Source organism: Pseudonaja textilis, chromosome 1, assembly GCF_049901715.1.
Source record: "Pseudonaja textilis isolate UNSWEBS1 chromosome 1, rPseTex1.2, whole genome shotgun sequence".
Lineage (NCBI taxonomy): Eukaryota > Metazoa > Chordata > Lepidosauria > Squamata > Elapidae > Pseudonaja > Pseudonaja textilis.
Window position 1 is genome coordinate 239,683,596 of NC_141990.1, and position 72,089 is coordinate 239,755,684.

At 37.5% G+C, this 72,089-nt stretch overlaps 3 protein-coding genes and 1 long non-coding RNA gene across 6 annotated transcripts in view; 3 read left to right on the top strand and 1 right to left on the bottom strand.

Moving 5' to 3' along the window:
- Window positions 1–2,249: 2,249 nt before the first annotated feature.
- On the top strand, window positions 2,250–12,093 carry PSMA1 (proteasome 20S subunit alpha 1). Its single transcript, XM_026706492.2, has 10 exons — window positions 2,250–2,564; window positions 4,295–4,339; window positions 6,082–6,183; window positions 7,381–7,484; window positions 8,019–8,107; window positions 9,001–9,071; window positions 9,648–9,777; window positions 9,986–10,065; window positions 10,747–10,851; window positions 11,752–12,093. The coding sequence occupies exons 1-10, from the start codon at window positions 2,250–2,252 to the stop codon at window positions 11,806–11,808; spliced, it is 1,098 nt and encodes a 365-aa protein (XP_026562277.1). The 3' UTR covers window positions 11,809–12,093.
- Window positions 12,094–13,579: 1,486 nt separating this feature from the next.
- COPB1 (coat protein complex I subunit beta 1) lies at window positions 13,580–34,346 on the top strand. Its single transcript, XM_026706487.2, has 22 exons — window positions 13,580–13,718; window positions 17,368–17,519; window positions 18,390–18,619; window positions 19,071–19,240; window positions 20,287–20,401; window positions 20,737–20,829; window positions 21,323–21,460; window positions 22,366–22,485; window positions 23,357–23,464; window positions 23,572–23,718; window positions 25,060–25,205; window positions 26,662–26,758; window positions 28,462–28,622; window positions 29,799–29,919; window positions 30,503–30,730; window positions 30,820–30,999; window positions 31,497–31,641; window positions 31,737–31,856; window positions 32,116–32,261; window positions 32,784–32,873; window positions 33,311–33,466; window positions 34,025–34,346. Exons 2-22 carry the CDS (start codon window positions 17,429–17,431, stop codon window positions 34,082–34,084), a joined length of 2,862 nt encoding a protein of 953 aa, XP_026562272.1. The 5' UTR covers window positions 13,580–13,718; window positions 17,368–17,428; the 3' UTR covers window positions 34,085–34,346.
- Window positions 34,347–37,862: 3,516 nt separating this feature from the next.
- Window positions 37,863–62,370, bottom strand: LOC148128123 (uncharacterized). 3 transcript variants are annotated; one of them, XR_015740897.1, is made up of 3 exons: window positions 62,140–62,370; window positions 60,651–60,749; window positions 37,863–38,097 (listed from the first exon to the last, which is right to left on the bottom strand). It is a non-coding gene; the product is annotated as an uncharacterized LOC148128123 (long non-coding RNA). The 3 variants fall into 3 exon arrangements; XR_015740899.1 differs by lacking the exon at window positions 62,140–62,370 and adding an exon at window positions 41,651–41,718 and having other exon boundaries at window positions 37,976–38,097; window positions 60,663–60,741; XR_015740898.1 differs by lacking the exons at window positions 37,863–38,097; window positions 62,140–62,370 and adding an exon at window positions 41,647–41,718 and having other exon boundaries at window positions 60,651–60,776.
- RRAS2 (RAS related 2) overlaps window positions 61,392–72,089 on the top strand; it is a 66,515-nt gene continuing 55,817 nt past the window's right edge. The window contains exon 1 of the mRNA XM_026706486.2: window positions 61,392–61,818. Within this exon, the coding sequence (XP_026562271.1) occupies window positions 61,714–61,818 (105 nt within the window). The 5' untranslated portion in view covers window positions 61,392–61,713. The remainder of the gene's footprint in view (window positions 61,819–72,089) is intronic.

Genomic DNA, 72,089 nt, shown 5'->3' on the forward strand with positions numbered 1-72,089 from the left:
TTCCACTGTTTAGGGAAATAGCTCTGAGCAATTAGGTTAAATGGTTTGTGGGAAAAGATAAGGAAGAATATTGTTAAAGATATGAGAATTCCAGAAGCTGATATGGAATAGGAATATGCAGAATCCACCCAATCTGGTCTAGTGTGCTTTGGAGATAAGACAATCTTACTTTTTGTCTGGAACCCAGAGTGAGATGCAGAAAAACAAAACTCATTCCACAATTCAATATAAAAAGGACAGGTGGCATATTGTTTTTCTTTAAGCAGAAAGAAATGGAACTCACACAATCTCTAATATCTTTTAGAGGTATCTTTACCAGAAGCTCTACCACAGCATGATGAATACAATACTTGCTTGGAATATAACTATATTGCTGTTTTGAAAGCCAGCAGAAATTAATAAAACAAACAGAACTATTTCTCACTTGGTAATGAGGATCAGAAATTCTACCAATAAATGATATTGGCATAAAGCGTGAAATCACATGACCACACCACAAGGCAATGGCAGTTTTAGCATTTACCACTATTAAGCAAAGTACTATGGATTTGTTAAGTGAGGCCTTCACATGATTGGAACTTGCAACAATCCCCAATTAACTTTGTTGTGGAAATCTAGCAATGAAAGTCACAAATCAAGATTATGTGAACATGGGATGCTGCAACTGTCAGAAATCTGGGCTGTTCACTAATTTCTAGATTGCAATCACATGACCACAGGGTGCTGCAACAGCCAGAATTTCAAGGATTGGTCAAAAGTACCATTAATCAGCATCACTGCAAGTTCAAGTGCTTAAATGAGGACCACATGTATATATATTTCTCACGTGATGATTGCCTTGTCTATTTGAACTTATTGGAAGTTCAATGAAAAAAGTAACTTTACGATGGGTTCTCCCACTAACAGTTACAGTGTCTCAGCAGTTACACAACCAATATTCAGATCTTTCCAGCTGCAGGCATTTACAATCATGACAGTGTCTTATGATAACATAATCACCATTTGCACTCTTCACAGCTAAATTCCAACAAGCAGAGTCAATGGATAGTTGCCAGTACCAACTAGGCAAAAAAAGAGAGATAATCCACTGCAACAATAAGGACATTAAGGCTCTGAACTCTAAACTACTATGTGATCCATTGCAATTGATAAACATTTTCTGATGTCTCAGGCTAGGGCTTTGAGATAATGACTGGTTCAATGTCACCTAGTCTGTTTCTGTGTCAAAGTGAAGATTTTCCTGCTCCCAGAGGGAAATAACTATTAACTTAAATCACCAAGATATATCTGTGTATGTCTCTGGAAAAGTAATGGAAGAGTCCATTGCTGCATTTGTATTTTAAAGAGAGGGAAAGGTAATTTCTAAAGAAAGGAAAGCAGTCATTTAAAAAGTTCAAGGTTTCAAATCAGCAATATTCTATACATCAGTAAAACACTGTCCTATTGTAATGCTATTGTAAAGATTGCTTTAAATACTTTTTAAATGTTGCAACTGGCTGCTCTGTGTGCATGTATGTGCCCTGTAATGTTTCAATTTTGTATAAAAATAATTTAACTTTGGAGAAGCAGAGAGAAATTATATGCTGACAAAAATAAAAGGATTCATGTCCAGTAATCTCCACTCAGAGAGCAATAGCAGGAAACTTTTTGGAAGGGAGGGTGTGTCAGCCTGCTGTCAAACTGAATACCTTACTTTTTTTTCTCAACCGTAGCAATTTTAACATGTGTGGACTTTCAAAATTGCTGGGGAATTCTGGGAGTTGGAAGTCCACACATCTTCAAATTGCAGAGGTTGGGAAATACACACAAACGCGCGAAGGAGCAATTCAAGAGCTCAGTACAGATATGTTCGGGGAGAGAGGAAGAGAAAAAAAATTAGACCTACTAGAAGCCAACAACCTTGCACTACCAGTTCGCAACAACCCATGAAAGGGAACTGGCCAAAAAAGATAACGCAAAACAAAAACGGGATAAATCTCACCAGATGTCAATAAAGGCAAAAAGCGCGACTGTTTGTAAATCGTGTAAGAAGCCCGTGTGTGAGAAATAATTTACGCTTTCATCACTTGAACTACGTACAATTTGTGTTGCTGTTTTCTTACACTTTGTAAAGTGCAAATCAATTCTCAGTACTGCCTACTGATGGAGAAGCCGTATTTACCTCTTTCTTCTTCCTCTGTACGGCGAAACGACTACCGTTACCGACTACCACGGAGATACTACAATCTATATATCGCCCTAGAAACCGAATGAAAGAGACGCGCTCTTCACTCTTAACTCCCCTGCCCACCCCCGTTCCATTCTTCCGCAGAGCCCCGTTTCGTCAAGGTCCCAACGCGCATGTGCGTTCCAGATTCTGCCCCGCCCAACTACGGTTTCTTTTAACAGGGGAGGAGGCTTTGAAGCGCGTTGGGATCGGAAGCTCGGCAATCGGCTGCTCTGCCTTGGCGGAAAAGGAAAAGAAGCGTCCGAATCCAAACCTATCGCTCGCCGAGGTCGCTGTCGCTTTCCATCATCTTTTCTGGTCAGGCGCCGGCGCTGCCGTCCGAACGTTGCCCGCCATGGTGAGAGGCGAAGCCCCGGGGTTGGCGCTGGGGGAAGGAGGGAGAGAGCTTTGGGGCGAGCGGGGAGGGAGAGTGGGCGTGCTTTCGTTCCCCCGGGGCGATAGGTGTGACTCAGCAATTCGGCCGGCTGAGATTGCAAGGCCCGAATTGCCTTGCTTTTAATTGCCGCCCCCCACCCCCATTTTGCAAACCTTAAATCCATTAGGGGTGATGATCTGCGTGTTTCCCGTTGTTGGAGTTCTTGCTCCGTTATGGGCCGGTCCTTTTCCCCCCCTCCTGCCATTTTTTTTGCACTCTCATCGGCCTTTCCTATCGGCAGACTTTTCTCACTAAAAGAAGCATTCGTTTCCTTTTGGTTTCGTTCATGTATCTTGAATGCGCTGAGTCGCTTGAGTAATAATCGGAAAGGACTTTCTAAATAGCATCCGAATTTGTGCTTTCACACCTACTTTCCAACTAGTACAAAATAGGCTGTTCTTTTATATACATTTCTTTAATTTCAGAACCCCACTAAAGGAAGCGGCTTCCCCACCCCAATTTCCTCGCCGTGCCTCCGCCGTTGTATTTTCTAACACAATTCCCCCCACTTCGTATATGGGAATACACATGTAATGAGTCAGCGTTTTGACAGACTTCTGGTTCCAGCCTTTTATTGGATTTGGTTGTGGAGAGGAGCAGATCCTGAGTTTTACATATTGCATCTCATGCTGCATCCTAGTTATGTACCTTGGGGTGTCACAAAATAATATCCGACAACAAAAATCCATGAAGCCAATTTAGCACAGCTGACAAACGTGTATCAAGGAATATAAGGACAGTATAGTTGCGTGCTGTAATATTATAAATGCTATAGAGATGCATCTTAATGAAGTCTTGCATTAAAACAATTGTTGAATATAATTTTCTCAGTTTCAAAAGGGGATATAACTTAAAGTACATTTCAAATTCTTACATTGCAGTTCTACAAATAATCAGAAGTAAATTTCATTTGCCCATAGGAAGTAGTTAACACTTTTTTTTCTTTTTTGATCAGTCATTAGATGTGCAATACTTTATTCTTACTGAAATTGAAAGCAAAACTTTTGTTTATCTAGTTAGATTAGTTTTAGTTTATAGACCTTCACATTGGAAATGTGGGCTTATTTCTAATTATATTTTTGAAATGAATTGTTGGATATTAGTTTAGCAAACATTTTCATGTTTGCCTTGATTTTAAGTGTTCATTTATTATTTCTTTCATGATGCTTCTTTCAACCCATCTTTTATTTTTCCCATGTCAAGCTTTGTTCCCTGCATTTCTTAATAAAGCTTAATAATTATGAGTTTTGAACAAACCAAAGATACTGTTTGGTAACATCGTGCACTATCCCCAAATTGGAAAGGTTGCTTGAACATACCAGAGTATATCTGAGCATACCTGATATACTAATTGGTAATATTCTAAAGAAGCCATGCTTTTTGTGGTATTGCAAGGTGCTGACAATAGATATGAGAATTTTCACACTGAATCTGAAGAATCTTTACTGCTTTGAATCTGCATACTGCACACACCTACCCATTTGTTCATTCCTATCTTGAAAAAAGATAGTAGGGCTTTAGTATGAAATTTAATCACTATTTCCATAATTTTTTTGTTACAGAAATGATAATCCCTAGTACATATGAGATTTTGTTTAATTTTTCATAGTTTAATAGCAGTCATTAATTGATTCCTTTTGTTCACTTTATAGTTTCGCAACCAATATGATAACGATGTCACTGTATGGAGTCCCCAGGTATTATTTTTGTCTTTCTATTTTTCTTTATATGTTTCCTTTTCTCATCAGTTGAATAATCAAAGAATTTAAATCTTACTTTGAAAGCAATCGTAATAAGAGATTTGCAGATATGTATATATGCGAAATGTGTTCCTTATGGTAACAACCTGCATGAGCCATTTATACATAAGATAACTTACTCAACTGCAAAGTAATTTATTGGGCTCTGTGTTAATAGCTATGGGAAATGCAGCTAAGCTTACATTATTATTATTACATTATTATTAGCCTACTTATATTTGCTTGTGTGATGGTAGGCCCAGGAGTATGAGACCACTGAGTCTGAGAATAATAAGGTAATCATTATAGTCGGCTGTTTACTAATTTCAGGGACAGTAAGGGATATCTGCATAGATTAAGAATTTGGGAATCTGGAATAGTTGTGACCTTATAGAAAATCTAAGTGTAAGAATGCTATACTCGCATTCTCTTTAAAGTTGTGATTAAAATTATGTCAGACTAATCCAGGTTTATAGAAACCATAGTTTGTTAATTAAACCAGCAGCCCCCAATCCTTCTTGATAGCAGAGACCGATTTGGGGGGAAATAATTTTTCCACAGACTGGTGGCGGGGTGTTTCACTCTCTACCTGCATATGTACAGATGACACTTGGTTCGTTTGTGCGGCCTAGTTCCTAACAGGCCATGGCCTGGTACCAGACCATGGACCAGAGATTGGGGACCCCTGGATTAAACCATACTTGGCAAGGTGCACATAACATTCAAATCCAAACAAACCACATTATGACTAAGCATGATGTAGAAAGCAAAACATTAACTCTATTCCCCTTTCCCTGCTTTCATTTATTGAACAGTTTTGGAAAACTCTACCAGTACTGTGTCATTTTTTATGTAGAAGTAGAAGTAGTAGAATTCTTTTGGCCAAGTGTGAGTGGACACACAAGGAATTTATCTTGGTGCGTATGCTCTTAGTGTACATAAAGGAAAGATACATTTGTCAAGAATCATAAGGTACAACACTTAATAATAGTCATAGGATACAATAAGCAATCAAATCATACTAGGAAACAGGCAATAAAAATTGTTAGAATACAAGCCACAAAGTTACAGTTATACAGTCATAAGTAGGAGGACATGGGTGAAAGGAAGGATGGAAGGATTAATAGTAATAGTAATGCAGACTTAGTAAAGTTTGACAATGTTGTGGGAATTATTTGTTTAGCAGGGTGATGGCATTTGGGGAAAAACTGTTCTTGTATCTAGTTGTTAGTGGTCTGATAAAGTTATTTGTTATACTGTGGAATTTAACGTGTGCTGTATTTATGCAGGTCATCAGAAATAGTTACTAATTTGTGCTCAAATGTCCCAATTTATTGCAGTTGTGATAAAGATAATGTTAAGTCTTATGTCACGGAATGGAATATTTTTATTCACTAAAGATAACGTTAAGTAACTTGAAAAAGTAACCATTGTAATGAAAGATGCAAGACTAACAAAATGTTATTAGTTGTAACTCATTGGGTAATTTGGAGTCAGCATCTCTCTCCACCCAGCCTGCCTCAGGTGATTATTGTGGGTGTAAATAGGACAATGAAGCCACACACATACACAGAAACATATATACATATATGCTGTGAATTCCTGATTGGAAAGCATTCATTGTTTCCTTTGTTATTTTTGCTGTATGCTGAGCTCACTTTCACCATCAGCATGTTTATAAGGCTATCTTGTGTTTTTAGGGTCGAATTCATCAAATAGAATATGCAATGGAGGCTGTCAAACAAGGATCTGCAACTGTTGGGCTAAAGTCAAAAACCCATGCCGTTTTAGTTGCCTTAAAGGTAAACTCAAGAAGAAAGCCAGTTTGTTTTTTTAAAGCATATGTGATACATAAAAGCATAATATTCACAATCTTAAAGTAGTTTTTTGCAATCTAGAAAATATATCGGTTGGCCAAGAAAAAAAATTGTCATGATCCCTTTTGGTTTGTAGGGGCAAGAGCCGAGAAAGTCTGTTCTAAATAAATACTGTATTTAGCTTGAAAATACAGTATTTTAATTACTGTACTCATTGTTTGCCTAATACCAGATGGGGGAGATAAGAGGGACGTAAATTATAAAATTTGGAAGCATGAAATGTTAGATACAACAATATTTGAAGAATAAAATGACAGGAAAGAGCCAAGCAATTTTGTGGGCGTAGTGAGAGATCATGTGGCAAAAGCATCAGGTATATTATTTGATTGTAAATGCAGAGAGAGCATTGCAATTTTTTGTTACAGTAAGGCTATATGTGCTATGAATAATAGAAAATGGTTCTATTTCCAGCAGTAAAGACCACATAGTTTTTTCCTGGAGAAAACTGTGATGGAATATCACTGCACAGGCTGCTTTCGGGTTCTCAATAGGTGCATCCTTACTAGGCCTGGTATGTAGAGACAGGAGGTTAGGGATGCAGTTACAAGTATTAGCTTACTGAGCGAAGACAGGCACAATACTTTCAATTCTTTCACTTGCACTATTAGGGATGTACTACATTTATTAATTTGGTAACGGAAATTAAGACTTTTCTAGAATGTTCCATTGCCTTCTACACAGTGTCAAATTTCCTTCCAAATTACACTGTACAGAGATGGTTTTTGGAAGTAAATCCTGTGAATTAGAAGTCACCATAAAATAATTGCATAAAGCAATTCCTTATGTTTACATAAGCAGAAACAAGAGTTTAACAAACTTTAATATGTTTAAAATATTAATACAGTGAAACCTCAATCCAATGGGCTTTAGATGCAATAAATAAAATTTCTACTGTATTAATGTCATTTTATGTCTTTTTCTGAAATGGCATTATATCAATTTCTATCAACTATCAATTTCTGCAATGATTTGCAAATTATATAATTGGTGTCATTTGTATTGTTACTACAGATATAACAGACAGTGAGAAATAATGCATCTTTTATTTCTTCTCCTCCCCAAATTGTCATATTATGAGTGTATGATTCATAACTGTTACTTTGGATATCTGTCTTTGTTTAGAGGGCACAATCTGAACTGGCAGCTCATCAGAAAAAAATATTGTATGTTGACAACCATATTGGTATTTCCATTGCTGGACTTACTGCTGATGCAAGACTCTTATGGTAAATTTGGAATTTGATTATTTGATTGATTGAATGAACTTGTTGTTTATAAATATACCTGAAGTGGGTTTGTATCTGATTCCTAATTCAAGCCTTTGGTTCCCGAGACAGTATCCATGTTTCTCCAATCTTAACCTTGTCTAGTGCAGTTGCTGCACAACATAACCAGGTCTCCCAATAAACTTCTGCTGAATTTAAGTGTGACATTTGTTCTTAGTCATTTGTGAAGATTATGACAGCATTGTATAAGAATAGTAGTGGGGGAGATTGATTCTACTGCTCCATCTACAAGTCACTGAAAACACTGAGGGGCTGAGAGTATGTCTGATTGAAATTGCTACTGCAGAAATAGGAAATATACTTTCTAAAGAGCATCCAATAATTTCATGCCAAAATGAGGTCATTCCCCCTTGCTTGTCATAACACTTTTACAATCAAATAGCAGTAAAACATCCAAACAAGTAAAGTTTCTATTGAATAAATCTAAGAAGTGCTAAAGTTACAAATGGAATAAATTCTGTTTTACTTCCGCAGCAATTTCATGCGTCAGGAGTGTTTGGATTCCAGATTTGTATTTGACAGGCCTCTTCCAGTATCCCGATTAGTGTCACTGATTGGAAGCAGTATCCTTTTTTTCTATGTGATAATCATTGTGGGTTTCTCACAGTTGCCAATATATTTAACTGTTGGATAATCCTCTTACTGCAAAACATTCAGCGAGTTATATTGTATAATAGCAATAGTAATAGCACTTAAGACATATGTTGTTCCATAGTAGAGCACTCAGAGTGAGTGTCCCCAACAATCTGAGTCCTCATTTTACCAACCTTGGAAGTCAACCTGGCTGTTACTGTTACTTTTAAAGAAAGTGAGGCAATACAGGGAATTAAGAACAGTTCACTTTGATACTAAAAATAATAGATTGAAAACCTCAGCCACATAATAGCATAATAAAAGTTGAATAGTAAAATGAGAATTTTCTAGATTTTACAGCAAATTCATCTATTCAGGTAGATTCATGCACACATTTTATTTCAAAATTACATAATTTGCATGAATTAAATTTCATCACATTCAATATAGTACTATTTTGATATTGCTTCTTATTTCAAAGATTTTCATAATAGTTCAAGACAAATGTTAAATATTCCTGTTGAATATTTTGGATATTTGGATATTAACCAGAATCCTATGGGGTTTTTTTTAATGTTTATTGGAGATGAGACTGAGGGCAGGATTATTTTGTCATACACTGGTGATTATATTAAATTCTATGAATAAAATCCAATACCAGTCTTCCACTGATGGAACTTCAGCTTTCTCAAAAAGAGAACACTGTTTAAATGATGACTGTTACTGCTATTTTCCATTTGTGTCCTACATCTTTATAACCTGATTGTGGGACAGAGGTAGGGGTTGTTTTTTAAAAATCTTGAAGAATGTACATGAAAGTTTTCATAGCAAAGTATGAATGTGTAAATCACCTTTTTGAGATGTATTCCTCAGCTTGTTTAAGAAACACAGATACCAACACAGCGTTATGGCAGAAGACCATATGGCGTCGGACTTCTTATTGCAGGCTATGATGTAAGTGAATCATCTGTGGGAGACATGTATGTTATATGTTCTCTGGAGATTTCCCCTTCCTAGAGTAAACCTAGTAGAATTGCAGCAGAGGGTCCCTAGTCTTATTCTGTGTCATAGAACAATTGGTAAGTAAACGTTGAATAGGCAACTTGGATTTAGAACTTCTTGCAAGATAAATTTCAGTTTTAGTATATTATTCTCCAGATATTTGAGAATTAGTTTTTCATCAGCTCAAGCCGGTATTGACAATGCTACATAATATTTCAAACTGTTTTTGAGCAAGTTTTTTAGAACTTTTTTTTCAATAAGACTGCTGTTTGAAACATGAAAGGAGCTGTTTTAAAAATGCTTGAACTAATTTTGCACTTGAAGTAGAGAATTTTAGAAAGATTGCACTTGAAACTGTTCAGAATGAAATGTGTTGAATGCCCCCAATAGCCAAGGGTTATGAGTTACACTGTAAAACAGATGGGAAAGCCTATATTTTTATCTGGGTGGTGAAAATGAAACACTATATAAGCTGTCTGATAAGATTCCTCCTTTTTTTTAAAAAAAAATGTCATTTTAATTTGTCAGGATATGGGCCCCCATATCTTCCAGACTTGCCCTTCTGCAAATTATTTTGATTGCAAAGCAATGTCCATTGGTGCAAGATCTCAATCGGCTCGAACTTACTTGGAACGACACATGACCGAGTTTTCTGAGTGTAAGTGCAGTGTCTTTGAAGTATACTATATTTTTTTTTACAGATTTCTGTTCTCATTCTCTCCATACATACACTGTGTGTGTGTGTGTGATTGCTGAACAGTTATTGTCTATCAGACATGTGATGAGGAAGTTGAAAGTGTGCTTAACCCAATCAGCCCCTAAAATACAGCATTTCTGAACTAGCCATAATTGTAATTATTTTGCAGGTAACCTGAACGAATTAGTGAAGCATGGACTGCGTGCTCTGAGAGAGACACTTCCTGCTGAACAAGATCTAACTATTAAGGCAAGGCTGAGATTTTTTTTTTCCTTGCAATTCAGTCTAATAGTAGTTATAAACTTTGTGGAAGAGTGACACGTGTATTTTTGTAAAGCAGAATCAAAATTTATAATTAAACATGCACATATAAGAGTATGGGGAGATGTGCTTTGAATATTAAAATAATCGGAGTCACCAATTCTATGTAATATATAATATTAAGGAAATGTAAATCTGAAGAGGATTCTAAGCATAGTCACTTCTGATTCAGGATTTCATGAAATGCAAGTTAAGAGAAGTCTGCCCACAGTTTTACTGCTGTCACTTCTAGTATTTTGCAAAATATAAAGAGGTTTATGTGACTTCAGGTTCATTAGTTCCATACAATAAAGACATACCAGGAACTATGTTTTTCTAGTTACAAATAACACAGATTATGATAGTCAAAACAATTCTAAGAGTGGCTTTATCAGAAAATGTTTCATGGTTCATGAAGATTACTGTTTACTATAGACCAGTGATAGATTATATTACATTCCAGAGTTTCCTGTGAATATTGCCTCTCAGCAACACCAGCTAATTGTTATTTATTAGATCTTTTTGTTAGATATTTATTCCACTTTTATATAATAAATAATGCTCTTTCCACCTAATTTCCCACAATTTCTCCCCCCCCCCTTTTTTTTTTTAACAATTGTCGTTTTACAGAATGTTTCTGTTGGGATTGTTGGTAAAGAAATGGAGTTTACAATTTATGATGATGATGATGTAGCACCATTCTTGGAAGGTCTGGAAGAAAGACCACAAAGAAAGGTAGGCAAATCTTACCACCAAAAAATCAGAGTTTGCAAATGTTTCATTAGGCTTTTCTCTTTCTTTGCTATATTTGCTTATCTCAGTAATTTTTTTTCAATCTTGTAAATCAGTAGCTGGATCATATTATGGGACTTTCCATTCTGAGGACTTTTGCTAGATTTCCCTGTCCTCTGAGATTAGGTGATCTAAGAGAATGCCTTTGGAGTGTGATATTCGGTCTGTTTAATGCTCTCCTCATGATAATTTACTCATTCGACACTAAAGAAACCTTTTATTTAAGTCTTTTTAACCTGACCAGTAAGCTTTGGATTTTAATTTCTGGGAAAAAGTGTATTCTTCTCTTGCTCTTTCAATGATTCCTCCAAGTGTAATGCAAATACATTTTCCCATTTTTTCTTTTCCTATGCCCAAAGCAGACTTTTAGAAAAAAAGGGAGAATTGGTTTCTTTCCATATATATATTCCATTGGCATATAAAGTAAATTTGGATCTTTTGCTTAACAGACCAAATGATTATTTTTATGTATTTATGTCTTACACATAAGCATTTCAAATGTATATACAGTATATCTTACAAATGATAACTCTGAAGGTATAACAGATAAATGAGGCCAATTAAGTGGTGTACACAACATGAATATTTGCTTTTACTAGGGATTGGGCTGTCTTATGAAATATACAAAAGGAACAACGCATTTTAAAATACTGTATATCAAACCAATTTTTGCCACTAATCTGTTGGATTTTTAAAGCAGAAAAATGGAGTATTGAAAATCTCCCTGCTGTTTATTACTACACTGAATATTGAGGGACTGTGTATTTGTAGAATATTTTGTGACATATCTCCTCCCCCGCCCCCCTCAGTGACAATTATCTTTATTTCTTTTACTCTTTTCAGCCTGCTCAGCCTGCTGAAGATACAGCAGAAAAGCCTGAGGAACCAATGGAGCACTGAATGCACTGCATAACATGGGTTACTTCAGAGGGAATAGTGCAAGGAGCATTATTTGTATTGTGGTAACTTAACTTTAAGATTCAAGGCATCATGTAGTGATAAAACACCAGTGTTTAAAATGAATTACCAACAAAAAAAACCTTGTTGCGGAAAAAATTACTGACCACTTCTATTAAGAAAAGATGTCATTTTCTAGAAAAGACTGAAATACTGTTTTATATGAAAAAGCATGTTGCTTTTATGTTGTAAAAACATCTCTGAAATAAATTTTTCTTTTATGAAAAATTGTGTAACTTTTTTGTACTCCTTAAAAAATGTATACAATATCATTGGATCCCATGCTTATGGAATCCTGTACCTTTGTCAATATTTTTAGATATTATGAATCTTATACCAGGTTAAATTATAATGTGTAATCTATGATCAGACTAGTTGAAAATATAAAGTGGGATCCAACTAATTTAAAGAAATTCACAGCGAAAGATTTCTACCAGGGATGTGCAGAATTGATTGGGAGATAGACTCTTGCAATATTCTGAATTTCAATAATTCTGGCAAAGAATAAAAAAGAAAAACAAAATTGTAGCCGATCTTAAGAGCCTACTACGTTATATCAGAACAAAGTAGAGTTCAATTTAAGACTTCAGACAGTTTTTTTTGTAACCTTTCAAATGAATTCATGCCTGGGTCTTCAAATCATTTTGATTCCTGGCAACTGCCTTGATCAGTTCCTGCAGTTTTCATGGTGCCTTCAAAAGTGATTTAGTCATGCCTGCTTCCTAGGGTTAAAAAGGATTGACTGGCCCAAAGTCACACAAGTGGCTTGATTCCAACCTGGTGCCTTAACCACTATACCAAACTGGCTCTCCATACCTAGGTACACAACTTATTATACACGCATTCTGTATCCCTAGGACATTTTTAAAAAATGATAGGGGCTGTTATATTGTGTAAAGTTTCTTACAGGAAAGGGAGGGGGAAGGGAAGCAGTTATCTTGTTAAAGAAAACCTGTTTTTTTTAATAAGCCAGGTTTATATTAAAGGTCCCCCTAAACAGCCTGAAAACAACTGAAATGGGGCATTCAACAGATTCCAAGGAAAATGTATAACAAGTAACTAGAAGTCTAGAGATTCTCAAGGTCTAGTTGCCTCCTGAAAAAGCACCTTTGGGTCAACCTGAATGACTTGAGAATCTCTATAGATTTAGCTGTATAATTTGGGATGAACACCCGTTGAATGGTGTGGGTGTAGGAATGGATTTCCAGAGAAAAAAAGTGCAGGCTACAGGAAGCGGAGTCTGAGGACACAGATAAACCTCCAAGGGCTTCAACGACCCTCTGAATAAAAGGATGCAAATGATCAGCTGTCTGCAAGGAATATAAATCCTTTCATTTTCCACCATCCAGTCAGAGCTGAAGAAGCTTCTTGGATAAGAAGAGAAACGTCTTCAAAAGAAAAAAAAAAGTCCAGTTCCCTCCGGAAAAAGCACTTTGGGGGCAACAAGTAACTAGATTAGGTACGTCAACCTGTGCTTAACTTAGCGATTCCTGAGGGCAAGTTTTGACGCACGTGTAGGAAGGACGCACCCACGCTCACCCTCTTCGCCCTTCCTCCCTGCTTCCGCCCCGAGTCGCGCGGCGCTCGAAGTTCGCCAGAAAGAAGGCGGGCTTCTCCGAAGCCAGGGAGCGCTTTTGCTAACGGAGGAGGCGTGTCCTGATGGGGCCGCCGTAGTCGCGAGGTGGCCTGTGCGCCTGGGGTTTCCACGTCAGCTGGAGCAGGCGGCGGTGCCGAGCAGGACCGGAGGAAAAGAGAGCTGTGCGACGGGGCCCATTGAGGAAGAGGCGGCAGCCGTTGCCGCCGCGCAGGTTCCACAGCCGCCTCCGACTGTACCACGGGATCCCTCGTCTGAGGTAAACTGAGGCGGCCACCGGTTTTTGTCAAGGGCTCGGAGGGCAGCAGGGCCGAGGAAATGAATGTGTGGAGGGGAAAGCAAGCAAGCAGGCAGGCAACGGGCCGAAGCAGCAGTCTTTCCGGACGAAAGAGTTCGAGTGGTAAAAGGAGAGGGTCCTTCTCGCCGCCGCCGCCACCACTTTTCCTTCTCCCTTCTCTCGGGTCTGCACCCGACTTTCCCTTCCCGAAGAGAAAGGGTCTTCGGATCTTCTCGCGGGGCCTAAGAGCGACCAGCCAGCCTCCCCCTGTCGGGATAAGGGTGGGCTCTGCGGTCCTTCCGTTGCAGGGGGTTCGAGCGGGTTGACTCCCGTTAGGACTAACAGATGGGCGGGTTCAAGGATTTCCCTCCCTATGAATGAAAAGGCAGAGCGGGGATGATGAACGCTCGGCTGAGGTCGGAGACTCCCTGCCTTCGAGGGGCTTCTTCATTTGGGCTTCTTCCGAAAGCACCGGTACTGTTTGGCTCTCTGGGCCACGGAGGAGCCATCAAACTAGAGAGCAGGCGAAAGAGCCAACTGTCAGTCCAACTGTCTTACTCGGTTTCTTTTTCTTTTTTTTCTTTTCCCTACCTTGTGCCTTCGGGTCAGTCTTGGCGATTAGCTAAACTAGACTCAACTACAGCTTTCTTGGCAGTATTGTCCAGGAGTGACTTGCCATTGCCTTTTTTCTAGGGCTGGACTCGAAGTCTGGCTGGCTTGGTGACTCAAGCAGGACTAGAATTCAACCTCCTGGTTTGTAGCCTGGTGCCCTTCACTGCCACATCAAACGACTCCCCTGTAGGAGCTCAGATTAGAGCATCCCCCCAGGGTTGATATCTATTTGTCAAGCCTCCCTTTGAACACCATTAATGAGAGAATTTGCTAAATTAACTGACAGGAAATCCTCCCAACTGATCTACCCAGTTATAAATGTGATCAATTTTTAACTTGTCTTTCGAAGTCATAAACAGTGATTCTGCCTTTTCCAGCGAGCTAGCAGGATGTCGCTTACTTTTAGCTGATCTCCGGAAATCTTAAGCAGGCTCAGATCTGGTTAGTATTTGGATGGGAACTCTTCAGGAAAGCCCAGAGCTCTACTAGCATTTATTGGGATGTTGGGGAAATAAAAATATCCTGGAAGAATTCAGTAGCAAATGTCTCCCGTATTGTTCACAAAAGAAACTATGCAGATGTGTCCTTGGGAATAGAGCTTGGTTTGAAAAAGACTATCGTTTATATGGAAGTTTATTGTTTAAAGGTTATATAAAGAAGGTCTGTATAACCTAGGTTATATAAAGAAGCTGCAAACCACAGCGATAAAAAATGACAAAACGTGGATCATACCACAAATCCAGTTTGAATCATAAATGTTTGATGCAAACATGTGTTGTATTGTCAAATTTGTATTATGCCATTTTTAGATGGGCTGGTCAAAACCTAACTGCAGCCGTGTTACAAAATTATAGGAAAAGCATTGTTGTATTTTACTGTCCGCTTTAATTTGAAACTCTTCTAGTAATCCTCAGCATCAAGTCTTTCTTGTGTGTTTCATGGAATTCTTGAAGTAGTCAGATTTATACTGAGCCATTCATAACAACCCAGCATATCATCCTTGGTCATTTGTCATAGATTTCAATTCTCTCTGTGTGTCTCTGTCTTTTCTATGTATGCACAGGTGAAACATAATCCATCTGGCATTTCAGATGTATTTAATTTTCTTTTAATATTTGTAAGAATTATGTTATTCATTTGGAACTTCTCACTATCTGGACTTTCATCATTTTTTCTGTTTATCTTTGATTAATACTACTGATCCAAATAATGATATTGAGAACTATTTGTTTCTCCATTGTTTATACATTTGTTTATAAAATCATTTACTAAATAAATAAAATGGCAGGACCAGAAAAAAATGCAGATTCAAAAATAAAAATAGAGCCAAAAATAAAAAAGGGAAAAGAAAGTAAAAATGTGAGTGTGTATGGGATCTTACGGAGAAATTCAATAAGTTTAAATATTGATATTTTATCCAGTTATATTTATATAACAATTATCTATTAAGAAACATTGATAATATAGCTAATAAATGAGACCAGATTTGAATACATTTATCTTTCACTATAGGATTTTTCAAAAGTTTTTTTCTGTATTAACTTCAACAAGATTGAATCTTCAACAAGATTCAAAACTATGGTTTTGGTTTTTTTTTGAAGATTTTCAAGACTATCAAACTCAATGTAAGAATGTTACATAATACTGGCAAGGATCAAAGTAATGTTCTTTACAAGTAATATTTTTAATGACTGAGTCACAAAGATTTAAAAGGAAGAGATTAACTTTGGTCTAAAAATTAGGATTTGTGGCCTATTCTTTTACAATAACATATTTTACATAATTAAGTCTTTGATTTTACAAAATCCTGTTTATAAAACAAATGTAGCTTTATACTTTAAAAGAGTGATAGATGAAAAAGCAAAAATAGTTGCCATATTTTCCAGATGAGACTTTTAAATGTGGATTTCAGATAACTACATATTAATTTCTTAATGTTAGGAGGAATGATATCATCCAATCTATACAGGATCTAATACCAACTTCAGTTTGTATCCACTGAACATTATATACATATCTAATTATATTTCTTAATTGTCTTAGTTGAAAGGCACCAAAATATTGTTTATATTTAGTATGGATAAACTTCCAATATGGTTTTATTTATATTGTATAGATACATTGTTTCTGGGTTCAAAACCTTTTTAGAATTTTATTTTTAGGCATGGTCACCTGATAAACCAACAAAGATTCAGTGCATGTACAATTTTCATGTGTACTTGAAACCACTGTAGATCAGGCAGGTGTTTGTGATGCTTTGTAAAAACCATTAAGAGGAACAATATATGAAGTGCTTCTCTAAGCTGTGCCTCTAAACTGTGTCTTTTGAAGAAGGAGCCATTTCAGAGAGCTCCCCATGTTGCCTTGCCACCATAGTTGTATTACATTTATGCATCTTCATATGATGAGTTTGGGAGGCACTGATGTGGTTTGGCTAAACAATTAAGAGGACAGTCGTTTATTTGTGAGTTGAGGATCCAGTATAGAACCGTTGCTGCCAAGATGCTTGTATAAATCAACAGATCCCTGCCTTAATTTTTGGGATAATAACATTATTTGAGGCTAGGAAAAAAGGATAATTGGGTTAAACAATTTAAGAACCACTGACATAATGCAGACAGGGGGTTGCAGAAATGTTTTTGGCAGTCCTGTGTGTTTGATTCTAGGTTTGATTTTGGAAAAAGTAGAAATAAGTTGTAACCTATTACTTAGGTGTGTAACTTGAGGTCATGCCTAGTTATTTTAGTGAAATATGGTCAGCTTAATTTTTATACTGTGTGTGGTCTTAACCAAAGAATAGTTAGCATATTTTAAAGTGTAGAAATCCTTCACATTAATTATTCCTGTTGTTTTTTCTCCTTAATGTTCTCCTGTTTATGAAAAATGTTAAACAGTTTTGTGTTACGTGTTTTGGTAAATAAGAGACTTCAAACTTTTATCAGAAGAATTTGTTGTTATTTTCAACTGAGTTACATGCAGAATCATAATAAATAATTAGCTCGATTGATTTATTTTCTAGAATTTCTGAGACCTATTTGGAAGAACTTATATTGGGAAAGCCTTTTACAAAAAAACCCACAATGACGGCTGCAGAGAATGTGTGCTACACGTTAATTATAGTGCCAATGGACTCAGAACCACCATCTGAAATAAGTTTAAAGAATGATTTGGGTAAGTGACATGTCCTAGGCTTCTGTTTATAGCTTTAGGTATATTTAAATCAAATTTAAATAGCACATTTTGCAATCAGGTGATCAAAATTTACAATTCTTTTAAATATTACAAGGTCGCAATGATACTGAAGATAAACAGTTTAAAATATATAGTGATAGCCGAAATGATTAATAAACTACAGAGCAATGAAAGGAAAAGTTCTTTTAAAAACACTATTTGTTTAAATAATGAGAATGAAGAAGCCAGGAAGGGAGACAGGCTACTCAGCATCCATCAGAACTTAAATTTACATAAAAATAAATTATGAAATGGGCTGGTTTGAGCATTTTGAAAAACCTTGAGCATGAAACAGAGCTCTGGGCACACTGAAAATGGCTTTCAAAGGCAACCATCTATTTTGCATTCAAAGCAACAGCTTTCCATCTGAAACTAGATTTTTTTTAATGAAGTTTCATACTCAAAACAATTTGAAATAAAGTATTTTTCATACTCTTAAGTATTGCTTTTCTGCAATGTGAAAGTCTTGTTCTTTGCAATAGATTATTTCTCATTTGGACATTTGTCAAGCTCTTTGTTCTATGATTACTCTGTATTCTAAATAGAATTGCCTTAGTGAACTAAGTAGAAATTATTTGCAGTGTTTTTTTAAACTTAGAACATTACGCATGCTGCTTGGGAAATTATGGGACTTGAAGTGAACACATCTTTAAAGTTGCCAAGTTTTAAAAATACCGAATTATACCTTCATCAGAGCTATTGGTGAAATAGTTATACCCAAAAGAAGCTGTGTAAAGAGAAGCAAACAAGTGGTTTGCAGCATACATTGTTAACATACGTTGTGCTTATTTTAACTTTTTCATTTGACAGAAAAAGGAGATGTAAAATTGAAGACCGAGGCCTTGAAAAAAGTGATAATAATGATCTTAAATGGCGAAAAGTTACCAGGACTTCTGATGACTATTATTCGTTTTGTGCTGCCACTTCAAGACCACACCATAAAGAAACTTCTTTTAGTATTTTGGGAGATAGTTCCCAAAACTACTCCAGATGGTAGATTGCTGCAAGAAATGATCCTTGTTTGTGATGCCTACAGAAAGGTAAAAACTTTAATTTGATTTAATATTAATTTTCTCTTTCCCAGTGAGCAACTATAACGGTGTTTACTGAGCATAAGACCAATTGCCATATAAGTTTAAATATGCTAAATCTTTAGAATTGCACAATTTGTGATCTGTGTTTCAAAATACATTTAGGGTGTCATCTTGCTAAAAACAGCCAGGTGTCACTTTATGCCATATTTTTAATTCTCTTGAAAATAGATTCTTCCTTTTTTCTTGAAAGACTGTGAATTAAAAAATACATATTTTAGGTTAAGTGTTCTAATATTTTTTAAAAATCCATAACAATGCATGTTAAAATATATGAAGCAAAATAATACGAATAGAGCCATGCATAGATCTAAAATGGATTCAAAGCAGAGAAATAATCAGGTAGCTGACACCGTTAGATATAAATCTTGTAATATGTTTGCTAATTTTGTTGTCTTAGGATCTTCAACATCCAAATGAATTTATCAGAGGGTCCACTCTTCGTTTTCTTTGCAAACTTAAAGAACCAGAACTGCTAGAGCCATTGATGCCAGCTATCCGGGCATGTCTGGAACATCGTCATAGTTACGTGCGCAGAAATGCAGTCCTTGCAATTTATACTATTTACAGGTAAATTCTATCCGTTAACTGATATCACAAAGCCTGCATATAAAAAGATATTAAGCTTAAATGTTAAATGGTAAGGTTTTATTTTATTTTTCCTTGAAATTGATTCCCTTGGCTTAATTACAGGGCCATTTATCTGTTTTGATATTTCTCAAAAAAAAACAACAGAGTACTTATTTGTGTGAGTGTGTGTGTATATACATGTATAGGCTTGTGTATGCGTGTGTATACACACACACGTATATGTATGTGTATATACACACACACGTTTATAACAGCACACATTTGAGATATTGTAAATTGTAGATATAAAAATAAAAGGATATCATTTCTGCTGAAATTCATAGGCATGAAAATTTACTAACATTTAAGGATTTATAGTAATAATTTTAAATAGTCTGATGTTATCTTTTTTTTTTAATTTAGACTGGTTTCTTTATATATATGATCGTATTCTACAAAACTGGATAGATTGTACATTATAGGTGATAATGTACAACAAATAAATTGTATGTGCCTATTATCCTTGAAGCTGATATAATCCTTTGTCTTGGATTTGAAATATTAAATGATTTTGAAAAATGTTTATTTTATTTTTGATGTAAGTGAAGTAGTTTAAAGTTAGGAAAAATGAAATTGAAAGTATTAGCATGCCAACCTTTGTAGAATTATTTTTCTTGCAAGCTGGTAGATGGTAGTCAGATTGGTAGTTAGAAAGTACTTTTACACACTTGCTGGTATCTTGTAAAACAGTGCATTAAAAATATGTAGAAGGCAGACAATCAAACTTTCAACTCCTATTAACCTTTAGTTGTTTGGTAACATGGATATAATTTCAGTTTTACAAATTCACACTATTGATGACTTTTTTCTTTTATGGAAATACAGCTATACTAGTTTGGGAAATATTGTTAAAATGTAAATTACCTACCTTGAAAGGAGAATTGTTCTTTAACTCCCTCCATCCACCCAATTGGATGCAGTTTCTATATGTTGTATTATCCAATTTCTTTGCTTCTAAGTATTATTGGTGCTTTCTTTCCCAAAAGAAACTTTGAACATCTTATACCTGATGCCCCTGAGCTGATCCATGATTTTTTGGTGAATGAGAAAGATGCAAGTTGCAAAAGAAATGCCTTCATGATGCTAATTCATGCTGATCAGGTAAAAATATAGCCTACCTAATTCTGATTTTTATTTAATAATTGTTAACTTGGCACCAGCACTTCAGTTTGATTTCTTCACAGATATATGTTGAGCCATGCTTGCCTAAATTACATTATGCACATCCATCATCTAAACCTATGTGAATCTTTGAACTCTAATCCTTCCACAGCCTGAAAAGAAATTCCAGCTCTATAATGCATGTTGGCTAATCCCGATAAAGTAATTATGAGATCTCTCACAGAAGGAATGTTAAATATAATTATGTATAAGGAATATTGTAGAGTTAAATTTCAAATCAGTATAGCAAAATTCATACTTGTTTCTTTTTAAAGGACCGAGCTTTAGATTACTTGAGTACCTGCATTGACCAAGTCCAGACATTTGGTGATATTCTCCAGCTGGTTATTGTGGAACTAATCTATAAGGTGCAGTAAAACAAATTAATCCTTAACAATGAAAGCAATTACCTTTGAACAAGCTACTGAAATAAGATTCAGTCATGAGTTCAATTAGTAATTTGAAACGCTTGAAAAGTGAGAAGAAATTGTGACAGAATTTCATAAGCCAGAGTATACACTGTTGGATGGAAAGAGAGTTAGATCCAAGCAGTAGAAGACAATTCTGTTTCTACTATCTATGACTGGATAACTGTCTCTTCCATTAATATTTTTTGTGTCTATACATTGTGCTTTTTTCAATTCTTACAATTCGCAATTGGGGTTGGGTTGTCAAAAGAATAGGAAGCTGTGAAGTAAAGTAAAGTTTACTACATTTGTCATTGTATTTTTTTAGTACAGTGTATTTTGAGATAGTCCGATGATGGCCTTCTATTCTAGTGTAGTTATAAAGTAACTAAGGAATTGATTTAAAAAATAATACTCTGCATAAATAATTTTTCTGTCTCATTTCCAAATTTAGGTTTGTCATGCTAATCCATCAGAAAGAGCTCGATTTATTCGTTGTATCTACAATCTACTACAATCATCGAGCCCTGCAGTAAAATATGAAGCAGCTGGAACATTAGTCACTCTTTCCAGTGCTCCAACTGCAGTCAAGGTACCGCAGTGCATTGTGTCTTAATAAAGTGTACAAATACTGTATAGTTAAAGACTAGGCAATCTTCATGCAGATTAACGATGCTTGTCAGTCAGGTTTGAAAAATGTCGTGGGCCAAGAGAATGAGAAATCTGGTTGCTTTGTAGAACTCTTTGGCTTCTGCATTAAACTGAAAAGCTGTGTGAAGAATTCTCACTGAATCAAAATCAAACTTTTCAGGATGGAAAATGATAAATATAAAGGAGAACTCAAAAAATCCAAAGCATCCATTGTTGATTTTCAAGCTATGAGGTTTATTTAGTTATTTCTCGGTTGCAGTTGGTTTTGGTAAATATGCAATTTTGTTAATTGTTGTCTATATATTATCATATACTTATCAAAACTGTTGCTAAATGGAATAATGTACATAACCACTCAGGTGTGGATGCACAGCAATTTGTGTTTGAGACTGCAGTTTGTCTTCAGTTTACATTTATCTATAATAAAGGGAAATGTGTCACAAGGGATGGTTAGGGTTAGGTTAGGGTTAGGGATGGTTAGATATTAGAGGTTTTTCTTTTTTTGGACCACTAAAATGACTTATCTAAGAGAAAGTTATTTGAAACATAACATTTTATTTCCAGTCTTTCAGGTAACCTTGTACATTGCGAGTGGGTTTAAAATCTTCACAAATGTTATAGAACTTCCTGGTTTTTCCCCTTTTGCAAATTGGACTATTTCCGTAAAAGTGGACTTAAATGTTCACAAATATAATATAGACTTCCTAATTTTTTCACTTTTGCAAGTTGTAGTCGTTGCTTAAATAATTGTATTTTATTGATTTTATTATTTTTTAACTCTTTTTTTTCTCTGTATCACAAAAGGGTAGTGTTTTAAATAACCTTAATTCTGTCTTATAACTTAAGGCAGCAGCTCAGTGTTATATTGACTTGATTATTAAAGAAAGTGACAACAACGTGAAGCTGATTGTCCTGGATCGCTTGATTGAACTCAAAGATCACCCTTCCCATGAAAGAGTACTACAAGTAAGTACACTACAAACTACATTTGATCCCCTAAATTTAAAGTAATTAAATAAAATACCGATAGTACATTGTGAAGAAATGTTGGAGAGGGTGGAGTTAATGAATATAATGAAGCCTCAAGTGGTCTTTTATTTTTGGCTTTGAATTAAAAAAAGCTTCCTTGGTTAAGAGAACAAACAAACTGCATTTCTAATTATGCTTTTTTCTACTCAAATTCCACACCACTATGGGCATCATCAAAAGAGGGCAAGGGACAAAATTTTCGTCATGACAGTGGGACTCGGATATCATGACTTAACATATTTGAGTCAGAATTTGAAGTAGGTAATAATATGAGATGTGGGTCATTATGTCATTGTGCATGTGTCTTTTTTTCCTTTTTTTTTCATCATGGTGATCTGGTGTAGATGCCATTCAAGGCAATTTCTTACCTTTCACTTTTTAGGGCAGGGGTTTCCAACCTTGGCAACTTTAAGATTTGTGGACTTCTACTCCCAGAATTCCCCAGCTGAAGTCCATAAGTCTTAAAGTTGCCAAGGTTGGACATCCCTGCTTTAGGGGTTCCAAATGCCAGTCTGCTCTTGCAAAAATGAAGAGAAAAGTTGCTGAAATAGAGACAATTTGATTATTAAACTGGTCAAGAATGAATTTTACAAATTTTCAAACATCTCTGATTTAAAATTACTCTTCTCAAAGTCTGCTTTTTAATAATAACAGTTTTGTTCAAATTTCTGTTATATGCCCCTAGATGCGATATCCATTTCATCATTTATAATACATTTTGATGCTGTTTGAAAATTCTTACAATTCTATACAGAATTTTCTCAGGATGATTAATGAATAAATATAAATGAAATGTGCTTTATTTCAGGATTTGGTTATGGACATACTGAGAGTTTTGAGTACTCCTGATTTGGAAGTTCGCAAAAAGACATTACAGTTGGCTCTTGACCTTGTGTCTTCCAGAAATGTAGAAGAGGTAAAATAAATGTTACTCCCAAATATATAGATTCTTATTTTAATGTTGTGAAATTAATATTGTATAGAATTATATAATACACAATTAATAGTATTTTTTGCCACTAGTTGGTGATTGTTTTGAAGAAAGAAGTCATTAAAACAAATAATGTGACTGAGCATGAAGACACTGATAAATACAGACAGTTGCTTGTTCGGACTTTACATTCTTGTAGTGTTCGGTTCCCAGACATGGCTGCCAACGTCATTCCTGTGGTATGTAAATCAACTTTGTTTTCATTGCTCTGCAATACTTGTTATTGTTAACTTATGCTGTTATCAGCTTACTTTAGACAAAATCATTATTCATCTCTAATTCAGGTTTCCTATACATTGCTTCCTTACTTAACTGTTTATCTTTGAGATACATCTTACATAATATTTCTTTATTTGAGAAGTAATGATTAGTCATTATCCAATGCCTCGTGCTTGCTGCAAGATTGGTTTAATTGGTTAGTTTAATTTGTAGATTTTTTTAAACATACCTTTCCATTTTATTGAAAATAGTGGAGAACAATGACTTGAGCCTGATTTAGTCAAAAAGCTGATCCAAAAGTAGGCAATCTAGGTACTGGGTCCAGAGTGTCTTCCAACTCAATCTTAACTATTCCATTCTCTTTTACTTTCAATGGGGTTACGAAAATTCTGTATTCATTTTTCTGAGGTGGATTTTAAAGAACTGAGATTACAATGTTGTTAAGAATCGGTTTGCTGGATTCATGCTAGAATCAATCTAATTTCCAAACTCTGATCTCTGGAGTAGATTAAAATGGGATTGAATAGTTTATAGGTCAGCCTATTGGCGAGGCTGTTTTCTCTCTCTCTCTTTCTCTCTCTCTCTCTCTCTCCCACTCCCTCTCTCCCTTCCTCCCTCCCCCTCTCTCCTCCCTCTCTCCCTTTCTCACTCACACACAGCACATACATAACATTTCTTTTTATAGAGTTGTATTAAGAATTTTCTGTTTACAGAGACATGTCTCTTTCATTTAAGTGTTCATAATTTAGCTTTACTGGGTCATGACCTACATTCTAGACAAATCTATTTCACATATGTTATATTGATTAAAAAGTGAACTATGCCACAGCTATTATCATTTAGATAACACATCTTTTACTAAGCTAAAGGCCATCCATTCTGCATTCCTGATCTACATGTTAAGATATCTCTAATTTATTAGTGGAATGTAGTATGGTGCTAATAAGTTGTACCCAAATGCCTTTTGTCAATGTAAATTGTCATGTCAAAAACAATTGAACATAAATGCTTTTAAACTGGCAGTCATTCCCATTCGTAACCTTGTTTTTGCCAAAAAATTAAGCAGTTAATCTTTTGTGTCATCCCATGGTTTTCCACAATTAACCAGGCAAAGATATGAGTCATTCATATTAAATCTCCAAATTTTACCAAATTCATAAGATTTTGGTAGTGTTCAATTTAATGGAGGGTTGTTGCTGGCATACCTAGTCAGGTACCATATTTCTGTATCTGGTATTAGATAGTGGTACAGTGGTTTGTTCCAAATTTTGTAATGCTCATGTTCATACTTATTCTTCTAGTTGATGGAGTTTTTAAGTGATTACAATGAAGCGGCAGCTGCAGATGTATTGGAGTTTGTGCGTGAAGCCATTCAGCGTTTTGATAATCTCAGGCTGCTAATTGTAGAGAAAATGTTGGAAGTCTTCCATGCGATTAAGTCTGTCAAGTAAGTTTAAGATCTGCCTTAAAAATTCATTATCTGAATTTCAATGTACATTACTTTTAATACTTGGTGTTGTAATACCATCAGCATCACTGAAATAGCAATAGCACTTAAACTTGTATACCGCTTTACAACCCTCTCTAAGCAGTTTATAGAGTCAGCATATTGCCCCCAACAATTTGGGTCCACATTTTTACCCACCTTGGAAGGATGGAAGGCTGAGTCAACCTTGAGCCTGGTAGGATTTGAACTGCCAAATTGCAGGCAGCTGGCCGTCAGGAGAAATAACCTGCAGTACTGCACTCTAACCATTGCACCACTGTGGAAATAATCCATATACAAATGACTTTCTTGCAGTTGGAATTTATTTTATTGCTGAAGATTTTTCTTTGTCTCTGAATGCATTTAAAATTCCATTTTGATGCCAGATCTAAATCTCATCCTTAAGAAAAGCCTGCATTGCAGTTCTCTAATGCCTATTGAAAATTGTGTTTAGTTGGCTGTATTCCCAGGATTGCAGACTTTGTTACATTACTTTATCATAGAATTGCATTGCACTTTAGCATAGAGTTGCATTAATTACTTTCTTAAAGCAATCTGAAGTACAAGTGACGGTTTCTGAGTAAAGTATGTATAGATTAAAAATACCTGAATGTTAAAATTTAATTTTTCGGTTAGTTGCAGAAAGTTCATTCCTGTGATGTTTCCTCTCCTACCTGACCAATTGTCTCTGCACAGGCAGCCTTCTGTTTGCAGTGCTTTCTTTTCCTTTGCTTAGACCCAAGCATGCATCTATGACATTCACACAACTCATTGTATTTCTGGAAAGATGTTTTTACTGGTGACAGGGAGAAATAGAGAAGAAGAGTTATTTATGCTGCTCTTCTGCTTTTCTATGCATAATTGACACTTATTCTTGGTAATCAGTGGAGTAGAAAGGTGCATTCCTTGGAAGAAAGTTACACCATCTTTTAAGTTATGATTTGTTTTCTTTGATCTGGGATAAATGGTAATTCCATGTGATCCCTTGCAAAAGCAAATCCATTATCATAACTGGCTGGTTATAGGTAGTCCTTGACATACAACCATTCCTTTAGGAACTGTTTGAAGTTACAAGGGCACAGAAAAAAGTGACATGGCCATTTTTCACATGACAATTGCAGCATTCCCCACAGTTACACAATCAAAATTTGGATGCTTGGTAACTAGCATGTATTTCTGATGGTTGCAATGTGCCGGGTCATGTGATCAGCTTTTGCAGCCTTCTGACAAACAAGATCAATGGGAAAGCCAGATTTACATAATATAACTAACTTAACAATTGCAGTGATTTACTTAACAACTATGGCAAGAAAGGTTGTAAAATGGGGCAAAACTCACTTAGCAACTGCCTTGCTTAACAAGAAACATTTTGGTCTCAACTGTGGTTTATTTTGTTTTGCTTTGCTTTGTTTTACAGAATTTATCGGGGAGCGCTCTGGATCCTTGGAGAATACTGCAGCACAAAGGAAGATATACAGAGTGTAATGACAGAGGTCCGTAGATCATTGGGAGAGGTATGTGTTTGCACTTTTGTTAATTGGAAATATTTTTCTAAGTTGATGTACAGTATTTCAGAGGAAAAGCATAGCTTTTGAAAAATTCTATAGAATTCTGAAACTGGTTCTTTGTTTCTTGAGGATGCATTTAGGAATTCTTTAAATGAAAAGCAGTGTGATAGTATCCACAATTTCTAATAGAGCAACTGAACAGAATTTCATTATATTGAAGTAATTGAGTATCTCATTGATGGGCAGTGAAACTAACAGCAATCTTTTGACAGAAATCTAATTAAGAGGGGCCTTCTTATAAAAAGGATTAACTGGGAAGGCATTTGAGATAATGGATGGTATCTGCCAACCTTCAGCTCCCAATGGAAATAATTCTTTTCTGCCTTCATTTTAACAAGAAATCCTCAAAAGCGATACTAGGGAAACATAGAGTGAAGACAGTTATGAGACTTCCAACTGCACATTTGCAAAGCAGCTCAGATAATATTGGTTTTGTAGATTTAACAGAAATTCTGTGCTACAGAAAATTCTAATGAGATCCAAGATCCAATCCAAATTGTCTTCCTGCTCCCAAAATCTTTTGACCAAAGAGTTTTATGTAATAAGGAAGAGATGCCTTTACCTTAAATGAAATAAATGTACACAACTCTACAAATATTGTGATCTTATGAGTTCTAATAGGAACATAAGCAATACACTGCTAAATTGGACCCCTGTCCTAACCACTCCAGCCGTCTATTCTTACAGTGGCTAAACAACTGCACAAGGAAGCTCACTAGTCTTCCAGCAGATAATCTTCACTGCCATGAAGGCTGATAACCATCAGTCCCATGACTACCATAAATTTCTCATTTGAACTCGTTGGAATTTACAACCATTTGTCATTGCAACATACATAATACATATAACAGTAATAAGATTATCAGTAACCAGATTTCCTAAGCTTATTACATATTTTATTTTCCCATCTTTTCATTGTAATGCATTTATCTTACTGTTTGAAATCATCTTTGTTACAACCAGAAGTCAAATATAAACAACACACATGCACCCCCACCCCCACACCTATCTTTATGTATTTGTATAAATGTGTACATGGCTTTGGGTCAGTTTTGACACCTTATCATAAGAATAGGTGGATGGTACATTTGAAAGAACAAAATTGAGCAATTTGGATCTGACTCAAACAAAAGAAGCAAATCAAAATTTTATCGTCTACCAGGGAATTTCTTAAAGATCAGATGGATACATGAAATCTAAGATTCCCTATAGAGAGAATAAAAAGAAAGCATATGGGTCAGGGACACCCTGAATCATCCTCACAAGAACATACACACTGGTGTGAGGGATACTTCTCATACTTTCAAAGCCTTAAGGGGCAGAGGTTTTCCCCCCAAACAGTCCTAGAGCATGAAGCTTGCCAGTAGCTTTGCTTTATCCAAGTTAACATGCTTTTCATGGACTCCCCTCTCATGGGTACAAACCCACTAGGAAAAAAATAGACTTCAGCATAGTAGCAAGCTCTAGCATCCACAGAGAACAAGCAGATCACTAAAAAATGTTTCTTAGTACATACTGGAACCATAATGAAAACTAGTAAATTCATATTGAGCAGCTTCAAGAATATTAAGCTTGTAAAGACAAGGAATGACAGAAGAGAACAAGTATGTGTTTTTAACAACTTTACTGCTGCTCTTTTTTACATTCAGATCCCAATAGTAGAATCTGAAATCAAGAAAGAAGCTGGTGAATTGAAACCTGAGGAGGAAATCACTGTGAATCCTATCCAAAAGCTGGTAACTGAAATGGGAACTTACGCTACCCAGAGTGCCCTTTGTAGCTCCGCACCTGCCAGAAAGGAAGAAGAGAGGTGATTAAGTTTTTACTGTTCTTAGAACGGTTTATATCTAAACATACATATATAATGTTTTTTCTTATTTTTGCACAAGTCGCTTAATGTGATTTCTTATTTTATCTTTCACAATATTCTGCATTGGAATTGACTTCTTATTTTTGATCTGGAGTTCAGGATGTAATTATAATAATTTATTATAAGGGTAGATATTTGAAAATATTGCAACAGTTTTTAAACTATTTTGGGGCATCACTGATTATTTAGTAAGCATTATACAAAAGTAATGTAGGAGATGACCAGGCTGAGCCTGACAGTGAGGCCAAATGCATCATCAGTCCGGAGTTTCTATGCCTCTAAAAGATACCTAAGTCCAGCCCCCACTCACCCCCTTGAAGCCTGTTGGCTGCTAACTGGCACCAATTTGCATTGACCATTAGTAATCAGAGTCTTGGGTATAGGTAGTTTGGAATAAATTCACCGTGTTTTTGAACTCTTGTTTCTTGTACCTGACAAAATTAAATTCATTGTCATGGCAGCAGGCTTTTCTCATCCATTTTAATGTTCTCATACTAGAATCAGAACCTTAAAAAGAATGTGAGATTTCAGCTATTTCTTTGGTGGATTCATGGATGCATTCTCGAACTTGGAATCTTAACCACAAACACCAAAATTTCTGCCTTACCCACTTTTGGAGGGAGATGGAACAGATAATTGACTTTGTCACTGACCACTTGTAGAATTTCTGTTCTCGTAATTCTATTGCTAAGACGGGTGGGTGTCTTAGCCATGTAAAGTATGTCCCTCTTACCAGTTAGTATTAGGTTGGTAATAGTTATCAGTGGTTATCTAGACTTGCTGGAGCACCTAAATAAATTTTCCTTTGGTATAGAAACTAATGAACTCCCCAGCAGTTAAAACTGTAATGAAACAACCTTAATGTAGGAGACAGGTCAGCGTTCTCAAAGGCATTTGAAATTCAAGCTCCTGTATTCATCATAGGTCTTGATCCTGCCTGGGGAAAGCATTGTCACAACATGAAAATAATTTTCAACATAGTTGCAATATATCATTTAAATATCATTTTAAAACTATTAACGAATGCACACTCCTTCATACAGCTAAACTCAAATAGAATGCCTGGGATTGCCAGCTGCTCTTTTTCTGAACATTAATTTTACCTTCTCTTTGTAGACCACCCCTGAGAGGCTTTTTGTTGGATGGTGATTTCTTCGTGGCAGCTTCCCTTGCAACAACTCTGACCAAGATTGCTTTACGTTATGTGACTCTGGTTCAGGAAAAGAAGAAACAAAATGTAAGTGATTTTTCATAGAGGGTTTTGTATCATTAAATTTCAATTTTTAGGCAATAGCTGTATACTCAACTCACTTATGATTCTTTGCAGGCTCGTATGGAGATACAATTGAGCAAACTGTTTGCTGTCAGGATAATATGTTATTATTGCACAGGTTTCCCAAGGCAGCAGCTTGGTTTATTGTGCCTTAGAGTATTTGAAATGAATCGAGGTAGACCATACGCTGTAAAACTATCTTATCTATATATTTAATTTAGAGAGAGAAAGAATAGGTGTTACCACAAATCACAATTTAGATCCTGAATGACTTTTTAAACTGTGATGATTGGAAATTGCTTTCCAAACCACTTTGGAGTATTGCTTTATTTGGAGTATTTGGACTAAAGAGGGAAGGTTCCATTATGGTTTTTCTTTAGCGTTACTTGGACATATTTAGCACGAAGTAGCCTGTGTCTTGTAATTGCTATTTTTTTAGATTCTTAATTCAGTCTTACATGTCATTTTGAAGAAGAGAGTAGTGGAATGCATGGGATTAAAAGAAATGTAAGTTGTTTTAATATCATCTCTCTCACTTCCATATTAGTCTTTTGTAGCGGAGGCAATGCTACTTATGGCCAGTATTCTCCATTTGGGCAAATCATCTCTCCCTAAGAAGCCAATCACCGATGATGATGTGGATCGGATTTCTCTGTGCCTGAAAGTGCTCTCAGAATGCTCCCCTCTCATGAATGATATTTTCAACAAGGAGTGCCGGCAATCGCTTTCTCATATGTTGTCTGCCAAGCTGGAAGAGGAGAAGCTGTCTCAGAAGGTGAGAACTGATCTCCGCATCTATACTTAAGAACATTGGAAAACATCAGTTTGTAACCATTTCTTTTCCTTTTTTTCCCCTCACACCAGAAAGAGTCTGAGAAGAGGAACGTGACCATTCAGCCAGATGATCCTATTTCTTTCATGCAGCTCACTGCTAAAAATGAAATGAGCTCAAAAGAAGATCAGTTTCAGCTCAGTCTTTTAGCAGCTATGGGGAACACTCAAAGAAAAGAAGCCGCTGACCCGCTGGCATCCAAGCTCAACAAGGTAAGATAGATAGTTCTCAGACAGTTCTTCAGTCTAAATCCAGGGATCTACCTCATCTCATTTTTAATAGGGAAATGTAATGAAAGCCTTGGAGAAAAATGCAAATAGGGCTTAGCTGTGGGTGAAGCGAAACAAATAGCATAGCTTCCTAGGCAAAATAGGAAGCAGTATTAGAACTGTAAATATAAAGTTTATTTAACTGTATGATTGAGTCTCTCCAAGTATGGATTGCCATGCTGGTGGGAAAGAGAGTAATCGTATTTTGGAATACAGTAAATCATTTTATTAGCTTTGGGATATTGGTGAATCCAAGAGTGGCTTTTTGAGCTAAACAGGATTAAATATTATATAAAAGAAATTATGTGTAATTTTTCCCCAAAATTCTTCGTTTTTTTTAATAAGTTAGCAACACATGGACACTCAGGCAACTGCATTATCTTCAGTGAGGCTCTTCTGGTAAAGACTGACAATTGCTGCTATCTTCTGTTCCTTGATAGGTAACTCAGCTGACAGGTTTTTCAGATCCTGTCTATGCTGAAGCGTATGTCCATGTCAACCAGTATGATATTGTGTTGGATGTCCTTGTGGTAAACCAGACAAGTGATACTTTGCAGAATTGCACGCTAGAATTGGCTACGTTGGGTAAATAATCCACGATTTTTAATTATTTCTTCTGGCTGTTTTTTTCTGTTTCTCATTAACGTCTTGATATATTGCCTTCAAACCATTTTAATTAGGTGACTTGAAGCTGGTGGAAAAGCCATCTCCTCTGACTCTTGCGCCCCATGATTTTGCCAATATAAAAGCAAATGTGAAAGTAGCTTCCACTGAAAATGGAATTATTTTTGGCAACATAGGCAAGTGTTCTATTTTATACATTTTATGGGATTTTGAAAGTGTCAGGTCCCTGATGAGAGAAAATGAATGAATGTTTCGATAAATTATATACAGTATCTTACAATATAGTAGCTAATCAGTAGCACCTAAAATATTGGGGAATACTATTTTCAGAAACATAGCATTTTTCAGAATGAAATTGGGTGTTTTATTCAGCTTCAAAACTGTCACAATGTACGTTGCTAATTTCTACTGACTTTTCTCTTTCTCTATTTTTAGTATACGATGTTTCTGGAGCAGCCAGTGATAGAAACTGTGTTGTTCTTAGTGACATACACATTGACATCATGGATTATATCCAGCCTGCTACTTGTACTGATGCTGAATTCCGTCAGATGTGGGCAGAATTTGAATGGGAAAACAAAGTGAGCTCTATAAACTGTTTCGATATTTATACTTCTTATTATTGAACATTTTAAAGAAAGAAACATATGAACCATGAAGGATAAAAGACAACTAAAAGAATAAAAATCTAAAATACAGTTAATAAGATATGAATAAGTAAACATGGAATCTAAAATGTCATGGAAATTATAAAGTTATATCTGGTTAACATAATATAAACCCACTAACTATAACTATAAGCAATAATGAATTAAATCAGTACCAGGATTTTAAGTAATTCAATATTGAAATCACCATCCACAAAAATATTGAGAAAAATTGACTGATTAATATTATGGATATGGTTACTGGGTGCTTCAAATCCTTCTAGGCTATGTTGAAGTGTTTGAAAACTGGGGGTTTTTTAGAATACAATTGATGGTAATATTTAAAAACCCAAGTAATGTTTAAAGACATCTGAGATTAAAAGCCGTGTCTTCAATTATTTCTTATCAATTAAAAGACAGCTTGTCTTTCTATTTAATTTCTATTTATTTTTGAAGGTTACAGTGAATACCAATATAGTGGATCTGAATGAATACTTGCAACATATCTTAAAATCAACTAACATGAAATGCCTTACCCCAGAAAAGGTAAGATCTTACATCCAGATCTGGAATTAATTTGGGGCTTTCTTGGTACTTCTTCCTTTCTAATCACCCATCCGTGGCATGTACCTGCTGAAAACTTTCCTTGAGGCTTAGATTCTTGGAATGGTATAGGATATGTTGGTGCAAAGAACACCAGTGACAAGTGCAGTGCTTTTTCCTAAACATTGTGACTTAAGAGTTTACAAATATTACATTGAAGAAATTAATGGATTTAAAATTTGCTTTAATTTGGCTTCACTGTCAATTCACGTAAATCTGTTCTTGGATAAATAAGGCGAGTGTATATTTATTGCTTTTGGGATAGTTTGAACTGTAATGTAATGAGAAAAATATAAAGTATTAAGCCACATGCCTGTTCAGTTAGAGCTTCAAGGGGAAAGTACATTTTTATAAACATGGTATCAAATATGGTTTTCTAGGCACTTTCCGGTTATTGTGGCTTCATGGCTGCCAACCTGTATGCACGCTCCATATTTGGAGAAGACGCACTTGCAAATGTCAGCATTGAAAAGCCAATTCACCTTGGACCTGATGCTCCAGTCACAGGACACATAAGAATTCGGGCAAAAAGTCAGGTAATTATGCAGTTGTCTCCTTTTATCATTATTCTAATGATTAACCTGATTACTGTATATTTACTGATGTAACACAATATCCTGAATGAATTCTTCAGACTATAGGGAATGCCCTATAAATCTTTGTAGAATAAACAGGTAAATCTATTATTAGAAGTGCTGATGAAATAGACCAGTCCAAAAGAATGAAGTGGGAATTTTCTATCTATTTAGAGGGATCTAAATGAGTTTTGGTTTATTATAGCATCAAATGGAGAAGTTGCTATGAAATAATAAGTTTTAAGATTGTAACTAAAAGTTAACTGACCAAAAGGCATTACCCAAAATTTTTCTGAACCGTAGTTGTAAGAGAGACTAGGAGAAGATGTGTTCAGCACTGAACTGAAGCATTAACTACGATTTAATTATTTCAGGGTTTTCTCAAACGCTCCAAATTTCCTTAAAATGTTCTCAAGAGTCATGCAGATGCAGACTTGGGGGGCGGGGATATTTTCTTTACATGTGAATTACTGAATATTGCAATTATTGTTTAAATTGTCATTATTCTGATCCTTACAGGGAATGGCGCTAAGTCTTGGTGACAAGATCAATCTCTCTCAGAAGAAAACTAATTTATAAGATTCTTCTGAACATTTACAACTAAATGCTTGGAATTTTGCTTGTTGGGGATCAGACAATTTTGCATATTCTGTTTTTTGGTCGTAGAAGCCGAACTTGTAATGAATAAATTCCAGCAAATAATTTTTACGTTTTCCTTATCATTCAAGATCATTGTTGATAAAACTTCAAATATATTTTTTCTCTATGTCTGTAAAAGTCAATTTGTCTAGTCTCTTACATGTACTCTTTCCAAACTAAAATAAAATACAATTCTCTATAACTCTGTTGTGTTACTTGGGCACCAGATCTATATTATTCAGATCTTAAGAAAAATTTCATAGTAAACTTTAGGATAAACTATGAGCAAAATTAGGATTTCTTGTCATACACACATAGACATATTTATTTAATTTAATATGCCACCCACCTCACTATCAAGTGACTCTGGGTGGCTTACAAAAATCATAAAATACAGAATATATAAATATTAAATAACTCAAAATTAAATAAGTTTTAAAAACTAGAATACTATAGGTGGAGAGGGATCTTCCTACTTCAAAAACTTTCTCCAGTATGGAATGCCTTAAGGCCAGTCTGAAGAGCTAGGTTTTTAGACTGCTATGAAGACCAAGAGGGTGGATCTTACCTTGAGGAGGAAGATGTTCCGCAGGACCCATGCCAGAAAAGGTCTTTCTGGAATGAGTTAGATATGAATTTCATATGAATTAAGACAACCTTAGCAGCAAGGAAGCCATGTTTCCTGAGATATGGTATGCTTTCCAGGAAGCAGTGTAGCAGCAGTGTAGCCTCCTACTATGTATGAGACTTCTGGTATCCTGATTAGGAGCTCTAGCCCCCACTGTGTCATCAAACTTAGTAGGCCATATATGCAAATGGAATTAGTTTTAGGCTTAAGAACATTCTTATCCCTTTAAGTTGGATTCGTTTTCTCTGGGCTTGTGATCTTCAAGAGTAAAATGCCAAGCAAAATTTTCAGATCATGAAACAACTTCAGGTCATTCCAACAATAGTACATTTGCACTCTGAGCAATTCCTTTATATTAAATGAAAATGAATGTTAAACATTCAAGTATGATGAATCACTGCTGGGTTCACATACTGAATGAAGGTAAGGCTTACTAAAAAGCCCAAAATTTGCTAGGTTCCCACATAATTATAAACCAAAAAAACCAAACTGTATTATGGCTTAACATGCTGTGTAAACCTAACCATTTCTTGTGATGCTACTGTGTCAGACTTGAAATTTGGGCTGTGCTCCAACTCCCAACAATGAATCCTGAGTCTAATACTAATCAGGGATGTTTTAGACTGATTTTTACTTGTCCCAAATAGATACAGCTCTAATCGACTGGCCCCAATTCAAGACTCACATGTAATTCAAATCTCAGTTTGTTATTCTAGAAGTTAAAACCATTTCCATACAAATGACCTCTGCTATTTTGAAAATGGTGTTTTTACAGCATGTTTTTGTCCTGAGTGGTTCTGTGTGACTTGCACTTGCAAACTGCAATTGTGAGCAGTGGATTATTACACCTCTTCATTACCATTCTCATTTTTGATATTCTTTTGATTCCTCTATTTTTCCCAGCCTATCTCTTTTAAAACTAATTATTGTAATCATTTATTTAGTTAATAGTTCTTCATGCTTGTATCCCACCTACAATGATTATTTAAAGAGTCCTTTTTAACATCATTGTACTGTATGTGTATGTTTTATTTCTTCCTTGTAGCCTAATAAAGAGAATACCTTTGCTATATTTTGTCCCTGTTAGTCCATGTGTGTTCACATTATGGCATTTCCTTCCTCTATTATTCCCTTTCAAATGGCCATGATTGTGTTATCAAAGGACTTTGGTGAGAGTCACACTATGGACAAGAATCAGTCTTAATACATCCAGGTTTGGGCATAGCTACTATTTTCTTGTGAAACCCAGTATGGTGTAGTATTAAAGCATAAGGTTAGAAACTGTAAGGCTGTGAGTTCTAGTCCCACCTTATGCACAAAGCCAGCTGGTTGACCTTGGGTCAGTCAACCTTAGGAAGGAGACAGTGGCAAACCACTTCTGAAAAAACGTGCCAAGAAAGGATTTGTCCAGGAAGTCTGTAGGAATGAAAGAAAAACTATTTCCCTTGGATTGAAGTACTGTGTGACAAGCCAAGGTGAGGGAGAAATTGGCAACATCAGTTATATTTTCTGCCATGTTCCTAGTTCACCAGAGAAATGGCAAGACATCCACGTGGCTCTTCAAAGTTACAGGAAGAGCAGGAGGTTTTCTGCAGTCATAGTAGTTCCCCTGTAAGAAGTGAGCACAGATGCTCCTATTCTTGCCACTATCTTCTTCATCAAGGAATCATAGTGAATAGATTCTAATTATTGCTATGCACTTGAGCTGACCTAATCCCATAGGCCAGCTTGGAAAATAGCTATTTACTTAACATCTGTCCAGTTTAACCCTGAGAATGTCTGGAGAGAAGAATGGTCCAAAGTACCTTCTGACCACTAGTGATCCCTCTACGAAACCCCCTGGTTTTGACCTGCCACACGTTGAAATTGAAATTGGTAATATTGGAAGAAGTGTCTGCCCTGTATCAATTGGGGATGGAAAGCTGCCTCTTGTTGTGATTGTGGTGCTGATACATGCAACACATTGTGGAAAATTGCACACCACATGCCTTCTCTGGTTCCCTAGAAGATCTGCATGAAGCAAGGCCAGAGGTGATAACCTGGATAGTTGAATTGGACACTCAGTTACGAGACCACTGCCCTACCTCCATAGCAGTTTTACTTATAATCACGTGGATTGTGTGTATATATGTTTACTTCTGCCATATTCTCATCATGGGCTAAATAATAAGAATATTGGAGCTGAAGATCTGAAGTACGCAAGTATGGTTCCCCATTGACTTTACTTGTCAGGAGGCCACAAAAGGCAATCACATGACCCCGGGACACTGCAACCATCATAAATAGTCAGTTGCCAAGCAGCTGAATTTTGGTCACATGACCACAGAGTCGTTAGTAAGAAAAATAGTCATAAAAATAGTCATTTTTTTAGTGCTCTTGTAACTTTGAACAATCACTACATGAATTGTTGTAAGTCGAGGACTACTGTATTCGACATAAACACAGAAGCCAAAAGTAAAATAAAAAATGAATGCATTCATCAGCTGGAAAAGAAAAAGTCTAGCCCACGCTGTTTAACACATTGAAAATAATCTAAAAGCTGCTTATGCAAATAATATACGTGTGAAGAAATAATGGAGACTAAGTGAGGCTGTTCTTCACGCTGGTACATCTCTCATTTTAGATCGCTGCATCTGGCTTTTTTATGCCTCTTCTTTAGTAAGTGATAACTTACTTTTTTTCTTTTTAACCGTTACAATGTGTGTTCTCGCTTAGGAATGTTTGAGTTCTTCAATAATAAAAATGCTTATGTTGCCATGGGAACATTGTCACTTTTGGAAAGGATAATTATGTGTTGGAATGCCAAGGAAATCTGTACTGCCATCCTGCTGACATGAGGAACCAATAGATATTCATCTGTAAGTCATTAAGGACCATTTAATTATGAACAAAGAAGCCTCAACTTGACATTTATATATAAAGGAGAGATAGAAAATTGCACCTGAGCAGACAAGTCACAGTATTGCTTCCTGTCCCGAGATGTTCTGTAATAAGAAAAGCAATAAGTTAAAAACCACCTCCTTATATGGCAGGAACAATTGTATAAAAGATACTGTAAAGGCGAGGCAATGTCTGAAATAAATTACACTGTACAGTAATAAGGTTTATTTTCAGAACAATTATTGTTTGCCTTGTTTTCTGCATGCTCTTGCAAGTCCTTCATTTACAGAAATTATCATGTCTACTCTGCAAGTTTCCTTGTTCAATTGCTTTACGTTCTTCAATCCTCTTAGCTTGATTGCATGGACTACCTACTTTTTTCGGTCGCTCATTGCATTGCAACAAGAGGAACATCTTCAGTCTTTCCACAATTGCTTTTTGTTACCTGAAAAATCAAAAGAAAATGTAACACAATATGGAAAACATATTTTTTTTTCAATAAAATTTCCCAGGAAACCATATACAATTTGTGGCCTACCTTTGTTCACTTCATAATGCTATGTCCTCTTCCTGGATGGCTAGCACTCTCAGGATCCATTCATTTCTCACAGTTTATAAATATCTTTCAATTATTGAGTGTTATTAATGATCTTATCCCCTTATCTAAAATCCAGCACATTCCTACAATTACTTGCCAAAAGATTTTGGACAATTGAAAACAGTCTTACTAGGAATAATTTTCCCTTACTGATATAACTTGTTCCCTGCTGAGGAGGATTGCTGTGTGGAATATTCTAGGCATCTAGCATCAAAACATTGCTTGGATGTGCTTGAAAGTAGATTATCAAGGTGATAGAAGCAAGATTATGTGTGTTATCTGGGATACAATATATAACTCCTGAGGAGGTGTGCAGGATTCTTAAATCTACTAACTCAACCACAGATGTATTAGATCCATGTTTCTTGTGGTTGGTAAGTTCTATGAGGAGAAAACATGTAATATCTACTTTGCTGAAACACAGGTGGCCCCTTCTGTGTAGTTCGACAACCCTTCTTTAAGAAGTCTTCTCTGGACAAACAGTACTGGACAGTTTTCATTCAGGTACCAGCCTTCCCACCTTAGGGAAGGTTGGAGAGATGATGGTAGGTGTACCACTACAGAGTATCCTGAAGGAAAACAATTATTTAGACACTTTTCAGTTATAGTATTGGCACAGAATTGGTGGAGGTAGAATGGATCTACTAAAGGTAACACTCATTGCCTGTCCTCTGTGTCTTCTGCTCTGCTTATATAATCCAGCAACTCCCATCAACAGTATTAACCATTATTATCTGATGATCCTAAGAAACATATCTTCTCTGTCACAGTATCCATCCTCTAGATCACTATGATTCTTAAGATATGGCTGGCTTCCAACCTGGCCATTTTTAAAACAGTCATGAAAACTTGTCTCTTTTCCCAGTCCTGGAGTTAAAATGAGCTGTGGGGCCTGTATTTTAGTATTTTTAATGGCTGCTCTTCTTCCAAATGTTTTTAATTGTATTGTGGGCCATGTACCACCCAGAGTTGTTATCAGAGTGGTGTGGCCTTATACATTTAATAAACAAATAAATGGGATAAGTTGGAAACATCAAGGTATGGAGCTCACAGGGTTTTAATGTAGCTGGGCATCCTACCAGAAAAATATGATAGAAGAAAAATATATTTGATTTTATATGTATTAACTGCAGCTAGTATTTGCACAACAATGGAAAAGTAAAGAAATCCTGACAGATGAAAACATAATTTAAAAAGTATTAGAATGTGCAGAGATGGATAGACCAACATTAACAATTAAGGAAAATATTTTTTGACATGGGACCTGTTGTATCAATGGCTAATAGAAACAGAAGTTGAAAACATGGAAATGTAAGAAAAGAACTAGTTATAAGAGAGATTTGTTAAAATGGATAAGCAAACATTATTACTACTGTAGAATATCAATGTAATAACTATTGCTGTAAATATTTTGATCATTATTTTCTAAAATAACATGTACCCAGGAAACACACTATTCAACTGATATTGAAATTTTTATAGGTTGTAACATAAAAATAAAAATAAAATTTAATAAAGAAGAGTACTTCTGGGCTGCATATATGCAGTCTTAGAAAATTAAAAGAGAGACAGAGAATTGTTTGGGTTGATTGTGTGCCCACACTCCCAGAAAAAGGACAAAGGTAAGTAGAAGATAGTTTCCTGATGAACAGGATAGAGAGATGTATGTATAGTAATAGTTAATTGATGCCTGCTTTCTATTTATATCTTCTGCATCAGTCACTTTGTGAGAACTCCCACATATTCTCAGTATTCCGCATTCAGTAGAATTATACATACTTAACGCTGATTAATGCTTGCAATTTCAAAACCCACATATTACATCTGTCTCTGTAACTTCCATCCATTAATGAGACTCACGTTTATTAAGTAGATTTCTATTTTTTTTCTTTTTACTAATGCTTTCATTCATTCATGATTGCTGCAGCATTCAGATCATATCAGAGGTGGTATTCAGCAGGTTCTGACCAGTTCTGGAGAACCGGTAGCGGAAATTTTGAGTAGTTTGGAGAACCAGCAAATCCCACCTCTAACTGGAGATTTTACAGTATCCTTCCCCTGCCATGCCCACCAAGCCACACCCACAGAACTGGTAGTAAAAAAATTTGAATCCCACCACTGGATCATATGTGCATTTGCTAGATGAGGATGGGGTCACTAAATTGAATTCTTCCAGAAAGAGTCTGTCTGTCTTCAGAATTGTATTTATGTTCCCTTTCTTAAGCTCTCAGACCTAAGAGGTAAATTGCATGGATGTCACCTGATTTCCACAACTTTCAGAGAGACATAGAAACCACTTTCTACACCATTGTTCACAAGGAGAGAAGTGTATAAAAAGTCAGGATAGTGATCATAGCGGTATGATCAAAGCTCCAGTTTTCTATACCTGCTCTGCCTTCTGCATTATTTTATTCGTTTGTTTGTTTATCATATGGTGATGTTACATTAGCCAGCAACTACAATGCTGATACAGAGTAGTTGTTTGACTGCCTTAATTACTAGCCCATTTGGTTCATGTTCACACACTATCATTGGTGCACCAAAGAGAGGAGCTAGCTCCACACCACAAAGAAAGATGAACTGCACCCTGCAGCAGCAGATGGAACTTTCTCCCTCCACTTAAGTCACTTTTCAAAAGGGTGTTGCATCAGGGAAGGTCCAGAGCAAGCGGGGATCTATCTGACTGTCTGCACAAAGTGCCATCTCTTCTTCCCACCAAAGTGGTATCTATTTACCTACTCGCATATAACATGCTTCCAAACTGCTAGGTGGGAAGAAGCTGAGGCAAGTGATGGGATCTTGCCCTGCCACATGATGCTAGGACTCAAACTGCCAGAGGAGAAGCTTAATTATTTCCAGGAACATTAAGCCACTGCCTTCTGCACTGTGACATCTGGATAACTGCAACTCTTCTTGTAAGACAATATGGGAAGACAGGTAGTAACACCTGCTTTTCATTGGATCTGATTCTTCTCCTCGATATAGCTTTAGGTTCTTCTCTCTCGTTTATTTGCCATCTTCTTCAAACATCTAACATGTTTGTGGACATCTCACTGGTTTCAGTTAATCCGGAACAGGAGATGTTCCCAGTGATGCTATAAACTTTCAAATTTGTCCAGAAGTAAAGTTGCATTTTTAGTTGTAATGTTTAGCAGTTATATCTGAACATGACTCAGAAGGTCCAGAATGTTTAGTTTTTTTTAAAAAGCACGGCATTTGCTTACATGCAGTTCTTAGTTTAAACTTTAATAACGTTAAATACTGACTCACAGGAATGAGTTAAGAGTGATTACATCTCAGAAACAATAAAGAACAATCAAGATGATAAAAGTATAGCTGATAGAATTTTCCACCAGCATCTAAATAATTATTCTAAAAGAGCTTCCTGTAGTTATCTTACCTGTAATTTTCTCTTGATCACTGCTTTTTAAACTTCCTTTAGGCACCCATTTGCAATGTGAAAAGTTCCTACAAATAAGATTAAAGTCATTGGAAGTACTGCCCTTATATTAACAAGATTATAGGGAGGTAATTAGCAGTCATAGGGTTGCACTAGGTATGTTTCATCTTTTTAGTGCCCAAATTGACTAAACTCAAGATAAAATCAAAATGATTGTTGTCTTTGCAGTCTAAATGGGATATCTAATATGTTCTCCTCCCCTTACATAATAGGTCTACAAGTAGTTATAAACTTTCTCATCTGTATTCAATAAAAATACTATGTTACATAAAACATGCCTTTAATATAGAAACCTATTGATCTAGCTATTCAGCCAATCCAACCTCTATTTGATACACACACACACACACACACACACACACACAGGGAGAGAGTGTGTGTCAACAGGTAATCCCAAAGATAAAACTAATCTTTAAATCCCTCTGTTAACCATCTGTGCTTGTATTTAACACACAGAAAGTCCACAAATGGTTTCCAATCTCTTATAAATTTATCTAATCCATTGTCTCTAGTCAATGTTAATTTTGCCATCTCTGCCAATTTTCAAGTCCAGTCTTTCAACAGTTGATGTCCCCTTTTTGTGACTCCTTGCAGCAGTCACCCTGTAGGGAAATAATGTCCAAAATTGTTTTTCAACCAATTTGTCCATAATACCTCAAAGAAGGCTTCAGGTTTCATTAATATTTGTATTTTAAATATTTTCTGCATTGTCATTATTAAATGTATCTAATATGATATAACATACTTACAAGACCACCACGTATGATAAAATGTACCTGGAATTTGGGTGCATTTCCAGATAAACAAGATTCTCTAATGCAGGGGTCCCCAACCCCCGGTCCATGGACCAGCACCAGTCCACGGCATGCCAGAAACTGGTCCACGCAAAAAAGCAAAGCTCTATCCATAGGATACATGAAGCATGCGAAACCACATCCCCTCAGGTCCACAGAAAAACCTCTCCCCGTGGAACTGGTCCCTGGTGTCCAAAAGATTGGGGACCTCTGATCTAATGGTGTCTTATCTAAGTACTACTCATATCTTCTCCTCTCCTCTCCTCCTTCCCTTCTCCTCCCTTTCTCTCTTCTCCTCCCCCACCCCCTTCACTTGTCTCCTCCTCTTCTTCTTCTTCCCCCACCCTACATTGAACTAAATTGTGCAAGTTTTTGGATAAGAATCAAAACATTTTCAAAGAAAAACAAACAAAAAATTCTAGTTGCCTTTTTGTTATTCCTTTGGGATAACAATGACCTGGATGATTGAGAATCTTCATAGATATTTAACATTGCCTTGAATGTACCTTAATTTTCAGCCTGCCTTTCAGTTGTGCTGGCTTTGATAGCATTATTTCCTTGAGCACTTATTAGTCATATGAATATGAATTCAATTAAGTCTAATTTCGTAAGGACAAAAGCTCAAGTATGCTTCACAGATGAATGGAAACAATCAATTACACCAATTATACTAACAGATGCCTAGTGCTATTTCTATAATAATATGATTCAAGTGATATTCTGCCAGTTGTGTGGGAGACATTTAGAAATGGAAGAAAAGAATAATCATACAGAAAATATTATCTGTGATTAGCAAACTATATCTGTACTCTGATACTAAACGGGCTGGGAATCTAACTACGGTGTATCAGTGACTGTTAAATTTTGGCCCATGGACAATTACTGATCTTTAGAGTTCATTGCAACTCATCAGTTAGCTGCCTCACACCTCAGGTCTTGGCATCCAGCATACAATGCTTGCCAACTGGATTTGGGGCTGAAAATTGGTTAATTGAAGCACACATGTGATAATACAAGTGACAAAGTAAGTACTGAAACTCAGAGAATGGAATAGCTAAAAAAGTTTCAGCTGAGTTACTGACTGGGAGTCCATATGTGCAGTGCCAAGTGGAACTGTAATCTTGCAAATGAAAAAAAAAAGGAGAACTGTGAATATAAATATGATTAATATCTAAAGATGATATTTCATTGGGCTCAGATGTCATTCATGCCTTATTGGTGTGTGTATTTTGCTATGCTCGTTTGTCTGATAATGTCAGCTTTTGCAGCACTTTCAAATAAATAAATGCACTAGCAAGCCAATAGAATTTTTCTTTTTATATAAGCACAAAACAATTCGTTCTGATCAGGAAGCAATAACTTTTATTGTCAAGGGTAGATTTAAAATTAAATAACCCAAGGCATCATTCGGGCATTTGTTCTCTGTAGCAAAAGGAAATACAAAGTCAAACCGTACTGTAGGTGAAAAGCAACTTAATGACAAATACTGTGTTCAGAGAGAAGGTTGAACAAGCAATTGATAAGATTTCTTTGAATAACACTGTGCTACGTCATTCAAAATTCACAACAGAGATCTAAACTAGTAAGAACCATCATTTATATGTACTAGCAAACATGTATGCATTATCGTCATTTGCTGACAATTAGGAACCCAGTAAAGACACTCTATGATTTATTTATTATTTATTTATTTATTTGATTTGATTTGTCAATCGCTTACAAGATAACAGGTATAAGTATAAACATAGTTATGAATAGATGAAATGGATACGTGTAACAATAAACATTCTGTCGAATGTTTGAAAAATTTGCTCTAGGTACTCCAGCTTGGGGTTCCTTAAGAAAAGCATGAAAGGCACATTCAGAAACAATAGTTAACGTAGCTGGAGGAAGAACAACTTGAGTAGGAATTGTACCAAACGGTCCAGAACCAAATAGCTGCTCAACTGTATATGCTCATCCTCCTCCTAAAGCAGCAGCTTGAGCATGTCTCATATATTCACTCTCCCAAATCACATATTGCATGGATGTTAAGATCATGCGAAATATTTGCTTCCAATCTTTAGGGATCATTGTATAACCATTTTATATTCCTTCTACAAGTCCTCTTGTAAAATTACCACTAATCCCATAGTCTGTAACTGCCTTTTTAAACTCTCTTAAGATCTGATAAGGCAGACCCTTCCATTCTGCTACTTGAAGTCCAAGCTGTGGCCCCTGACCAGGACGATATTGTACTGGACAAACAGACAGTAATTCTGCAAGTTCTGTTCCTGAGACAGAGGCATCCCTTTTACAAGTCTCTACCATTTTCTGAGAAGAAGACTGAACAATAGAGTTCAGTCCTCCATTGTCGCCCTGACCTAACCATACAGGCTTTTGCCCTGTATCTGCAGGAGCTGAGGGAATTGAAGACATATATTCAGGTGAAGAAGGGGGACAAATGACAGCATTAGTATAACATGAAGGTGGAGGTGTTAAAAGAGAAAGTTCATTGTGACCAAATTTTTCAATTGCATGCCTACATAAATGCCACACATGCAAAATTTCTCCTTTTGCTCGAGGTTCAGTATGCAATGTTTTCCCAATACGTTCCCATTCAGTTAATTTTAAAGACCCCTTTTCTGGATACCATAGGCACTGAGCTGCAATCTCCTGGACCAGCCTTAAGAGATTTCTCTGTGGTACTTCGGTATTATTTTTCTTCAACAAATAGCCTAATTCATCTACATGCTTCCTTTGTTCCTCAGAAAGCGAAGACCCAATACTTACAGAAACCAAAAGGTTGAAGAAACCACAAAGAGTTGAAGGTGCACCAAATCCTTGCTGGACGAAGTAAAAGGGTCCCTGTTCAGGCGCCACTTGTTGTAATGTCGAGGCAGTCGAGTTGTTTGGTCAAATTTATTTTACCCCTAACTTGATCATGTCTTCTACATTTATTGTCTCACAACTACAATCTATTTTACACTCCTGGCTATTTTCTACACCCCCTATGCAATTGAATTCTGTCCATTGGCGTTACTTGAAAGTTAGTCAATTTATAAGGGGTCTGTGTTTCTGTTGTCACGCTAAACACACTTGGCTTCATAATTGGTCTGATTATGATGCTACTCAACACATATTAAAAACTAGGGAATTAGAGTTATTGTTCTGACTATTATTGGTTGTCAGGTACCTTTAATTCTTCTTTGCATGGAATTAATATAGCTCCTGATATGTATCCTGACAATTTTCCTATTTTTAATGCCTCTGATCAATCTAATACAGGATCAATATGCACTGGTTGGCAGCTTAAGGATCCTAATATGTGGTTCTTTTTTGATAAATATGCTACTAATGTTCATCCTCAGAATTATCAATTTGCAACTATAGGTTATTTTACTCTACCTGTTCAAATAGGTATGCTCCCATCAACTCGACAGCGGCATTCCTCTCTGGGGCCTACATGTAATGATGAAGTCATTATTGACACACAATTGTCTTCTGGTTCTACATTTGGCCATGCATTGGCAGGGGCCGTTACAGGAGTCCTTACTCTAGGCTCTTATCCTGGCATAATTGCTTAAGAAAACAAACGATCTATTCTTGGTCTCACCTGCAGACTTGAAAAATCCATCAATGCTACTGCTGCTATTATTCATGATTTGCAGCATGAAATAGAAGACTTAAATCAAGATGTCTTACAGCAGTGTTTTGCCATAGACTATCTTTTAGCCTAGGCTTGTCCAACCCGTGGCCCACGGGCCGCATGCGGCCCAGGTCGCCTCGTAATGCAGCCCAGTGCCCACCCCAACCTTCGTGCCAGAGCCAGCGAGGAGGAGGAGGAGAGGCAGGCGCGAGGCGAGTGCCAGGCCAAGCAGCAAGAGAACAGGTGGGTGCCATCAGAGCGCCACCTCCTGCTGTTGCCGCCGCCGGCACCGCCGCCGCTTCTGCCCCCACCGCCGCCGCTTCTGCCCTCGCCACCGCTTCTTCCCCCGCCACCGCTGCTACTTCTGCCTGCTGCCACCCCCGCCGCTGCCGCCGCTTCTGCCCTCACCGCCGCTTCTTCCCCTGCCACCGCTGCTGCTTCTGCCCCTGCTGCCGCTTCTGCCCCCGCCGCTTCCCCACCACCGCTGCTGCTTCTGCCCCCACTGCCGCTTCTGCCCCCGCCGCTTCTTCCCCGTCGCCGCTTCTTCCCCGCCACTTCTTCCCCGCCACCGCTGCTGCTTCTTCCCCCACCGCCACTTCTGCCCCTGCCACTTCTTCCCCTGCCCCCGCCACCGCTTCTGCCCCCACCACCACCCCCGCCGCCACTGCCGCTTCTCCCCTCGCCGCGCTTCTTTCCCCACCACCGCTGCTGCTTCTGCCCCGCCGCTTCTTCCCCACTGCCGCTGCGCCGCTTCTGCCCTCACCGCCGCTTCTTCCCCCCCCGCTGCTGCTTCTGCCCCGCCGCCGCTGCCCCGTGGTGGGGAAGAAGCGGCAGCGGGGGAAGAAGCATCGGCGCGGCGGGGGCAGAAGCGTGGCGGGCAGAAGCAGCAGCGGTGGCAGGGGAAGAAGCGACGGCAGGGGCAGAAGCGGTGGCGGCCATTTGCAGGAGGAGAGGTAGGCGTGAGGCGGGCGAGCATTCTCCCCCCACTCCCCTCCCGCAAAATTTGGCTGGAAAATAAACTGTGATAAAAAAACTGTGATAAAAAACGTGATAAAAAATAAATAATTTTTAATAAATAATTAATAATAAATAATAAAAACATCTCACTAACTTCATTTCCAAATAAATTTAATATGTTAACTATGTTTTCTATGGTTTTTTGGGATGATCAGGTATCGTTACTGTTATTTTATTTTATGTGTGGCCCAAACCAAATTTTCATCTTCTAATGTGGCCCAGGGAAGGTGAAAGGTTGGACACCCCTGTTTTAGCCCATCAGGGAGGGTTCTGTACGTTAGTTGGATGCCGTGGATGTGCTGTGCATTTTCATTCTTTGAATAAAACTATTGAGGATAAGCTTGCCAATTTACAATCATACATTCAAAATAATATCCATGCTCATTACTCACCGTTTGAGTGGCTAACCAATTGGCTTCCTGATTGGTCTTGGCTCAGACAGTTTTTCTTTTATGCTATAATTATTATTATTGTACTAATTGCAACCTGTTGTTTTATTCAATGTATTCCAAATTTATTCACATTGTTTCGTCCCACTTCCCCCTCTCTTAACCCTCTTCAATTGTGATACATTTATAAATCTTTGAATCCTCCATTTAAAATAAAAAATGAGGATATGTAGAGTTGTAATTGCAGGAATGTTCCAATCTCGGATGGCAAACCTCAGATAAAGAATGTTTCCAAGCAAATACAACTTAGGAAAACAAAGTCACTAATCGATGGATAAAGGAGGATTAGAGAGGGGAAGTAGACATATGTTAGACTTTAACTAGGGATAATTAATTGTATGGGTTACTGTACTAAACAGTAACGAAAGTTAAGCAGTAACCAAAGTTAACCAGTGATGGAGGATATCTAAAAATGTATATAAATGCAAGACTATACTCCAATAAAGATCATCATAATTCAGTTCATGATCAAACAACTCTACTGCCTCAACATTACAATTATTTGTCCAGCTTATGTTTTTTTGTGGATTGGGTTGTGGATTGGGTTGTGGTTGTTGGGTAAAGATGTGGTTTGTAGCTATTGGATGTTCAGGTTTTTGCGTTGTGTCTTTTTTTTCAAGGTTGGATAATCTTTCTTTTAAGGCGTCCAGGGATGCTACTATGGTGTCAAGGGATGTTATTCGTGTTTCAATGATATCAACTCTTTCAAACAGATCCAGTTTGGGTCTGCATGATTTGCAGAGATATGGAAACTCATTGGATGATTCTAGGTATTGAATCATTTGCTCGGGTAATCCCAAGCAGTCATGATGAGTGTATTTGTTACATAGAGAACATTTGATGGAGTTTTCATTATCCTTTAGAGTTTTGTAGCATTTAAGGCATGTGCGGGAGTCTTGTGGTTCATTGGTGGGGATTACTTTCTCTTTAGGTTGTGGTTTGGTATTGGATTTTTATCTTGGCATGGTAGGTTTGTTAAGATGGTACATTGATTAAATTAATTAATGGAACAATTTTGGGTAATCAACATAGCCAATATCACACCAATCAATCAATTGCAGTAATCTCTCTTATCAAATAATTTTCCTAAGCAACAATCAGCCTAATCAATTAATTACACTAATTGCTAATCAATTAATTACACTAATCATTAATCACACTGTTCAATTAAACTCACTAAATCATTGATTTTACTAGTCAATTAAATTACATGAATCTTGATCTTTTAAACTAATCAGTAATCACACTATTTGCACTAAACACTCTAATCACACTAATCAATTAAAACAATAAATCAATTAAACCATTAATGAAATATTTTATAGAAATTGATTATCTAATCATTGATATAGGTGATGAGGTAGAAAAGTTGTAAGTTTTGAGGTAATGAATTAATCAGTGTTTGATTAAAGTAATGAGGTAGTATTGAGAGTCTGCAAGGAAAGGGTTAATTGTTTTACTAGCAGCTGTGATTTACTGGGTGGGAGGAATTTATTGCTCTGATTGCTGCTGCTATTACTCTGTAAACAATAGGCTGTAACAAGATGTTCAAAGCACATCTGGATTTTTGAAAGAAAGCAAAACTAGCTGAATTAAAACACTTTAACTACAATCAATATGTCTCTGAATAAGATTGTTTTCCAATAGTTTCCTAAAGTTCTTCAAGTAGTAGTAAAAATACAGTCCAGAAATTTGGGTTAACCAATCCAATCTGTCCTTTACTTTTAAAGTTACTTCTAGTTGCAATATCTTTTTTAAAAAAACTAAATCTGACAGTCACTCCAGATTGTTAATCGCAGCTATTTTCCTCCTCTGAGTTCCACTTTCCAAGGAAAATTCCACTGCAGAAATTGGAGTGATTCTTACCAAGACTAAGCACACTGTTACAAGATCTTTTCTTTCTTTTTCACTTCTGTCTCAGCTGCCTTCCTGGCTTCGATTTAGCCATGCTGGCAGTTCTCTTTTTAGTTCAGATGGAGGGGTTTTCTTTGGGTCAGTCGAGGAGACTCTCCTCTCCTTGCGACCACCAAAGCATTCCTCTGCTTTTACCACCTGTCCAGGGTGACTTTCAGCTCCTAAAAGCCTCAGGGCTTTCTCCTCCCTCGTTTCTCCCTGCCAGCTGTCCGATGTGGCTCCAGGGAAACTGTGTGGGGATATTAATGGAAACACGTTGTCTGGCATGGAAGATACTTCTATCAGCTGTGTGAGGGATTTAAATGAAGGTACGTTGTTTGCACTCCGCTGGCTCTAAGTGATCCAGTTCAAGAGCTCCACCAGTGTGGTTAATAGGGCTTGATGGAAAGAGCTTCACTTCTCTGGGGAAGGAGAGGAGGGCTCCGGATCAGCTAGCAGGAGCTCCGCCAGCATTATTAGGGCTCCATGGCTTCAGAATCTAGCATTTTGGGGCTTGTTTGGGGAGCTCTGGTTTACTCATGGTTACTGGTGCAGGCGGCAGCTTAAAAAGTGATTTCTGGTGCAGGTGGTGGCTTTATAGGGAGATAGTGCTCCAGGAGCGAGAGCCTCACCTTCCTAGTTGGGCGCCACCATGTTCATGAGATGGTTGACTGAGCTTAGAAGGAGACTCAGTTAGAATAATACAATAACAAAATAGCAGAGTTGGAAGGGACCATGAAGGTCTTTTAGTCCAATCCCCTGCACAAGCTGGACCCTCTATGCCATTCCAGACAAGTGGCGGTCCAGTCTCTTCTTAAAAGCCTCCCGTGATAGAGCACCCACAACTTCTGAAGGCAAGCTGTTCCACTGGTTAATTGCTCTCACTGTTAGGAAGTTTCTCCTTAGTTCTAGATTGCTTCTCTCTTTGATTAGTTTCAGTCTGTTGCTTCTTGTTTCTGCTTCTGGTACTTTGGAAAATAGGCTGATCCCTTCTTTGTAGCAGAAAAACCAAAAGTACACATATAGACTGGGTGAAACCAGGCCTTATAGCAGTAACTGTGAGAGGGATCTTGGAGTCTTAGTGGACAACCAGCTAAATATGAGCCAGCAGTGTGCAGCAGCAACCAAAAAAGCTAATGCAATCCTAAATTGTATTAACAGAGGGATACAATCAAGATCAATTGAGGTACTAATACCATTCTATAAAGCCTTAGTAAGACCACACCTAGAGTACTGCATCCAGTTTTGGTCACCACATTATAAAAAAGATGTTGAGACTCTAGAAAAAGTACAGAGAAGAGCAACCAGGATGATTAGGGGACTGGAGATTAAAACATATGAAGAACGGTTACAGGAACTGGGCTTGGCTAGTCTAGTGAAGAGAAGGACTAGGGGAGATATGATAGCAGTCTTCCAATATTTGAGGGGCTGCCATAGAGAGGAAGGGATCAATCTATTTTCTTTCTTTTTTTTTTGAAAAATTTATTTGGGTTTTCACAAAGAAAAAAACATAATACAAATAAAACATCTTTTTTTGAAAATAGCACGGTCCCGGGTTATCACTTCTTCATACAGACACAAACTCAATTTCATGCTCATTTATATCTTTTAATTTTATCCATTCAACTCTTATTTAAACTTCAATGTATACCTTTAAGATTATAACATTCAATATAATACATAACTTCCAATCAAATTCTGCTTGGTACATTCTTAAAATACACACTATATTCTTTAAAAATGGTTTTATATATATATATATGTATGTATGTATGTATGTATGTATGTATGTATATATATCATTCATTCCAATTCAATTCTATTATTAATATTCATTAAAATCTTAACATCTTCATTAATAATAGTTAAAATGTTCCCATCCTTTCCTAATTTAATTCTCTTATTCACTGTATTTCATTTATTTATTAACAAACATTCCAGTAGATTACGATAAATATTTTATCCATCATTTTAATCATATTTTCTAAAATTATTTCTATTTGTAATGTAACAATACTATCTTATGTACCTTTGCAGAATCCCTTTTACAATTAAGTTTTCACCCACTGTCTCTAAGCAGGTTTATACTTTCAATTCTTATACCTCTTCTCTGTTTTGCTATATCTTGTTTCTGTTCTTTATAACTTCTTTTCCTTTCCTTCTTCCCCCTCTTCTTCTCCCTTCCCTTTTTACTTCCTTGTCTCTCTACTTCTAATTCTCTCTTCTGTAATCCCCTCCTCTGTTGCTTTCTAATATACTTATTTTTCAAACTATTCTTCTTTTTTTGGTTATTTTTTCAAATCTTAAACTTTTCATTCTCTTTCCCCCCTTTCCTTTCCCCCACCACATAAAATTACTTGATCATTAAAGATGGCTTCTTCTTTGTCCCAGTCTTCTTGTTCTGCAAGCATTTCTTATTGTTTCTCATAGTTCCAGATCTCCATTTCTAAGAGTTGAAATACAAAGCCAAAAGAACCTCTCCCTTCTTGTGCATCTTCTTTGTACTTTGTAAGTTCCATTTTCAGTTCCTCTAAAAGTGGTGCCATTTTAAACACTTTTAAACAACCACCCAATTGATTTTAGTCATTTAAATGCAATAACCAAAAATCCAAAGATCACCAAGTAATCCAAAGAACGTTTCTTCTTGCTTCTTTTTTCCACGTTGTCTTCCTGGAGTTCTATTATTTTGTTGCCAGGTTTCAGTTCAAATGTATCTTTTAGGAATCTTGTTGAGATTTCACTGTAAATTCCTTTTAATTCCAGGCAGTCTCTTCCATTTTTCCAGATCCTGCCATTTTATTTTTTTCCCTCTCCTTTCCTGCTTTTAAAAGCTTTTAAGTATCCAGAAATCTTTATTATCCCTTTGACATTTTATTTTCAGCTGAAATGCCTATTGATGTCAAAGTGCTTTTTTTTTTTCAATTTCTTGCTTATGTCTCTTAGCTGTCAGTATAAGGAAGGAAAGAAAAAAAAAACAAGTCCTTTCCCTTCCCTCTCTCCTTCGCTGCTTCAGAATCTTCTTTGGGATCAATATTATTTTTTTATATTTTAAATTCCAGGGTACCTACATTGTTGCTTTTGTGGTTTAACCCAGACAACCAAAACTTTCTCTTCTTATCTTCCTCCTGCACATTCTTTTCCGGTTGAGTTCTTCTCTGAGGTGGCCATTTCTAACCACCACTGCAACTGCCTTTGGGAAAGGGAGTAATGGCCAGCTGAGGAGGAGAGATGCGGCTCTCCTCAACCCTGCTGGCAATCTCCCCCCTCTTTACCACCTCTATGGGGTGGCTTAGCTCCAAAACCAGCAGGCTTGGGGCGCTCCAGCGGCAAGCACAAATCGAAACCGTACACAATCTTGGTTTTGGTTTGTCAGCGAAGAGACTCAAACTGGAAGTCAGGGTCAATCTATTTTCTAAAGTGCCTGTAGGCCACACAAGGAATAATGGATGGAAACTGGAGAAGGAGAGATTTAACGTGGAAATAAGGAGAAACTTTCTGACAATGAGAACTATCAATCAATGGAACAGCTTGCCCTTGGAAGGTGTGGGAGCACCATCACTTGAGACTTTCAAGAAGAGATTGGACTGCCATTTGTCAGAAATGGTGTAGGGTCTCCCACTTGGGTGGGGGGTTGGACTAGATGACCTACAAAGTCCCTTCCAACTCTGATTATCTGTTATCTGTAGCCCTTCAAACATTGGAACACTGCTATCATGTTCCATACAAAAAATCTCTTCCAAATGTCTGGCTTTTATATTCTGAATATCCAGAACTATCCAATACAGCTTTCAAGCATCTACTGCCATTCATTGTTTTCCCCTGAGTAACTGTACTTAAGTTTATAATAATAATAGTAAAAAGTAACTGAAAGAAAGATAGAAAAGTAGAAAGGAGTAAACAATGCAAGGGATAAAAATTAGAAGAGACATAAAGAACAGAAATAAAAAAGAAAATAAAGAAAACTAAGAATATAGTAACAAAAAAGAAAAAGAAAATATATAAATAAATGACTCCTAACCTTCATCACAATTAATATAAACAATTTTAGTAACTTTTCACATTTTTCTTAAATAACAACATGATTTCTTCTTATCTCTTATCCGAGAACTTGTCATTTTAAGGTTTTGAACAGTTCAAAGGTAGTTAATAAGCAATTTCAAAATATGATTAGAAAAGGGTTATCTTATCGTAGTATGAGGTCCTTGGTGCTCACTTGCTTGTTTATTTAGTTGTTTTCTTTCCTTTTTGGTACATTGGTCATCAGCAGATACTTTGAGATAAACAAGATCTACATGCTATTCAAAAAAGACAACCAAAAAGGAAATGAAAAGATCAAAACACCACTTCACCAGCAATCTACTCCAAGATGAACAAGAATTAAGACTAAGATTACCATTAGACCAAGAGCTTGAACAGTAAATAACAGTCCAATCAAGGAACAAAAAAAAAACAGACAGAAGGGTAACAATACAGTGGGACTAGTCAATACAAATATTTATGATAGTTGCAAGACTCCTGGTGAGATGCCAGTCACACCCCTTCATGGCTAAAAAAAACCCAAAACCTCTGAAATCTCTCAGCATATGTAAACAAACTTATTCATCTATTTATGTCCACAAACTACAATGATGAAAAATAATAATAACTGTTTAAGATTCAACCATTTTCTTGCAAAAATTCACAAAGCTGTTCAACTATCTCTGGAATTTAAAAAATGTATTAGATAGGAGGGAACATGGAATGTGAGCTGGCAAAGGGAACATGAATTATTTGCTTTCTGAAGCAACCATAAATCACTGCAATAATATTTACCACTTCACAAACTCATGTTGTCACTAGTCTCTAAGGAATTCACATTAATTGAGAATAGACTTTCCATTTTAATGGCAACATTATAAATGGTAACTAATTCATTTCTTATGTTGCTGACTTCAGCATAAAAAAAGACCATGGACATGTACACACACACAGACACACAGACACACACACACACGTTTAAAATTATAGCAGAATTCCCATCCACAGGCTGGTACCCTAGGAATCCACATATTCTTTTGTTGTCTAGAGTTTGTTGTTTGTTTGGCCACCCATCTTCAAATTCACAACTCTGGGCAGCATCTTGAAAACAGCATAAAACATAAAAGAACAAAGTATATACACAACTGCAACTGGGGTAAAAATATTTCCCCTGAATCAACTGATACGTTGACCAATGTAACGATAATAGGAAAGAGAAAAGCCAGCTCAGCGAAATAACAGCTTTCAGCTTAGCCGGTTTATCTTCATGATCATTCATACAGTAAGCTCTCTGCTCTTTATAAATAAGGATGAAAGGTGCATATACTGTAAAGAACACACAATGTTTTGGCAGCTCTCCTTTTTAATTCATTTGATTCCTGATACTGGGTAGTGGCCCTTTAACAGCTTAAATGGTCTTTGCTATATAAATGGCATGAAACCTTAGGGTGTGTGGTGATACAGAGAAAAAAATTAAATTAAAATAGTGCTTTCATGGACTTTCTTCACTTTTGAAATGAAGGCCTTTCTAGCAATATGCTAACCAAGGGTGTGATTCAACAGGTGTAACAACCAGTTCAGTGAGCGTGCTTCGCGCATACTCTACATTTTAAAAAGCCAATTTTAAAGTCTAATACTTACCTTCTACTGCAGCACGAAGCGACTGAAACAGCTGAGGCGCGGCAAACTACTCTGCTGCGCAAATCAGCTGTGCTACAAAACCAGGAAATAAAGTATGGGAAAAAGCAGGGGTGGGTGCTCACCAGAACTACCAGTTGCCCGAACCAGTCCAAACTGGCAGAATCCCACCACAGATGTTAACTGTATACTGATTGACCTTATTGTCAATCCTGCTCTGACCTCTATTACCTCTCTTCCTAGTCATGTCTGGTCACTTGACTCTCCCTTCTCCCACCAATAATAGCTGACAAAGCCTAATCCATTTTTATAACCTGCCCTGGCATAGTATTGGAATAAAGAGGCAAAGGAAACACTGAAATCTTGCTAAGAAAACTGAAGGGACTAATCTAAGCAATACTCTTCCCAGCTTTGCCTCACAACCCAGATTTAGTTTTGATTCTGACCACTGCTGGAGTGGAAGGAAAGAGAGAAAAGGAAGACCAGCAGCAAAGTGAGTAGACTCAGTTACAGTGGCCATGGGTGCATCCTTGGAAGACCTGAAAGACCAGATTAGGAACAGATTGTCATTGGTGAAAATCTATGTGATTATAATGACTCAACAGCAAGGTGATGGCACATGTTCAGTCAGTCAATCAATCAATCAACCAACTAACCAATCAACTAATCACTTTGGAAGGTTTTTGTTAGTCCCTTTTACCAAGTTCCCACTTTTTAAATTTGTATCCAATTCATTTATTATTTTCCCTGCTGAAATATTTTTTTTCTTTTTATGACTCTGTGTAATGCCTTGATTTCGAGTAGTCAGGGTGACTGAATGGAGCTGAGCACTTATTGGCTGGATGACCTTCCTGATGCCTACATGGGAGTTCGATTTGCAGCAGATATTTTCTCTTTGCGCTTTAGGAGAGACACATCTGTTACTACCTAGGATTGAACTTTCAACCTTTCAAATGGGAGGCAAGTATCTTTTCCACTCAGCCACCATGCTGCTCTGCTTAAAATCTTAAGTATTACATTAATTTAATCATAGCCCTTATCCAGGAAATAAAACAGAGATAAAAAGAGTGGAGGGAGAATGAAAATAAACACTAATAACAATATACAGCAACCCATCTAAATTCCTATTATGGAACTTCTGCTGAAGCCTTGATACTAAAGCAACTTTCCACCATTGTAAGTTATATAAAAACCTTATCAACAATCAGAAAATCAGCACAGCAACAGATTGCCTAGGGATTGCTGCTACAAGAAAAAAAAAGATTTTGATGTAATATAAGTCATATAAAATTGCAATATAAAAGAACATGCGTTATTGTGTCTATTTCTTTTCTACTATGAGGGCAGAGACACTGGGCCATGGAGAGCATGCAATACTAATGCTGAAAGAAGGGTGTTGCACTGAGCCCAAACAATAGCACAGTTGTAGTTTGAGTAAGTCAGGGTGTAAATATAGTGAGCCATGCCTTATTATTTTTGATAGCACAAAAAAGCTGGGAAGTCAGTTCAAATGATAATGCTGCTCAGTTTTGAGTAATTGTTGGCAGGTCAAATTTTTTAGCTTAAGACCAGCCAAGGTTGTATAAAATGGTCCGGGAAAGGCCACATGAAAGAAGCTTCTGCTTAAGGGACTTCTTTCTGATGGATTGAAGTGCATCCCTTCACACAGAAGAGCAGTCCAGGACTGACAAAATAAGTCTAAGCCAAGGATTAAACATCAGTAGTTGAGCTTCTGATACTGCTGTGATTGACTCTCATTGCATTGAAAAGTAATAATTTAAAAATGCTGAAAAGAAGAAACGAGCTGCCTCTCATTTCCTACAAAGAGAAACTCCTTTGACTCACAGCCTAACCAAGCCTAACAATTACTAGTAGAAATGTTAAAGGAAGTACGGTAAATCCCATGTTTGTTTTGTTATTTTGTTTGGTCTTAATTTTAACTTTTATCTAGAAGGTGTTATCATCATCCACTCCTTACAATGGAATCCTACTTTATCCTCATAAGAACAAAACTTAGGAAGTATTCACCAAAAGGACTGCTGACGTGGCGCCATATTAATTCCTCCATAATCTTAAATAATTCCTTTTTCTCTTTTATTAATTTTTTCCAGCTATCTTTTCCACTACATTCTCTATATTATACAATCTATTATATCCTTTTTTTTTGCAACAATCATTTTTTAAAAAAATATGCCTTTGTTTTTCATCCATGGCCTCTTTCATTTCATCAGTCCACCAAGCATTTTTTTTCTTACGTCCACTTGCATAACTATCCACACTGAAATACTGTATAATTGTTTGCACTCTGTTCCAAGAAGATTTCTCATTCTCATTTAATTCATTCTGGGAGATTAATCTTATCTTTTTTTAAACTTTCTTAAGTTTAAAAGTGTTCTATTTATATTCTAGTTTTTCTCCTCTTCTTTCCATCTCATCATCTTTGTATCTTTCATCAACTCTCTAAATATTTCATCTGAAGCAATTAAATCAATTGTGGTTTTGATTAATTCTTCTTCCATGTGTATATAGATGAACATGCCACATACTGAAAACAAACCCTTTTAAGCAATTGCCATTCTAATGCATTCTTGAATGTCTGCCTGGTCTAATCACTCTCATTGTTTTGTTTTATCATGATCCTACCCCCTCTATTCATGACATGATACAATAGTAGCCCCTCCTTGGAGTACTTTCATTCAAACAATTACAGTGAGCCCTAAGTCCTTACAACATGGCATCATTTTACCCATGCCATATCATTGTCCTTTGTGTGACTGTTTTAGCAACTTTGGCTGAAGTCCACAAATGTAAAAGCCAAGCTGGAGATCTGACACAAAGTCCTTCCCTTCTCTCACAGTGCAGATGTTCAGTGCTCTATCTATTGACCATCTGGTGGGCAGCAAAATAAGAACTCAGGCTCTATCTTCTCCTTAAATAGTGAGGTGTACTATTAGAGCTGATAGTCCTGGCCATCTGCCTGGGAGGGATGGTGGGGAGAAGATGCTGGAGCACAATACTTTCCTCCTTGGGTGTTAGAAGGAGACCCCTTTCCTCCTCTTAGTGCAATCTGTGAAATTGGAAATTGTTGTGCACTCCATCTGGGAATGGCTCTCCTCCATCCATTTGGACTGCTCTTTTGGAAACTCCCATTGAGTAGTCCTCCTCACCTCTGAAATAATTTGGCTTGGAAGAGTCTATTGCCTGCTGCTTCTTTTAGCAAGTTTATCTGGCAGCCCCATGTTCCATCCTGGTAATATGTAAAACTCAGCGCCCGTATTTGATTACGCTATTGCGCAAAAGAAGGGGATTTCTAGCTCAATTATAATCCAAAATCTAATCGATGAAGAACAATATTAAAACAATAGCGGTATGCTCTGTTTTCAAAACTTTGTTTCATGACTACAAGCTGCACTAATCATCCATCCCCTTTGCTATGCCTTAAGACTATCTTTATTGTTATTACTGAAAAGTGTATGCTTCTTTTCATAACTGTTATGACAAAAAGTATTTCCAATCTGCTCCATAGGAAACATATTCTAGACAAAGGATATTGTAACAACACACACATAACACAGAATGTGGATATCATTGTCTGTTTCAGTCTGAAGTTTGTAAGAGCTTCCTTCTCTAGTGCCCTCCAAATATCTTAATCCACAAGATCTACCATCCCTGCTCAACATACCATTTTGCTATTTGTGGATGTTAAACACTGCAATCCAACATCTCTGGGGAAGCACCAGTTTGGCCTACAATGATTTAAATATAACATATTTGAGAGTAGCACTGGTCTTACAACAAAAACAAGACAAAAATGTTTCCTTCACTCAACCCAAGGGACTTTGGGGGCTGAAAAAAGAGTAATAAGAAGAGGATATCTGCTTATACTATATAGCTCATGTCCGAATCAATGGTGGGATTAAAAATTTTTTACTACTGGTTCTGTGGGCGTGACTTGGTGGGCGTGGCTTGGTGGGCATGGCGTACTTGGTGGGTATGGCAGGGGAAGGATACTGTAAAATCTCCATTCCCACCCCACTCCTGGGGAAAGGTTACTGCAAAATCTCCTTCCCTTCCCACCCCACTAACCTGCTTTCCAGCTCCATTCTCCTGTGCAGGGCAACCAAAGAAGACCCAGCCGATCAGCTGGGACTTGGGAGGCAGAGAATAGATTGGGGCTGGGCCAGTCAGAGGTGGTATTTTCCAGTTCTCTGAACTACTCAAAATTTCTGCTATTGGTTCTCCAGAACTGGTCAGAACCTGCTGAATACCACCTCTGGTCTGAGGTGGTCTGAATACCTATGATTGAGGTGGGACATGAACTATGAGACAAGACACCATGTTGAACCACTGAAAAGTGAAGGGCCAATGACCCTCAGAGTTCAGGTTCATTGTATCTTTTCTGGCTTCTCTAACCAGAGATGCCCCACTTGTACTTGGACACTGTATTCTACAAGCCATTTAGCATCAATATAACATTAGCCTAAGCAAATATATATCTTATACTTGTCTCTCAAAGATATTGGTATGTTTAAATAGATTTTTGTTGATACAAATGGAGATGTTGTGAGAACAAGACAATCAAAATTAAATTATGAACAACCAAGTATCTCCTGAAGGTTGGAGGTTAATGCTGACCCTGAGGTTAAATGCTCACTGGTCAAATTCCATCTCATTCATAAGATTTTAAAATATATTTAGACGATATCATTTTCTGCTGGCAAACTTAAAACCTTTTTTCTTTTCACGGAACATCTACTGAAGGAAGACAACAGCTGCACAGTGTGGTGAGGCTGATGATGCTTAGGTGTCATCTGTCTACAACAGATTGAATGTTGCACATTTGGGGGAGAAGGGCCACTGATGACAGCAGTGGGTGGGGTGATGTTTGGGTGATATCACACAAATACGCAGGAACAGATTTTAGGGAAGAATTTGTGAAAAGAAGAAGCTTTTCTCTTTTTATTTTATACCCCCCTACCCTATCGCTTCCACGTCTTTTTCATGTTGTTTCCCTTTCACAACGCATGAAAAACATGGGGTGTTTATAAAGGATCCTCTGCTGAATGTCAGAATGACACAAATTCTGAAGAGTGCAGGAAAGAGCTTGAGGAAAGGCTGTCCACTCCTGATCTAGAAGCATCCACTCATGCTTTCAAGGATCTATATAGGTCAAGACTTTGTTGACCCATTTCTTCCTGTCCAGTTCAGTTTTTAGCTTTTGAAAGCTAACTACATGGGGGAGGGGGCTAGAGGGATTTTCCCTGAGGCTGAGTAGGGTTGCAGCCACTGAAAAGCTGTGATCAGGAGGCCTCTTTGTTTTGCAGAATTGTGGCACCATAAGCAAAGTCAATTCTGAGAGGCAAGTTCTGGGTTTTCTTTGAAGACGTTTCTCTTCTTCTCCAACGAAGCTTCTTCAGCTCTGACTGGATGATGGGGAATGGAAGGATTTATCATGCTTGCAGGCAGCTGGTCATTTGAGTATTTAAGGTCACCTGGAGGCTTACCTGTGTCCTCACCTGAGTGGTGTGGAGCCTTCTTGGAACTGCTGATAGGACTGGGTTGTAGATTGGAGATAGATGTAGTCGTAGTATATCCCTCCCCCTCTGTTAAGAGAAGGCAGTTCAATTCTGAGTCCATTCCTCCAAGAGAAAGGATTGGTAAAAGTAAAAACAAACAAACAAACAAACAAAAATCCTTCCTTATGTTGTCAGGCTGGGTTTAAAGCAGCATCCCGCGGTTATCTCTGCCTGAACTGAAACTACCACAAAGGGCTTAGGGAGGTTATTTGCTTTAAAACAAACGGAATTCTACATCTGGAATCCATTCCTCCGGACAAGCTGGAAGAGAGCTCAGGACCCCATGAGGTGGCCCTACTACTCGAATGAGTAACGGGGCGTGGCGCAGCTCCTGATTCCGCCGGGAGTGATGAATTCCTTCCACAGAGGGGCGGGACGGGGTTCTTCAACGGGGGAGATGGGGGGAGGGGAAATCCCTCCCCCCCTCTTTCTTTAGTCCGGGCCGGGGCAAGGGAAAGGGCGTCGATCTTCCCCCCCTGAGGTTCCAAAGTGTGAAATCGTCCCCTCCCCTCCCGCGCTTAGACAATGCCTGGGCGCGTGCCTCAGCTCCCTTTCCCCCCGGGCGCGCCTCCGCTCGCGGAGCAAAGGAAGCCCCTGCCCACCCGCTGCATATTTGCATGGCTGCCCCCACCTCCCGACGGCCATTTGTTAGCCCAAGCGGGTGTGTTCGGGAGGGAGGGGAGCGCTGCCGCCGCTTTCACTCCGTGCGAGGCCGCCGCGCAGGGGAGCAGGAGGAGGAGGAGGAGGGGGAGGGGGAGGAGGAGTCTGGAGCCGCCTTCGAGTCGCGGACTCGGCTTCTCGGCCCTCCTTTCGCTACTGTTCGCTCGGCGCTGAGAAGTGGCTGGGCCTGCGGTTCCCGCGGCTGGCAAGGCGGTGATCGGCAATCCACTGCCCCGGTGGGAGAGGGGAGGGGTGGAAATCACAGAGGGAGCCTCGAACCTTTGCAAGCGCTGCGCCCTCGCTCGCCTCTCCTGGCCTGGGCTCTTTCTCCATGGCCGCGGGCTGTAGGGACGGCCCGGGGCAAGAAAAGTACCGGCTGGTGGTGGTGGGAGGCGGCGGAGTGGGCAAGTCTGCGCTCACCATCCAGTTTATCCAGGTAAGAGGCCCGGAATGGAGGAGGGGGGCGGCGGCAGCGGCGTCAGTTTTCTTGTTCCCTCTGCTCAGGGTGGGGCGCAGCGCAACGGCCAGGCACCCGGAGCCCCCTCCTCTTCCTCCGACCTGCGATCGCTGCGGGTGGGTGGGCGCCTCCTCGGGAGATGCCCTCTCCCCGTGAGGAGAGCCCAACACACGCGCGCTCCGAGGAGAGGCTTCAAGGCCTGGAGGGAGGGACCCTTCTCGGCTTGCAAGCGGCGGACTGGAGCTTAGCCTCGGGGAGTCCCTCCTGTGTGGAGGCCGAAAGGGGTGTAGGTGGTGTTACCTGCCTGTCTTCCTCGGCGCTCTTTTGGTCCGGGCATCCGACCTTCGCTGCCGGCTTGTTGTGGGAACTCCGGGTTGGATTGAGCCGAGCCGAGCGCCTTGGAAGCACCCATAGTTTTGCCTCGTCGCTGTTTGTGCAGAGCTCGAGCTTGTTGGGGCGCAGCGATCGCCCGGGGCTGCCTCGCTTTGCTCGCTTCCCTAGGCTAGCCGTGAGGTCCGCGGAAGCCGGCGCTCTCTGGAGTTGCTGCCTGTTTGTTGCTTCTGGTTGCGACGAAAGCGGGACTCTCCGCTGCCTTTCAACAGGTTCCCTCTAATAATCGCTCTCTGGAACCCAGCGGCGTTGAGCCGCCTTCGTTGTCTTGATCATCCATTCCAGTTGCTTTTATTCCGCTTCGATCCGTTCCGATCCTCTGTGGGCATCATGGCTGACGAAACCCCCTAGAAATAACTTCCACGGCGCTACCTTAGGCTTCAACTCCGTAAAGTTTAAAGCTCTTTTCCGGTTCATTTCTTTTTTCGGAAACACTGCGCTGAGTGCTGTCATCTGTGTAAGCTAATGCACTGTCTAAGCTTGTTTCTTTTTCGTTACCGCTGCCCTTCGTGGCAACTTTTATTGTGGGGAGGGGGCCCGTAGACCCTCACCCGCTTCCCGACCAGCTTTTGGGAAACTTTAATCTAGGGTCTTGGAGCAAATGGAAACTGTTAACAACTGAGCAGCCCGAATAGGAAACGCAAATCTGGCTGAAGGCATTCTAAAAGGGAAGAAGGCTCCAGTTTGTAACAGCTGTTAGTCTCTTATTTAGCAGCCTTTTTGGATACCTCTTTCTTTACTTTGTGGTCAGTTTAAAGACTTGCTGTAGGGGAAACCAGAGCCTTTAATCTGTTCTGGAGATGCGGGAGATATTTGATGAACAATTTATTCTTTTGCATTGGCCTTAGAGAGGGTATCATAAAGCCTGTAAACTGTCGGCTGCGTTTTACGATGATAAGCTTATACATTCTTTCCAAGGGATCCTTCCAACTAAATACACTGTTACTTGCATTTAAACCTAAGCAGCTCAGAATCAAGTTGTAACTGTATCTGGTGCCTCTTGTGTTCTGCCTCTCTACTGATGTCATTTTGGATGCCGAATAAAGCCGAAAATGAAAGCCCAAGCAGCATCATAAAAGTATCCATTTACATTTCAGTCCTGGTTTGAATTAAAGGACTGTTTATGGCTGTCCACACGTACCCTTGGATTTGTTTATCATGCTGAATGTTTGCTGTCTTCCACTGTTGTCATGTGGCAGCAAAGACCCGAATAGTTTGGCATCTCTGAAATAAATGCTGGGATTAGAATTATTATAATCCTATTTTGTTAATCTTATCAGTGGATCTTTGCTGATGGATGGAGATAATTAGTTTATCCCTGCATGGCTGAAGCTTTAGATTCAGGCAGGCTGTGTATAGAGGGTGCTGTCTGGAAGCTGACTATGGCTAGATAGTTTTAATGTTGCAGAAGGATCCTCTTGATAATCTTTTGTAGCACAGATTGATTGATGTGGCATTGTAATGCTGCAACTGTAGAAGCTTTTGTGAGCTTAGGATCTGGCCTGCTAAGCAGGCTTTCATCTCAAAGGCCCCAAAGGCAGAAATACATAGAAGGGGAGTGGTGCTTCATTTGTCCTCGGTGGAATGGTTCAGAGATCAGTAAGTAGCAGTGGCAAGAGATTAGCAAGCGATTTAAACCAGCATGAGCCCCTGTATGTACATTCTGTACATGGTTGCTTTTGAGCTGAAAGATTGCTGTAGGTTTGAAGACCAAAAAAGAACACTTTGCTCTATTATACACACTGTGTTACATATGACACATAGTTTGTTTTAATGCACGTTTCCTCATCCCGTGAGAAGAATGTAGGTGCAGTCAGTCACAAAATTGCAGGTGTATTCAGGTACCATTTGCTCGCTGTGCCAACTGTCCATCCTGTTCCTCCATTACTGATCTTAGATGTTGCATCTTGATGGGAACTGCAAACCCATCAACAAAATCTTTTTTTTCCTCTCCCTCTGTTGAGAACCTACCTGGGGAGCTCATCCTGCTTGCCATCTTTTCTGCCAACAGCACAAACCATTGGCCTTCTGCCATGCCACCTTAAGCAAGCTGCTGTTGGTTGCTTCTTTGCTAATTTACTATAGCAAATTCTTCTGATTCTCTGGAAAAAGAAATCTGGCTTCCTCTCATGGAAGTTTAGAAATACAGAAAACTATTGTAGGAAAAAGGGGCAACCCGAAGTCCTAGAATAAGTATGTTTCAATTAATTTTAGATAAAAGTGGAGGCGTACCATCTCTTCTGTCACTGAACTTGCTTGGGGATGGTGTACTTTTAGAATATATGATTAAGCCTGCAAATAGAAAAAAAATAGTTTATAAGGGGTGGCTTCTGGAGAGAAATCAAGATGGAATCACCTGATATCTAGCATTCTATTGTGGTATGGTACTTCTTTTTCTGGTTTGGTTGCATATATTTTCTTACATTTGGTCATGAAAGACCTCAGCTGTGTTTGAAGCAGAATTCTGGAATCAAGTTGTATCATTTGCTATCTGAGAAATGGATCACAAAGCTATTATTTAGTCAAGTTCCTTTGGCTCAGCATCATTGAAATAAACTAAAATACCTAGGGAACTACATTCCTCCTGTACCCTCCCCTCCCCTCCCCTCCCTCCTCCCCCCATTATTGGAAACAACTGTTTGGTGTAGTCTTATCCTTTGTTCCATTGAAATGTCTAACCTGCTATCAGCATTTATCAAGGTACATGTGACTTCAGATAGTTGTTAATAACTAAATAGGTTATGTTTGCCAAATTAATAATTGACTTTTAATCACCTAAGAAGATGGGAAGATGTATTTTACTAGGTTAACTTTACCCAGTTTACTAGGTTAACTTTACTATGTTGAACTATTTTACTTCTGGATAAAATTGTTTGTTCTTCTCTCATTATTACATCAGAATGATAAACAAAATGGTTCTTATTGGGCTTTAGTATAGCTCTTGTCAGCTGTGCAGACGTTGCAACAATTTCTTTTAGGCAAACATCACTGGTTTCAAATCTGCTTTGTCTTACTTTAGAAAGCTAATGCTGTTGACAACATTTGCTGTCTAGACTTGAGCTTAGTTTACTTCATTGATTTTACAGTTGACATAATTTTAGCAACACATAATTGAAATGGAAGGAGTCATCCATGTGCCGTACCTTTTGGCGTGCAGCAGATTGGTTGCTGCTTTCACTGGCAAGCAAGTAGAGATAATACAGCTCAGGCATTTTGTATTGAAGGAGCTTCAGCATAAATTATATATTGAACCCCATGAGCAGATTTGAATCTAGATACTGTTCTGAAAATATGTGGCACACTATAGTTGTCCGCAATTTTGTAAAATCTGACTATAGTGTGGAGTGGCTTAAGAAGTACAACACAGTCACCAGTAATGCCAATATATAATAGACTGTGCAGCACTTTGTATACAGAGAGAAAAAGGCACTTAGAATATAGAATAACAGAGTTGTGGAAGGGACCTTGGAGGTCTTCTAGTCCAACCCCCTGCTTAGCAGAAAACCCTACACCACTTCAGACAAATGGTTATGCAATTTTTTTAAAAAACTTCCAATGTTGGTTAACTGTTTTAACTGTCAGGAAAATTCTTCTTAGTTCTAGATTGCTTCTCTCCTCAGAAGCACAGACAAAGTTAATCACAGCCTTAATATATAACTAAAGTAAATGTTTTGAATATATTTATACAGTTCCTATGATATCTTGGCGAAACTTCTGTTTTGCTACATTTAATTTAATTGCTCAGTAGTGCAGATAAAGGTTGCCAACCTTTTGGACCTCTGGGACCACCAAACTTATAATGCACTAAAATGAATTTTAACTGATGGTGTCTTGTTGGTGGGAGAGAGAGGGGTGGATCAGATCTAACCTCTCTCCCCCCTCCCCCTCTCTCTCATACATACACACACACAAATACACAGAGGCAGGGGTGGGTTCTTGGGCATGGCCTAATTTGTGGGTGTGGCTTGGTAGTCATGTGACTGGCTGAGCATGGCTTGTATGTAAATATTATAAATATTGATGTAAATATTGATTTTTTTTATAAAAGAAAGAGCAACTTTTACCCAAAAGCAGGCAGGCAGATTGAGTTGCTCACAGAATCACAGATTCACTTAGAGATCTGTGTTTCTGCCATTGGCTACCTGAGTCTGTCACATAAAATTTGCTTGCAAGCAAAACTCATAAAATTTGCTAGCAAGCAAACTCACAAAATTAACTCACACCACACCATGTATGCAAATATTGAATTTTTTTTATTAAAAAGAGAGCAACTTTTACCCCTGCTTTTACAAAGCAGGCAGGCAGATTGAGTTGTTCACAGAATCACAGATTCACTTAGAGATTTGTGTTTCTGCCATTGTCTATCTGAGTCTGCACCTGAATAATAGAACCTTCAGTCCTAAGGGAGGTAGCCGAAGATCTAAAGATTACTAGAAAGCAAGAAATCCAACCATTTCCTGTTTTCTAACTAATCTAAATTTCCCGGCACAGCAGAACAGCTGATGGTCGGAAAAAGGAAAAATAGCAACTTAGCAGGCAAATTTGCTAGGTAAGGAGTGAGTGGGCGGGGAGGGTTCCCATGGGCCATGTGGGTTGCTTTGGGGAGTGCTTGGGGGTGATATTTCTCTGTGGACCACCAACATTTTCTCATGGACTACCAGTGGGCTATGGCCCACCGTTTGGTGACCACTGATCTAGATCTTTTACAAATCAGTAATATTGGAGAATGGTAAAAAGAAAATAATTTTTTAAAGTTAATATAGACAGGCACTATGAATGTCTTAGGATACAAGTAAAGCTTTTATTGGAAGTTATTTTATACAATATAATAGTAAATTTCAAGAAGAATTAAAGAAAGTCCTCCAGAATATTAATATTTCCTTGCAGATTAAGCTGTTAGAACACTAGTTATCTATGTTAACAGTAAGAGAAATGGAAATAAAAATGCAAAGCAAACAGAGTTTGAGTTTGTAAGTCAACCAAAATATTGGTTGGCATATAAATTACGAAAACAAAAAGGAAAGAAAATAATATTGAAATTACAAGAGGAAAACATCATATTAATAGACAATATGATCATACAGAAAGCATTTTATCAATATTATTCTAATCTGTATAAAGGAAGTGACATATCTTTAGAGAAAATAGATGAATATTCAAAGTTTACTGTTATTATATGAATAGGTGTATAACAATAAGACAAGTTTCTGAAACTATAAAAAAGATAAACCAGGAAAGGTGCCTGGATCAGACTCATTATCAGCTATTTATTATATATTATTATTCATCTTAAGGATGAACTTTTACAATCTCTACAAGACAGAATGAATGCTATCTTACAGAGAGGAAAGATGCCAGACAGTTGGAAAGAGACTAATATAGCATTAATGCCTAAAAAGGGACAAAATTGGAATTTAACAAAAAAACTGTATAGCCTGATATCACTGTTGAATAATGACTACAAGTTGTTCATAATGATTCTAGCTGATAGATTGAAAATAATTGTGTGAGATTTCATTCATGAGGATCAGTGTTGTTTTTTTTACCTAAAAGGTAGTTAAAGAACAGTGTGGGAAATGTGTTGCACATTTTTTGAATATTTGGAGCAACATAATGAAAAACAATCTACACTGTTCTTCTTAGATGTAGAAAAAGCCTTTGACAATTTGAACTAGTCTTTTTTTGTTCAAGGTATTGAAAGATATGACTTTTGGTGTACTTCTAACCATGCTTGGTGGACTTGTAAAAAAAGCCAGAAAGTTTTGGATTCAGATACACACTCTAATGCAGAGCACTTTAAAAATTAATATGCAATTGAAACGGAAGGCTTTCTATTTCCTATGGATAGATGAACAGTTGCAAAAAAAAGTCATGGAACTTTGTTTTTATGCATGACAATTGCAGTGAGATTATGGAAGGATTTGGTATTATCCACAGTGGAGGAGTGGATGGTGAAGATAATATAACATGTGGAAATGGCCAAGCTCACTTAGTTGATTAAACAAAAGATCTACATCTATTGCTGACTGGAAAACCCTCAGGGACTTTTTACATGAAACAGGAAGAAATGAATGTATGATTTATAGTTTTGATGATTAGATAGGATAGATTATAGAAAAAAACCCCGAGTAATGTTGCAAGAGCAAGAAGTAAATTTATTGTATTTATAACTGCTGTGAAGAAAATTGGAAGCTGCTTCTAATGTATTTTCTTTGCTTCTGGGCCCTTTCCTTTTTTTTTCTTGCTTTATATTAATTTCTGTTCTTTTTCTTTCATAAATGTTTTTAATGAAATTATATTAAAAAAGAAATTTAATTGCTCAGTAGCAATTAAAAATATGAAGAAATGTGTAATAACTTAGCCAGGCCTGAACAGTAGCTTCATGACAGTGGCAGAGAATTCTAGATCAAAGTTAGTATGTTAATAGGCTTCTTAATTATGCCAACTATTTCCACAATCCATTCATTGTCTCCACACAAAACCCTTCATAATTGACATAGAAACACAGTAAAACATTCATTTAATGTTAACAATAAAATGAGGTCTTTTAAAGGCTAAATAAAGTTATTACTATTATATAAACCAGCCCCAGTTCTATTCTGAAGTACTGGGGTGGGTGGGAAGGAGAATTGCTATCATCTTTTCGGCAGGGAAAGAATGAACTGATTGTTCAGAGAGTTCTTAGGAGTATCTAAAATTAAGTCATATTAGATCCATGTTAGAGTCTCTTTAACAGTGCAAGGACTGTTTGCCATATCTCTGTTACTTAATTGGAGAGAGATGAAGTGTTTGCAGTCTATGAATTCTTGCACTATTTCAAACTTAAATTACTGCTTTGTTTTCATTTATTATGCTGCTGTGCTCATAATACTACTCTCCTTTGTTTTCAACTTATACTGGCCATCCTGAATCAAAGTCCCCCTGTGATGGAATAGATCTAGGTGTGTTTGTCGTTAGCTTGTTTAAGCCACAGTGGTAGGGAGGCACAGTTAAAGGGCTGTTTCAGAGTGGCAAACAGTGGTGTTTACAGTTGGATCAGGGTTAATTAGGAGCAAGACTATTCTCCAAGTAAGCACACAAAAGTAGTCATCAGACACTCTTCTTTGCTATATTTCTTTGACATAATTCCCAATTAAAAATCTGGTTTATAATCTATTTAATAATCCATGTTATCACATCGGCAAGAATGGTGTTTGCCCAGAAATGGAAGGTGAGAGAAATCCCTGGTGAAGATGAAGTGATAAATAAAATCTTGACATGCACTGAAATGGACAGAATGACTCTAGAAATGAAATATAAGAATGCATCAGAATATTATATTATTTGGAACAAATTTTATTATTTGTGGGAATGGAAAGGAAGGACTCAAAATAATAAAGAGAAATAGCATTTGTAGAGGGGATATTCGTGATTAAACTAAAATGGAGGATAGCTGATGATGTAATTAAAGAAAATTAAATGTACAAAGAATCAATAAGTAAAAATATGTATAATATTTATATAAGATATATAAAACATATATTGTAAAATGTAAGACAAAAAGATATGTCAATAACAATTCCACCAGGTTCAATGTTTTTCAATAATGTATTCAATAAAATTTGTAAAAAAAAAAAAAAGTAGTCACCAGACACAATGGGAAAAGCCATAGCACTCAGATATTATAATATGTTAACTTGCTTGGATTGTTGTCTTTTTTTAAAATGTCATTTCAATGACTTATTCCCATGGAGTATTGACTGATGAGGAAATACAGTTTTTTTTTCCTGGATGTAATTAATCTTTATTCTTTCCCGCTTGCAAACAAAACATCAATAATGGTCAAGTATGCCCCAGTTTGGATATATGAAAAAGAAATGCTACATAAAACACGGGTAAGGTAAGGTTAGTTATTTCAGCGGGGAAACAAGGATGGGGAACAAAGTCCCTGAAGAACCTGATCTTAGCCAATTGCTTGGAAAAATGAGCTGAATAAATTGCTTTTGCCTGAAATAAGGTAGAAATGAGCTTCTCTGTGATTTACTGTATAACATGAGCAGCTGCTGTCACGCAGCTTTCCCCAGCTGTCACACGCCAGCCTTTCACAGTATAACTTTGCATTATCTTCCAGTTTAACCCTCTTAACATTTGTGCTTCTCTGCTTAGAAGAACAGAGTGTAGTGGAATCACTACCTCTATGTAGTACTAAAACTCCCTGTATTTGTCTGTAACCTTCAGTTAGCCAAAATGGTGCATCATAGTGCAACATTTTGAATCATTGTACCTCAAGCAGCTAACTTAAATAATGTGTACAGAATCCAAGACCCATTATATTAGTGGAATTGAAATTTCAAAGGACTTCAGACCAGTTGTGTTGGCAAAGCTGTGGCTGCTGCAGTGCTGCCATACCGCCATAGTCAGATGCGGTCATGTGATTGTGATTTCCAGTGCTTCCTGCCAGCTTCCCACAAGCAAAGTAAATGGGAAAGCTGGCAGAAAATTGGAAATTGCACTGAGTTTTTTGCCCTCCTGGCAAAGTAATAGCAGTACCATTCAGAAAGAAAAATAATGTTAATTCTGGTCACATCACACTGCACTACCTTTTTCTCAAAGAATGACCCAGCAGGTCATATACTGTCTAGCATTTAAAAAAATCTATTAACAGCAACTAACTTTCTATTTATTGTACGCACAAAAGTTGAAGAGCAGCCTCCCATAAACACATACAGTACATTACTATATGTTTCTCCTTTTTAATAACTGCTAAGTGCAAAGGTAACTGATTCAACTTCATAAACATTTAAGCTTATTTTAATGGGGATATGGTTGTATGTTTGCAGTAAATCTGCCTTTTGCCAGCATCAAGTTCATTCTCAGAATATGGAAGGCCAAGATCTTTATTTATGGAGGCAGGGTAGCATAATTCAGAGTAAGCCACTATTCATTCTACTTTTGGAGAGTTGATTATGTCGATCACCTTGGTTGGATGGTTCATGATATAAATAAAAGTGATATGCAAAAAATGGGGTAATAGAAGTTTAAGAATGCTGTATATCTTAATTTATCTTTTTTGCCTACTATGGTCCATTAAACAGTTGATTACGGTGTCATTCAATATTTTGGATTGCACATTGGATGAACAGACTATTGAGATCCTTAAATTAAAACAACATATTTCGTGTGCAGCCAGTACCCCAAAATTGTACAATACAGCCCTTTATCTAAAATAGCATAATACAGCCCTTTATCAACAATACAGTTGAGAACTCTATATGTGGATCTACTGGGATAATTGTAGGTGTAACACAGAAATATTATTTATATTTCTTTTACTTAATTTACTCTGTTTACAACATATGGTATTATTACTGTCCTATATTCTGTGCTTTGATTTTTTACTCCATCTGAATACTGAACACATTAACTTGCTGAGCACATTAACTTAAGTAGCACCATATAGAGCAGATTTTTTTTAGTGAAATTGCAGGATATGTCAATTTAATTTTTTTAAAAAATCGAGCTTTAAAAGTGGATTTTTTTCTTAGTAAAATTACTTTTCCAGGCAGGAAAAAAAATGCTTATTCTTCTTACACCCCCAATCCTAATAAAAATGGCTATTTAAAAAAAAACTTCATTTTTGTTGCTGGCATATTCCTGATTTCACAGCAGCTTCTGATAAGTGCTTTGATGATCTATGCTCACTTTTCCCCATTAAAATAGGAATTTAAAATATTAAAACATTACACAATGTGTATGTGATGGTGGGGAGGAGGCAGCAGAAACTGGCATCTCTATATCATATTGAAATTGTAAAACTCTTAAGTGGATAATATATCAAGAAAGAAACAATTGGAAGCTGAGAAATGTTTTATTGTCAATAT

Excerpts from the sequence above, each read along its gene's own strand:
- PSMA1 (XM_026706492.2), top strand. The coding sequence starts at position 2,250 with ATGAAAGAGACGCGCTCTTCACTCTTAACTCCCCTGCCCACCCCCGTT. Across the intron at positions 4,340-6,081 it reads TCACTGTATGGAGTCCCCAG|GGTCGAATTCATCAAATAGA; the intron begins GTATTATTTTTG and ends TTGTGTTTTTAG. Across the intron at positions 10,066-10,746 it reads AACAAGATCTAACTATTAAG|AATGTTTCTGTTGGGATTGT; the intron begins GCAAGGCTGAGA and ends GTCGTTTTACAG.
- COPB1 (XM_026706487.2), top strand. The coding sequence starts at position 17,429 with ATGACGGCTGCAGAGAATGTGTGCTACACGTTAATTATAGTGCCAATG. Across the intron at positions 19,241-20,286 it reads GCAATTTATACTATTTACAG|AAACTTTGAACATCTTATAC; the intron begins GTAAATTCTATC and ends CTTTCCCAAAAG. Across the intron at positions 22,486-23,356 it reads CCCATGAAAGAGTACTACAA|GATTTGGTTATGGACATACT; the intron begins GTAAGTACACTA and ends GCTTTATTTCAG.